Source organism: Arachis hypogaea, chromosome 14 (assembly GCF_003086295.3).
Source record: "Arachis hypogaea cultivar Tifrunner chromosome 14, arahy.Tifrunner.gnm2.J5K5, whole genome shotgun sequence".
Taxonomy (NCBI): Eukaryota; Viridiplantae; Streptophyta; class Magnoliopsida; order Fabales; family Fabaceae; genus Arachis; species Arachis hypogaea.
In genome coordinates, this window is record NC_092049.1 from 122,426,953 (window position 1) to 122,499,041 (window position 72,089).

The 72,089-nt window shown below is 37.6% G+C and overlaps 5 protein-coding genes and 2 pseudogenes across 6 annotated transcripts; 4 read left to right on the plus strand and 3 right to left on the minus strand.

Annotated features, from left to right (window-relative positions):
* Positions 1 to 9,419: 9,419 nt before the first annotated feature.
* Positions 9,420 to 18,894, plus strand: LOC112743922 (brefeldin A-inhibited guanine nucleotide-exchange protein 2). The gene is made up of 11 exons (XM_025793354.2): positions 9,420 to 11,130; positions 12,410 to 12,727; positions 12,900 to 13,245; positions 13,340 to 13,762; positions 13,855 to 14,147; positions 14,568 to 14,841; positions 15,049 to 15,554; positions 16,063 to 16,384; positions 16,509 to 16,890; positions 17,055 to 17,737; positions 17,960 to 18,894. Exons 1-11 carry the CDS (start codon positions 9,902 to 9,904, stop codon positions 18,563 to 18,565), a joined length of 5,382 nt encoding a protein of 1,793 aa, XP_025649139.1. The 5' UTR covers positions 9,420 to 9,901; the 3' UTR covers positions 18,566 to 18,894.
* Positions 18,895 to 19,799: 905 nt separating this feature from the next.
* LOC112740570 (probable calcium-binding protein CML23) lies at positions 19,800 to 20,956 on the plus strand. The gene has a single exon (XM_025789223.3). The coding sequence runs from the start codon at positions 20,075 to 20,077 to the stop codon at positions 20,729 to 20,731; it is 657 nt and encodes a 218-aa protein (XP_025645008.1). The 5' UTR covers positions 19,800 to 20,074; the 3' UTR covers positions 20,732 to 20,956.
* A 2,881-nt stretch (positions 20,957 to 23,837) lies between these two features.
* On the minus strand, positions 23,838 to 33,909 carry LOC112743923 (kinesin-like protein KIN-UB). Of its 2 annotated transcripts, none has more exons than XM_025793355.3 (19): positions 33,545 to 33,909; positions 31,910 to 32,010; positions 31,690 to 31,812; positions 31,317 to 31,502; positions 30,928 to 31,149; positions 30,664 to 30,823; positions 29,753 to 29,902; positions 29,420 to 29,508; positions 28,344 to 28,547; positions 27,445 to 27,561; positions 27,044 to 27,175; positions 26,826 to 26,957; positions 26,096 to 26,234; positions 25,926 to 26,018; positions 25,405 to 25,530; positions 25,145 to 25,270; positions 24,847 to 24,990; positions 24,473 to 24,601; positions 23,838 to 24,381 (listed from the first exon to the last, which is right to left on the minus strand). In XM_025793355.3, exons 1-19 carry the CDS (start codon positions 33,690 to 33,692, stop codon positions 24,221 to 24,223), a joined length of 2,682 nt encoding a protein of 893 aa, XP_025649140.1. In that variant the 5' UTR covers positions 33,693 to 33,909; the 3' UTR covers positions 23,838 to 24,220. The 2 variants fall into 2 exon arrangements, with proteins under 2 accessions (XP_025649140.1, XP_072070900.1); XM_072214799.1 differs by lacking the exon at positions 33,545 to 33,909 and adding an exon at positions 32,367 to 32,514.
* Positions 33,910 to 39,566: 5,657 nt separating this feature from the next.
* LOC112743083 (uncharacterized) lies at positions 39,567 to 40,016 on the plus strand. Its single transcript, XM_025792307.1, has one exon. The coding sequence runs from the start codon at positions 39,567 to 39,569 to the stop codon at positions 40,014 to 40,016; it is 450 nt and encodes a 149-aa protein (XP_025648092.1).
* A 26,488-nt stretch (positions 40,017 to 66,504) lies between these two features.
* On the plus strand, positions 66,505 to 67,324 carry LOC112743084 (sugar transport protein 14-like). The gene has a single exon (XM_072216115.1). It carries the CDS (start codon positions 66,527 to 66,529, stop codon positions 67,256 to 67,258), a length of 732 nt encoding a protein of 243 aa, XP_072072216.1. The 5' UTR covers positions 66,505 to 66,526; the 3' UTR covers positions 67,259 to 67,324.
* Positions 67,325 to 69,841: 2,517 nt separating this feature from the next.
* LOC112743085 (sugar carrier protein C-like) lies at positions 69,842 to 70,722 on the minus strand (annotated as a pseudogene).
* A 557-nt stretch (positions 70,723 to 71,279) lies between these two features.
* LOC112743086 (sugar transport protein 14-like) lies at positions 71,280 to 72,009 on the minus strand (annotated as a pseudogene).
* Between the last annotated feature and the right edge of the window lie 80 nt (positions 72,010 to 72,089).

Sequence of the window (72,089 nt, forward strand, 5' to 3'; positions counted from 1 at the left end):
CACAACGGTAATGGCACTGCACAGAAAAGCTACGGCAACAAAAAACAACATAGAAGCAAAAATTTCACGCATTGAATCCTAAATTTTGCTTTCCTTTTCAAATTTCAATTTTCATTCAGTTGTAAAATTCAAGAGAAAAGGACAATACTCTTTTCAATTTGACTTCTTCTAGTTGTTTTTGTGATTTCTTTTTTCATCCATCTTCAACCTATTTTTCTTGTTCATGTAAAATTTTATCATTTTTTGGTATTTATTGTGTGTGACTTATTGTAACCTTGAAATGTTTGTTCCGAAAGAGTTGAACTGTTAGATTTCGCTTTTGATCATAGGTGACTATGTATTTTTTAATTTTAGAGTATTGTATATGTAATCAGTTGTTAGGTGTTCTTTGAAACCATTATTTACTTTTATGAAATTATAGAGGGGCCAACACACCCACCAGTCAACTTAAATAATTTTTTAAAAATTAATTTTAAGATTAGATTTTGAACAATTAGGAATAATCAGATTTTGAATAATTAAAATTAGGCAACGTAACCTTCTCTAAACACAGGATTCTCTTATCGCGTCAACCTTCCCTCCCATTGCATCAACCTCTCATCGCACAGACCTTTTGCCAACACTGCATCTCTACCGCCGTTGGAGGGAGTTCTCTTGCGAGCTGCACCTGTGTTCCTTCACGTCGCCGCTGTAGGGAGTTTTGTGCGAGTGACGTGATCACCCACTCACATCGCACTCCTCCATAGCGCCACAGTGGGAGTGTCCTCCCTCACGTCACCGTCTTCCATCCCATCATGCCATTTGCTGTCGTCGGTCTTTCTTCTTCTTCTTCTTCTTTCAATGTGATTTAGATTCTTTTCGATGCGATTTGAATTTTTTTTCATATAATTTGGATATTTTTCGATATAATTTGGATGTTTTATTTTTTGGTATATTGTAGGTGTTTTTTTCATGTAAAGTGGATACCTTTTTTCGATATAATTTGGATATTCTATTGGTATATTGTGGATATTTTTTCGTTCCTTAGTAGAAAATGTATTGAGATTTAGGATGTGGGTGTTTCTTTTACAAAGAAAGAAACATCAAATTACAAAGAAATAAACATCCACAACCCCTTGAAAATGAATTCAATGTGATTTGAATTTTTTTCGATGTGAGTTGAAATTTTTTTCATATAATTTGATTTTTTTTAAATATAATTTGGATGTAATTTTGGTATATTGTGGATTTTTTTTCATAGACCTTGGGTGCAGTCCAAATATGAGTTAGCTGAAGTTGATTATACCCCTATTAATTACCTAATGGAGTTGTTTGCCTTTTCAATCTCAGAATTTTTTTTTCAAATTATTTTTTCTCATATAGCTAATTTAATTGTCGATGCTGTCAACTCATGATTTATTTCAATTTTCTTGGTCAAGAAAGAAGTTTAGCGGCACGGTAGGGTAGCTCTGACGGCAACACAGTGACTTGGAAGGGGTCGAAATTGAGAAAGAAGTGACTTGAAATGATGGAAGATGATGGAGGATGAGAAGGAACAGAAGAAGGAGGTTTTTTTTTAATTATCAAAATTAAAGTATAATTTTATTATTAAATGTAATGTTGAGACCATTTTGAAACAAAAAAAGGTTATGGATGATTTTGATTTTGATTCCAAATCTTAGAGACTAAAGCTAGTCATTCTTTGACCCGTGAATTGCTTTACAATGTGTGGCATACAAGTTTAGCGTTGGAAGCCTTTAATGCAAGCATTAAAGAAGATTAGGAGAACGGATCCTCTATAGTGAGATAAAAACTAGACAAGGTCCAGCTCTTGACCATTTATATTTATTAATTTAAATCAATGGCATAAAATTTTAAAAATTAAAAAAATTTAAACTCTACAGACATTTCTTTCTTGAGTTTTTCTTCTTTTTCCTTCTTCATCTTTTCCATGTCCACTGTAATATTCTGATTATAACTTCTATAAAATCAATTTTTTTATAATTTCTTATTTTTGAAAGATAATAATTTAAATGATTTTATCATAATCCAGTATATTTCTTCAAAAACATAAATCTGCAACTTTAATATAAGGATAAAAAACAAATCATTTTGATTATGGACCTAGTAATTATGTTATATACAAAGAAGTAAAAAGCTTTCAACAAGAGGACACCATAGTTGCATAAATATATTATAAAACTCTCCACCAAATTCATCACACACAGTCACACACCAACACTAAGTCAAAAATAATAGAAAGATTTAATTTTTCATGTCCAACTCTAATAATATACTCACAACAATACCATCCTTAATGGAGTTAAACACGCACAAACCATCCAAAAAAATGAAGAAATAATCACCACTGTTAGCAATCAATAATAACAATATAACATTGAGACTTGAAATAAAGGTCAATGGGCCACTGCCACATGAGGAGAAATTGTGGAAGTGGAAAGGTGATACATCATTCAGAATAAAAGTGATGCGAGGTAGAAGAAAGGATTTTACAGTTTATTAGATTTTGAACTATTAATTTAACTCAACAGATATAAACAGTCAAGAGGAAAGAAATGAAAAAGAAAAAAGAACTCAAGAGTCAAGAAAGAGATATCAATAGGGTTTAAATTATTTAATTTATAAAATCTTAAGCCGTTGATTTAAATTAATGAGTACGAACGGTCAAGATTTAACACTAGATCTTATCCAATTTTTATCCCACTGAAAAAGATCCGAGGGGGTAGATCCTCTCCAGTGAAAAAAACTGGATGGTATCAATTGTGATCTCTCACCCTTTATTACACTCTCTCTCATATTTAATTTTGGCCCCACTTATAAAGTTAACGATGAGAGATCACACTACATTTCCATAAGTACTGAAAAAACTGGAGAGGATCCATTTCCGTTCCCGAAGATTAAGGCGAAAATAAGTGGAGTAACTTGTTCTTTTTTACTGTATTGGCAATATGGTCATTTTGATTCCTAAATCGATATACACTAACATTGTCTCGAACCAAGAACATCGTAACATTCAAACTTAAACCACTATGAATATGAAATGCATAAACTTCAAGACAAGAGAAATTAAAGGTTGACCGAATGGAATAACGTGTGGCGAGAGAACAATTACACTGTTGACTCTTGGTGGGGAACGTGTTATGAGTAAAAGGGAAAATAAGGGAAAAAATATTGTAACAAACTCCAAAATAAATGAGGTGTGCACCACTAATGATGATGACGAGTTGGTTATGCAAGAAGGACAAACGTCAAACAATGTGCAAATTTAGAATCAAAGAAGGAGCAACAGAATGAGAGCTACATATAGGAGGCTGAGGAGTTTTTTGTAGTAACTGAATGTCGTATTGTTCTCCCCCCTTTTTTATAATTGTCTCTTATTCCTTCTCTTGGAATTGTTTTGACTTCTCTTTTTCTCTCTTTTCCAGGTCCTTGACGTAGAGATTTTCTACTGCATGTTCTCTACATCCTCATACTTATACTTTTTTCTTATTTCTCAACTTGACTATATTTCCTTGCTTCTCCATGTAATTGCTTCATACCTTACTTGTGGTTACGTTAATACTGAATTTCTGCTACTGTTTCATTGACTGTTGCTGTAATTTGTTGTTAAATACTTGATTCAATATATTACACCCTTCTATTAGTGCTTTCATTGTCCATGGCAGTGGCTAACAACACAAGAATGAAGGGATTGGAAGCGAATGTGAAGCGTTTATTTCAATTGATGGAGTCGATGATGGAGGAAAATAGGGCTGAGTGTGCTCGCATGAAAGAGGATACATATATGAAAATTGACACGATCTAAGCTTCAATCTCTCAATTGGCCAGTGAACGTACATTCAGCCACTCCGCTTCCCATGAGCCACTCCATGGTGGGAACTCGCGTCTGGATTCTCCATGGCATACTGGTCCTCAACCTCGAAGGGTGAACTTTGAGCTTTCAAAATTTGATGGAACTGATGCTTTAGGGTGGATATTTTCTGTTAATCAGTACTTTGATTTTTTCTGCATTCAGAGGAAGAACATATTGGTTTGGCTGCTATGCACATGACTCGAATGGCGATTCTGTGGTTTCAAATGTCCCAGCGCACAACTCAATTTTGCTTGTGGACACAGTTAAAGCGTGCCATCGAGATCGAATTTGGATAGTCCATGTTTGAGTCCCCACGAGAGCTTTTGTTTAAGCTTCAACAGCAGGACACCGTTACTGAATACAACTAAGAGTTTGTGGCACTGGTAAATCAGACGAATATTGAACCAGCCGATGCCCTCTGTGATTGTTTTATTGTTGAAGGCTGATATCAAGCGGGAAGTCAAAGCTCAATGCCCTCCTTCACTCATGCAGGCTGTGAGTTTGGCTAAGCTTTACGAAGATACGTTTGTAGCAAGCCAGAAATCCACAATGGTTCCTAGTTCTTGTTGCTCTCAATTCGCCACTTCTCCCTCCAACCCTCAACTCCGCCTTCCTCTCGTAACCCACTTCTTCCCTTACTCCCCATGTCTAGATAGAGACAACTCATTAATACAAATCGGAACCCCATCAAGAAGTTACCTCTGGCTGATATTCAGAACCGGCGAAAGAAGGGATTATATTTTTGGTGCGACGATAAATTCACACCCAGTCACAAGTTTCCTAATCTCCATTTTATGCTCCTTCAACTTGAAGGTGAGGACGAGGGTAGAGGTGAAGGGCCTCCCATGGACGACGCGAAGGAAGCGAAAGTGTTGCAGCAACTTGAACATGAAGTGGTGGAACACCATCTGTCTTACAATGCAATGCACGATACGTCAGGTCTCGCTGTGATCTGTATGAAAACTTTCTTCAATAGTTTCGAGGTTCATACTTTGATCGCTAGTGAAAGCTTTGATAACTTCATACAACTAAGAACTACTAAATTCTTAAATCTCCCTGTGGTCCCTGCCCTAGGTTTTAAGGTGATCATGGGCGATTTCGACGTGATTGAGGTGGAAGGTTGCATACCTTCTCTAGAAATATTCGTGCAAGGGTGCAAAATTAGGATCCCAGAAGTTTATGTTCTTCATGTTGCTGGAGGTGAATTGGTGATTGGCACTACATGGCTTAAGACTTGGAAAGCTCACATCTTGGATTATGATTCCTCATTCCTTTGTTACTTGCATGGAGGACAATTTGTGACAATCCATGGCGAAAAACCTTCTACTCCTTCCCCTACCCAGTTTCATCACATCCGGCGCCTAGTGCACACTAATGTTGTGGCTGAATCTTTTACATTAGAAGTGCATGAATTGATGTCCACAGTGCTAATCCATTTCCATTATCCGAGGACATAGACAATGAACTTGCCCTGCTTCTTCACAATTATGCTGGATTTTTTGAACCACCCACAGACTTACCACCACCTCGTGAGCATGATCATAGCATTTCTCTAATACAGGGTGCGCTTTTGGTTAAGACTCGACCATATCACTACCCCCATAGTCAGAAGGAGAAAATCGAAATCATGGTACAACAAATGTTAGATGACGGGATCATCCAACCAAGTAAGAGTCGATTTTCTTCACCAGTACTTGTTAGAAAGAAAGATGGTACTTGGCAATTTTGCACTGATTATAGAGCTCTTAATAATATTACTATGAAAGACAGTTTTTTTATTCCCATAGTCGATGAATTGTTAGATGAATTGTATGGAGCTAATATTTTTTCCAAGTTGGATTTGAGGTCGAATTACCACCAAATCTTGGTTAAACCTGAGGACAGACATAAAACAGCTTTTTGAACACATCAAGGCCATTATGAATGGCTTGTCATGCCCTTCCGCCTCACCAACATGCCAGCCACCTTTCAAAGCCTTATGAATGATGTGTTCTGCTCATTTTTATGGAAATTCGTGCTCATTTTCTTTGATGATATACTTGTCTATAGCTCTTCCTGGGAATTGCACTTGCAGCACCTTGAACTTGTATTGTAGAAATTGGCGCAAGAGTACAAGCTATTGACGATTGGCCACAGCCTCAAACTGTTAAACAACTGAGGTTTTTTGGGCTTAGCTGGCTACTATAGACGCTTTATCAAAGGGTATGCCTCTGCGGCGGCACCTCTTACTGGCTTGTTGAAAAAGGATGCCTTTCATTGGGATCACAAAGCTGAAATTGCATTCAAACAATTAAAGGATGGAATTATTTCTCAACCGGTGTTGGCTCTACCAAATTTTGATCAACCATTTGAACTTGAAACTGATGATTCGGGAGCAGGTGTATGGGCTGTATTGATTCAAAACAAACATCCTATTGCTTATTTTTAAAAAAAAAATTTCACCTTCATTGCAGAGGCAATCTGCGTATATTAGAGACTTTTATGCTATCACCGAAGCAATTGCTAAGTTTTGTCATTATTTATGTGGGAAGAAGTTAATTATTCGGACAGACCACTAGTGCTTAAAAGCATTGATGAGATAGAATCTTCATACACTGGAGCAACAAAAATTGTTGCACAAACTACTTGGGTATGATTTCAAAATTCACTATAAATCAGGTGGTAAAAATATGGCTGCGGATGCTCTCTGACATCGTTTTTTTGTTGCATGGTCTACTTCCACTTTGGATTTGATGTAAGCATTACGTGATAATGTTGAGAAAGATGAGAAATTGAGAGAGATTGTGGCTCAATGTTCTACTTATTCCCAAGTTGACAACAATTATAGCTGCAAAAATGCGATACTTCTATGGAAAAACAAAGTTGTGGTACCCCTTAATAGCAGTTTAGTCCAGTTAATCTTGAAGGAATTTCATGATAGTCCGGTGGGGGGACATTCGGCATTGCTAAGACAATGGAGCGCATTTGTTCCCAATTCTATTGGCCTAATATGCAAAGGGTGATCCGTGACTATGTGCTTTGCTGTCCCATATGTCAAAAGGTCAAGATTGAGATATAATTACCAGCTAGTTTGATGCATCCTTTACCCATTCCTTTACAAGTTTGGGAAGACATTTGCATGGATTTTATCACTTACTTGCCACCTGCTCAAGGTTACTCGGTCATCGTGGTTGTGATTGATTGTTTGACGAAGTTCACTCATTTTATTGCTTTGCAGAGAGACTTTGATAGTAAGAGTGTTGCCCCGGCATTCATCAAGAACATTGTCAAAATGCATGGTTTTCCAAAATTGATCGTTTTGGATAGAGATAAAATCTTTATCAGCAAAATTTTTTGCAACAATTATTCAGATTAAGGGCACCAACTTAGCCATGAGCTCCGCATATCATCCCGAAACAGATGGCTAGATGGAGGTGCTGAACAAGACCTTGGAAATGTACCTCCGTTGCTTTTGCTTTGAGAATCCCAAGAAATGGCTGTACATGTTGTCTTGGGCCTATTTCTGGTACAACACATCATTTTACAGCAGCATTAAAATATTCTCTTACAAAATCTTATACGGTCGTAATCCTCCTTCGTTGATTCGATATGAGTTCTCCCTTCAAGATGAGCCATCATTGTAGGAGTTGTTGGGTGAGAGGGACAAGATTTTGGCTCAATTAAAGCTTAACTTACACCATTCACATCAGTTTATGAAAAGTTATGCTGATCGCTCTAGGACACACATAGAATTTGAGGAAGGTTACTTGGTCTTAGTGAAATTGCAGCCTTATCGCCAAAATTCTGTTGCATTGTGGAAGAATAAAAAGTTTGGTATGCGATTCTTTGGTCCTTTTCGTGTTAGTAAGAAGCTCAGTGCGGTTGCCTATAAGTTGGAGTTGCCACCTGAAGCTTATATCCATGATGTTTTCCATGTTTTCGTGCTCAAGAAGTTTCGAGGAGAAGAGTACCATCAATATTTACACATGCCCCTATAAACCTTAGTATTGCGTCCAGTCTTATCCCCATCCGAGGTTGTGGACAATAGAACAATGCTACAAAATGGCAAAGAGATGCACTAGGTTCTGATCAAATGGGGCCAAGGCTCAGGGGCAGCCTCTACATGGGAGAATATCTCAGAGTTTATGAAGAATTATCCTCATTTCACCCTTGAGGAAGAGGTTGATGTTAAAGAAAGGGGTAATGTTACGAGTAAAAGGGTAAATAAGGGAAAAATATTGTAACAAACTCTAAAATGAATGAGGTACGCACCATTAATGATGATGAGTAGTTGGTTATGCAAGAAGGACAAATGTTAGACAATGTGCAAATTCAAAATTACAGAACGAGCAACATAATGAGAGCAAAAAATAGGAGGCTTTTTTGGTAGCTGAAAGTAGTATCGTCTTTCTCCCCTTTCTAAAAGTGTCTCTTATTCCTTCTTTTGGAATTGTTTTGACTTCTCCTCTTCTCTCTTTCCCAGGTCCTTGATGTAGAGAATTTCTGCTGTATGTTCTCTACATTCTCATACCTATACTTTTTTTTTTATTTCTCAAGTTGACTATATTTTCTTGCTTCTCTATATAATTGCTTCATACCTTACTTGTGGTTACGTTAATACTGAATTTCTCTGCTACTGTTTCATTAAATGCTGCTGTCATTTGTTGCTAAATACTTGATTCAATACATTATACCCTTCCAGAACAACACACCAATTGCGACCTATAAACTTAGTCGGAGTCAAACGATACCAACTTAAGATTCACAAGGCGGCGAAAAATTTTAAAGTCCTCCTTCAAGCGAAAAATTTTGAAGTCCTCCTTCAAGTGAAAATTTTTTATCCCGTATTATTAATAGAATTACTGTATGTAGATTGGTCAAACACTTCATCAACTACATTTAAATTTGACAAGTGTTACTATAAATTTAGTCCAATATATTTGACCAGTTTAACCATTAATAAATAAATACCACCAGAAACACACTTATTTTTAATGGATGAAAGTGTCTTAAAACAAATTATTTTAGTTAATTAGGACAAAAGCATGTCATACAAAAGATTGGAATTTCACTCTAAATTTTTTCTTTCATTACCATAATATGACTTTAACTTCTAAAATGTACAAAAATTTACCATAAGACAAATATGCGACAAGAAAGAAAAACTAATAATCATCATACATATTATAAACATACATGTGAATGGACCTATTTTTATGGATTTTTCACATGACCTGCATGTTTGATCTCTCTCAATTAATTTCATTTTGTTATTATACTTCCACTTCATCTCTTTAAATGTTTAAATATTAGAAAAATAGTAATGTCATTCTTATTTTAGTAATACTACTCATTGTTTTATAATAAAAAACCATATAAAAAAATATTATTATAAAATAAGAATAATATTACTATTTTTTAAATATTATTAGATATTAGATTATGATAAATTGACAAACTGAAGTCAAAGAAAACTTCCTAATCTCAAAACAACAGTTTACACATTTTCTTTATTTGTTTTGTTCTATAGTAATTCTGCTACATTTAACTCAAACAAATAATGTCCCTATTTTAATTAGAGAAAATCACCTAAAACTAATTTTTATTTAGAATGACATTTTATATTCCTAGATAGATCTGCATTGCATAGAGTCAAATCTAACTGGAAAAACACACAATTACCCCCAACAATGCGTCCAATATTCCTTTGCTAAGGCATCATTTGCAGAGCGACGGAAAGGATATTTCAGTCAATTCATGTCAAACTCCAATATCTTCCGTCATCAACTCAAATCGAATACTCTCATCTCTGTGTCTAACCCTTCTTAGTTCTTAGTTACTTCCTCAGATCAGATCCCGTAACTGAACTCAGTGACTCGCTCCCTCCGTTTTGTCTCCCCACTCACTGAGTCAACTCGCCGCCATTGACGAACCACCTTGCGAGCTCAACTACCGCAATTCCTCAGCTCATGGGAGAAAGATCCTAAGGAACCGTACACCTTCCCGAGTCGCCGCCGAACCAACTCGCCGCCGAGTCGCGAACTCGTTCGTTCTCACCAAAACTCGGGAATGGCTTCTTCGGAAGCCGATTCCCGGCTGGTCCAGGTCATCATCCCGGCGCTTGAGAAGATCATCAAGAACGCATCGTGGCGGAAGCACGCCAAGCTCGCTCACGAGTGCAAGTCCGTCATCGAAACCCTAACCTCACCGCAATCACAGCAGCAGCAGAGCAATCCTCAGTCGCCGGGGTCCGAAGACGGCGCCGCCGATCCCGAAGCCTCAGTCCCCGGTCCGCTCAACGGCGGCGGCGCCATCGAGTACTCCCTCGCGGAGTCCGAATCAATCCTCCGGCCTCTCATCAACGCCGCCAACTCCGGCGTCCTGAAGATAGCTGAGCCAGCCGTTGATGCTCTTCAGAAGCTCATCGCCCATGGTTACCTCCGCGGCGAGGCTGACCCCGCCGGTGGCTGCCCTGAGGCGAAGCTTCTCGCGAATCTTATCGAATCCGTCTGCAAGTGCCACGATCTCGGCGATGATGCCGTCGAATTGCTGGTTCTGAAGTCTCTTTTATCTGCAGTAACCTCAATTTCACTGAGAATCCACGGTGATTGCTTGCTTTTGATTGTGAGAACTTGTTATGATATATACCTTGGTAGCAAGAATGTGGTGAATCAAACAACGGCGAAGGCTTCGTTGATTCAGATGCTTGTGATTGTTTTTAGGAGAATGGAGGCGGATTCCTCCACAGTTCCGGTTCAGCCGATTGTTGTGGCTGAACTGATGGCGCCTGTGGAGAAATCTGATGCAGATAACTCGATTACACAGTCTGTGCAGGGTTTTATAACGAAGGTTATGCAGGACATTGATGGGGTTTTGAACCCTGCTACGCCGAGTAGCAGGGTTTCCGCATTGGGAGGCCACGATGGTGCATTTGAGACCACTACCACTGCCACTGTGGAGACCACGAATCCGGCGGATTTGTTGGATTCCAGTGACAAGGACATGCTGGATGCGAAGTATTGGGAGATCAGTATGTACAAGACTGCATTGGAAGGGAGGAAAGGGGAGCTTGTGGATGGCGAGGTGGTGGAGAGGGATGATGATATGGAGATCCAGATTGGGAATAAGCTGAGGAGGGATGCATTTTTGGTGTTCAGGGCACTTTGTAAGTTATCTATGAAGACACCCCCTAAGGAGGCGTCCGCAGATCCGCAGCTGATGAAGGGGAAGATTGTGGCCCTAGAGCTGTTGAAGATCTTGCTGGAGAATGCTGGAGCTGTCTTCAGGACTAGCGACAGGTACAATCACTTTTTTAGATGTTGGTCTTCTTTTCAGTTAGTGAAGATGTTTATTAGTTTAATTGTAGTGAATTAGTGATTGACATACGAAAACCAGAAGGTGTAGTTCTGTGTTAAACATAGTACCGGGAGGTGGTAAACATGGCTGCATTTTATGGATATTAATAAAGTAAATAGCTCAATGTCATTTGGGTGCATATTATATCCATTTGGATTTTTTACTAGCAAGAAGTTGTGGTAACCAAGCTGTATTTTACTAGGTGAAGTTGGATTATTTACATTTGGGGAGTAGTGCTGCTATATTTTATACAAATTAGAGAGAAGTATGTGAATGCCATATCGTTAGATCAAAGAAGTTCTTGATCGTGATTGATAATTTAGGCTTCACAAGCCCTGAGGATATTCTGAATTTTGAAGTATAAAATCCTATAGGTCTTGGGAATTCAGTTAAGAAGTATATTTTAAGGATTTTACCAGAAAAAAAACTCGGGAGAATCTGTTGTACAAATAATGGTAGGATCTCTTACTGTTTAATTTGTAGGAAATATGAAAACAAGGAAAGGAATATAAGAACAATGTATCGAAGAGATGCTTGGGCTTTAGGTTAAGTTTCTTGAAGATATAGGTAAAAATCAGCACTAATATAGTGAAATAGGAAATAAAAATAGTGCTTGTTTGGGTAATGAGATTATAAGATGAAGTTGTTTCTTTAAAAAATTGTTTAGGTTGTTATTTTTGGGGTTAAAAACTTGCAAATGGATTATAAGAAAACATAAAATAACTTATAATTTATAAGCAATTTGTTACTGAGTTTTTTGTTTGAAGCAGAGCAATAGCATATTACTTTAAAATTACTTTTAAGTCAATATATCCAAACATAAATCCACTTTAAGATCATGCTTCCAAACTTAAAATTATTTTCATACAATCAATTGTAGAAACAAGTGGTTATACTTATAACCAATTCCTGGATGATTTTGATCTCAATTTTCCAAACACATACATAGATTACATTTTCAATAATGATAATGAAGACTTAAACTAATTCCTATGACTCCTGTTATTACATTGCGATGACTTCTATTATTCCAATACAATATTCCTATTATTTTCATACCATTTAAATCACATGGCACCATACATTAATCACATATCGATTCTAACAAGGCATTTTGGTTGTGTATGGAGGAGGCCTGTATATTACTATTCTGTATTATCATATAACTCTCTTGGATGATAGTGAAGATTTCTAATGGTTGCATTGACTTTGGTAAAGCAGGTTTTTGGATGCCATTAAGCAGTACTTATGCTTATCATTGTTGAAGAACAGTGCATCAAATCTTATGATTGTTTTTCAACTATCATGCTCCATATTCATCAGTCTGGTTGCTAGATTTAGAGCTGGATTGAAGGCAGAAATTGGTGTTTTTTTCCCTATGATTGTCCTCAGAGTTCTAGAAAATGTTGCTCAACCTAATTTTCAGCAAAAAATGATAGTCCTCCGTTTTCTGGAGAAGCTTTGTGATGATTCACAGATATTGGTGGACATTTTTATCAACTATGACTGCGATGTCAATTCGTCAAACATATTTGAGAGGTGTGAAATGCTTGATTTTACTTGTTCACTTTATGAATAATATGATATACTAAAATGTGGTCTCCAGATAATTCCTGATTTCTTGAATTAATTTCATACACTATTCATGCTAGTTTCAGTGTTTCTTGTTTGTTTTTTAAGATACATAATATAATCACTATGCTCTTTCTAGGATGGTCAATGGACTTCTTAAAACTGCCCAAGGAATCCCTCCTGGTGTAACCACCACGGTTTTGCCACCTCAAGAGGAAACATTAAAGCTTGAAGCATTGAAATGCTTGGTTGCTGTATTAAAATCTATGGGAGATTGGATGAACAAACAGTTGCGCATTCCAGAACCTCTTTCATCAAAGAAAGTGGAAGCAGTTGATAATGGGCATGAGGCTGGAGGTCATCCTATGGTAAATGGGAATGGAGAAGAGTCAGCTGAAGGATCAGAAACTCATTCTGAGATCTCCAATGATGCATCTGATGTTTCCACCATTGAGCAACGCCGGGCATATAAATTGGAACTCCAGGTAAGCAATGCATAAAGTTTGGAGTAGCAAGCAGATGTCGGTTATTGCTTTTAGCTGTACATTGTCTATGAAGCTAATGTCCAGCTTATGGCAGGAAGGTATATCATTGTTTAATAGGAAGCCTAAGAAAGGAATTGAATTCCTCATTAATGCCAACAAAGTGGGTAACTCTCCGGAAGATATAGCTGCTTTTCTTAAAGATGCTTCTGGGTTGAACAAGACTCTGATTGGTGATTATCTGGGAGAAAGGGATGAAATGTCCTTGAAAGTAATGCATGCCTATGTGGATTCTTTTGACTTTCAAGGGATGCAATTTGATGAGGCAATCAGGGTTCTCCTTCAGGGATTTAGACTGCCTGGTGAGGCCCAAAAAATTGATCGAATCATGGAGAAGTTTGCCGAACGTTATTGCAAATGTAATCCAAAAGTTTTTTCCAGTGCTGATACAGCTTATGTCCTTGCTTATTCTGTGATCATGCTCAATACTGATGCTCACAATCCAATGGTGAAGAACAAGGTACGCTCAGTTAATTCGATAAATATATGCACAGTTAATTAATTATGATAGATGCAATCGGTTATTTTCTACATGGTTTTTGAACGACGCAGATGTCTGCTGATGATTTCATTAAAAACAATCGTGGAATAGATGATGGAAAAGATGTGCCAGAGGAATACTTGAGGTCCTTGTACGAGAGAATATCTAAAAATGAGATCAAAATGAAAGATGTTGATTTGGAAACCCAACAAAGACAAGCTGTGAATCCTAATAGACTGTTGGGTTTGGATAGTATTTTGAACATTGTGATCCGTAAGCGTGGGGAAGACAGTACTATGGGGACTAGTGATGATTTAATCCGACGTATGCAAGAACAATTCAAAGAAAAAGCTCGCAAGACAGAGTATGTTCCCTAGCATATTTTTCCCATCCTGTTGAAAGCATTTATTTCCTGTCCAAGCTCATTTCTCAGATCTTGCACTCCATTTGACCTCATTCAATGTTTGGCTCACCTGAGAATCTTGTGTTGCCACTATTCATACACCTTAACGTGTTTAAAAGCTTATCACTTCTAGAAATATTTATCTGTTGCTTTGCATGATCCATTTTATTTTGAAGTGTGGACTGTGTCCTTGTTCATTGTATTTCTTGCTTTATTTTTTTCCGTAAATTCTATGCCAACTGTCTCACTTGTTTGGATCTTAAAGTTGATTTTTACTTCTTATTGAAATGTATTTGTTTTATTGTTGTTCCTTTCATAATGTTTGATACATAGGTTCTTATACTTCTTCAATTTGATGAATTTTTTGCTTTCAATTTGTAGGTCAGTCTATTATGCTGCCACGGATGTCGTAATTCTTAGATTCATGATTGAAGCCTGCTGGGCTCCGATGTTAGCTGCCTTCAGTGTTCCTCTTGATCAAAGTGATGATGAAGTTGTAATATCTCTCTGTCTTGAAGGCTTCCGCTATGCTATTCATGTTACTTCTGTAATGTCCATGAAGACTCATAGAGATGCTTTTGTAACCTCATTGGCAAAGTTTACTTCCCTGCATTCTCCTGCTGATATTAAGCAGAAAAATGTAGACGCAATCAAGGTTGGCAATAAAAATTCTATTCTTGCTGGCTCATGAACACAGTAATAAGATGGAATCTTTGTTGAGTAGCAATTGTTTGTTTTGATTTTGATACTTTCTAAAATGCTAAGTGTATAAATTGTTTCCGTGACTTCTTTATGATTGAGTCCTGCCAACCTTAAGTTCTTCTGGATTTGACTTTAGACTTTTCATATGAATTGTTGATAGGTCATAGTTACTATTGCTGACGAGGATGGGAATTACTTACAAGAAGCATGGGAGCATATTTTGACCTGTGTTTCCCGATTTGAGCATCTACATCTTCTTGGAGAGGGCGCTCCTCCAGATGCGACATTCTTTGCTTTTCCTCAGAATGATTCTGAAAAAACAAAGCAAGCAAAATCAACTATTCTTCCTGTCTTGAAGAAGAAGGGACCTGGGAGAATGCAGTATGCAGCTTCCACGGTAATGAGGGGTTCATATGATAGTTCTGGAATTGGCAGTAATGCTTCTGGAGCTGTCACGTCGGAACAGGTGAACAGTCTAGTTTCTAATTTGAATATGTTGGAACAAGTTGGAAGCTCGGAAATGAACCGCATATTTACTCGGAGTCAGAAGTTGAACAGTGAGGCCATAATAGATTTTGTTAAGGCTCTATGCAAGGTCTCCATGGAGGAATTGAGATCTCCCACTGATCCACGGGTGTTCAGTCTTACAAAAATAGTTGAGATTGCGTATGTATTACCCTCCTCCTCCTTAATGCATTCTATCTGCATGCTGCCTGAACTTTTTTTTTCTTCTGCCTGACGGTGTTTTGGTTGGAGTTATTGCAACTTTGGAACACTGGTTTTCTTGGGAACTGCAATATCCTTTGTTGTTTATGACACTGTTGCCTTGGTTGCACTTACATTTGGCACTTGCCCTTCTTCATGTCCCATGCAAAATTATTTGAATGTTTATAAAGTTTGCTCATCTGATCTAGTTTCCTGTCCTGTTCTTGTAAATATCATATGGAGTTGCGTGTAAAAATGCTATCTATTACTTTTTTGGTTTTGAAACCAATTCAGTGTCATTTTATTGATGAGAGCAAATTACAACTGTCCCCAAAGATGAAATTGGGAAGGTCCAACTGATCTGGGGAAAAAGTTGGGGCAGGGCATTGGGCTTATGATTCTCTCTTTAATGATTAGTTAGTTTCTATTCGCTGCTGTCTAATTTATTGTTTGGCTTGATCGTGCACAGGCATTATAATATGAACCGCATCAGGCTTGTGTGGTCAAGTATTTGGCATGTTCTCTCAGATTTCTTTGTAACCATTGGCTGTTCCGGAAACCTTTCAATTGCAATTTTTGCAATGGATTCCTTGCGTCAGTTGTCAATGAAATTTCTAGAGCGGGAAGAGTTGGCTAACTATAATTTTCAGAATGAATTTATGAAGCCTTTTGTCATTGTTATGCGAAGGAGTAGTGCTGTTGAAATTAGAGAACTTATCATCAGATGTGTCTCTCAAATGGTTCTATCTCGTGTGAACAATGTCAAATCAGGATGGAAGAGCATGTTCATGGTATGGTTGCATTTTTTTTTTTTTTTTTTTAGTGGAGAGCACTACAATTTGTGCAGAGAATGTTTTTGTTTTGACTTTGTTTGCTGAGATTCTTTCTACTTATTGCTTGTGGTCTTGATTTCAGGTATTCACAACAGCGGCATATGATGACCACAGAAATATTGTACTCTTGGCTTTTGAAATTATTGAGAAGATTATTCGTGATTACTTCCCCTACATCACCGAGACAGAAACCACCACCTTTACAGATTGTGTGAATTGTCTGATTGCATTCACCAATAGTAGATTTAACAAAGAGATTAGCTTAAATGCCATTGCTTTTCTTCGAGTCTGTGCAACTAAACTAGCAGAAGGAGACCTTGGTTTTTCATCAAGGAATAAGGACAAGGAAACTTCTGGAAAGATTTTGTCACCATCACCTCGAACAGGAAAAGAGGGAAAACTTGAAAATGGAGATTTAACAGACAAGGAAGATCATCTCTATTTCTGGTTTCCTTTATTGGCCGGTAATGATAATACTTTTGTTTAGGCATGACTTAGAGGAAATTTAGTTAGCTCCTTTCTTAATTTGAATGATTCGTACTGCTATCCATTTTATCTCAAGTTGTGAGAAGCTTAGCTATTCACATGTGCACTTAACACATGCTGACACGCATCTTCTATTGTGCAGGTTTGTCTGAGCTTAGCTTTGATCCAAGGCCCGAGATTAGGCAGAGTGCCTTGCAAGTCCTATTTGAAACCTTACGCAATCATGGCCACCTCTTTTCATTACCTTTATGGGAAAGAGTATTTGAATCAGTCCTATTCCCAATATTTGATTATGTACGTCATGCTATTGATCCCGCAGGAAGTAGCTCACAGATCAATGAATTGGAGATTGATGGTGAGCTTGATCAAGATGCATGGCTTTATGAAACATGCACACTAGCCCTCCAATTGGTGGTAGATCTTTTTGTCAACTTCTACAGCACTGTCAATCCTCTTTTAAGAAAGGTGCTGATACTCCTTGTTAGCTTTATAAAGCGCCCACATCAAAGCCTTGCTGGCATTGGTATTGCTGCATTTGTTCGTTTGATGAGTAATGCTGGAGAGCTATTTTCAGATGAGAAGTGGTTAGAAGTGGTTTTGTCACTAAAAGAGGCTGCAAATGCAACACTACCTAACTTTTCATTCCTTGACAGTGGAGACTCCGTGATTATAAATGATCAGCGTGCTTCAACAGCTGAAGAAGATAATGATCCTGCTGATGAGTCTAGCTCACCCAATAATTTAGAAAGCTTTAGAACTCGTCGTCTTCATGCATATTTATCTGATGCAAAATGCCGAGCTGCTGTTCAGCTTTTATTGATTCAGGTAGATTCTTATTTTCTTTATCTGATTTAGCACAACAAAGTTGTGTTATCTTGGGAATATGCACCAAGAGGGAGGACACATATGCTCCACATCATAACATATTTTGGTACATATTGTGCACTAACAAAGTTATGTGCGCCAGTAGAAACAAATGTATTCTGCTTTCTCAAAAAAAAAAAAAAAAAAAAAAATTGACAATATTTACTTTCTGAAATTTGGCAGGCGGTGATGGAGATATACAACATGTACCGTCCTCAACTTTCAGCAAAATCAATTCTTGTCCTGTTTGATGCTTTGCATGATGTGGCATCACATGCACACAAGATTAACAGCAATATTATTTTGCGCTCAAAGTTGCAAGAGTTTGGTTCAATGACCCAAATGCAAGACCCTCCGCTGTTACGCCTTGAGAATGAGTCCTACCAAATATGCCTCACATTTTTACAGAACCTACTTGTTGACAGGCCTAATGAGGCCGCTGAGGTGGAGACTCATTTGGTCCGGCTTTGTCAGGAGGTCTTGGAGTTCTACATTAAAGTTGCAGGTTCTGGACAAGTATCTGAATCTTCTCGTGGTGCACAACAACATTGGTTAATTCCTTTAGGCTCTGGTAAGCGAAGAGAACTAGCTACACGCGCACCTCTCATTGTGGCTGCTATCCAGGCTATTTGTAATTTGGGAGATGTGTGCTTTGAGAAGAATCTGGCTCAGTTTTTTCCCCTTTTCTCAAGCTTGATAAGTTGCGAACATGGGTCAACTGAGGTCCAGGTAGCACTCAGCGACATGCTTAGTTTATCAGTTGGTCCTGTTTTGCTACGGTCATGTTGATTGCTTGGGTAAGATTTACCCTGCATTGAGATGTAGGATATTTTTGTCTAAATCTGTCCATATTTTTCTTCTCTTATTTTCCGTGGATTACATAACAGAAATATAGTTTTATAGTGTATGAATAGTGTATGAAAGTTAGCAGTGAGTGTGTTTAGATAATATATCTTCCACCAAGTTCTGTATTTTTATTCTTGGGCAGCAAGTTCTGTATTTTAGAGGCCTAGCTTTTCCAGTCAGAAGCAGGTTTAATGTTGTATGCTTATTGCTTACTTTTCCCGGAATTTCCCCAATTTTTTTTAAGAATGAGTTTTCCTTCTTTTCCTGTAAAATTTAGTTTGTAACCTTATAATCTATTTTAAATGGTATTGATGTTTTATTGTTTTTATTAAGAGTTTAACTGGGTATTTAATTTTTTCGGTCAATATTAATCAATCTTATAAAATTGTTTTTTATTTTAAATTTTAATCATAAATTCTATGGGAATTAAAAAATATAAGTTTACAATAAAAAAGTTAATTAATGGTAATTAATTAAAAATCAGTTTCTCATTTATTTTATTATAATTTCTTCAATCGTATGACTCATTTAGTACACGTCAAATTTTTGCAGCATGGAAGGTTACAAAATGTTTTTCTTTTGAAGGCCTATAAGGCTAACATATAAGAATTACTATGGCAGTATGGCCGTCTAGTTTTAATCAGAATCCAAATATGGCCAGAAAATAAAGGTCAAAAGCTAAATATCTGATCCAGTTGCAAACTTGCAGTCCTGCGTACGGATAGCTCAACATGTTGAAAACTTGAAACAACGTTATTGTATTTGTAAACCTATAATCTTATCAAATTTAATTTGCCGGCGTTAAAGTTAGATTGACTTAAATACTTAATACTTTTCAACCAAATGCCAAACAAGACCTAATCAAATCTCAATTAGAACGAACCAGTTCAACCTAATAAAAACTAGAGTCGCTATTATATTATCATGGTGTTTATGTAGACTAAAAATTAAGGTAATATTTTTTTTTATATTTTTGCTATAATATTTAATTTTACTTTTTAAAATGAAAAGTATTTTCAAATATTTTAAAAAACATTACTTTATTTTAAAAAATATTATTAAAATTATATAACTACTACAGTAATCGTAATAATAGACATGTAATAAAATATCTTGTCCATATATTCTATACTCTATGCAGTTTACCAAAAATAAATTCATGATCTGCTACTTTATATATATAGACGAAGTGATACCACCTTGCCTCAAAGAAAATGTTCAACCATGTCTAACAACCTTAAACCCTAAACTTCATCAACCTCATATATCTCCTCCATCTTTAATGTTTGTTGCACGTCAAGGTTATCAAATTCTAGAATTAACATGTAAGTTTAAGTCTCAAATCGCTTTGACGATGTTAATTAGATGATTTTATAATTTAGCTTTAACTAAATTTTTCGAGTTTAGGTGAACTCTCTCTAAGCATTTTTCCCTTTAACTTCTTCCTCAGCCATGTTTGAAACTTTTAAAACTTTCTTCACTTTTCTTGAAAGAAAGACCAAATTCCTTGGCCTCAATCAGCCAAAGAGCATGGATATGATTGATTGCTGCTACACCAGAAAACCAAACAACAATGGGTTCTCATCATCATCATCATCCAAGGTATCATTACCCTCTTCTTTTGTTGATATGGGAATCTCTAACCAATTGAAGCATGTTTTCAAGCTCATTGACACCAATGGTGATGGCAAGATATCAACCACCGAACTCAGTGAGTTTCTCTCATCATGCATTGGATACAAGAAATCCATAGCTGCAAAAGAAACTGAGAGCATGTTTAGTGTGTTGGATTCAAATGGAGATGGGTTCGTTGACTTGGATGAATTCATGGTTGTTATGAATGAAAATGACAAAAAGGATAATAATAATAATAATAATGATGATGAAGAAGAAAATGATTATTTAATGGATGCTTTTCTTGTGTTTGACACTGATAAGAATGGTTTAATCTCAGCTAAGGAGCTAAATAGGGTTTTGATGAGTTTAGGGTTTGATCAGTGCAGTGAGAAAGAGTGCAAGAACATGATCAAAGGGGTTGATAAGAATGGAGATGGGTTTGTAGACTTTGAAGAATTCAAGTCCATGATGAAATCAAGACATGCCAATTAAAACCTTAGTTTGGTTGAAAAAAAATTAACGAGAAATATTGTGTATTTATTTTTTATCATAAATCAAATTGTTGACAATTTGACATACATCCTTTTATTATGGATGAAGTGTATGATTTTTTTTTTTTTTTTTTGGGTAAATTTCCTATCAGTGAGTTTGAAATAATGTATAAGATTAAAATGAATATAAATAACATCATATTTCAAATTCAGTGACATAATGTAAATACTTTTAGTAGTCATCATCATCATCATCATCATCATCATCATCATCATCATCTGCTGGTTTTTGAGCTCCTCTTGGTAGTGTTGTATATTTGAAACTGATTGCAAAGGAAGTAATAAGAGATCAAATTATATTTGGGTCATTTATCTGTAAAACTTTCGACACATCTCTAGACTTGTAGTCAATCACATGTTCACATGATCCATTGTAAAAGCTCATTGGTTTACTTTTATTTTATTTTTCATAAAAAACACTTATTATTCAAATCAAACTAAACCAAAATACCAATGATATATTCAGCTTTTTCGAACAAAAAAAGAAACTACCAATGATAATAATAAGTGTCTACTTTTAACATTTTGTTTAGATTAAAAAAAAATAAAAATGTATGTGTCAGTATTACAAAAGTTAAAAATTAATTTAAGATTAGACTAAACTACACTTTTTGTCCTTAAATTTTTGAAAAATTCTCCTGATATTTAATTTGTTTCAATTTTTGTTTCTAACGTTTAAAATATTTAATTATACCTGAGAAGATTAACACTGTTAATAAAGAAATTGACGTGGCAATTGTGTACAGACATATGTCAAACCCAGAAATATAATTGAACATATTGAAACGTCAACAATAAAATTAGGGTAAAATATTAAATTAGCGTTTTACGTTAATCCTATTTTAGTCCTTAATATTTAAAGTATTTTATTTAAACAAAAAAAAGTTCATTTAACTTCAATATAGTCCCATCGTGAGATCAAAATTAAATAATTAATGGAATATTCTACATGATCAGTGGCGGAACCAGAAATTTCATAAGAGGGGGGCAATTAAATATAAAATATAACAAAAAATTAATAAAATATGATTTGTAGCATATATATCAAAAAAGTAATTATATTATATAAAAGTCAATGTTCGACTACATACTTTAAGATTTTGATATTTTTTAATCTTGCTCAACAAGTTGTGCCACAGGTTGTTCAATAATATTTTGAACATTACTCAAAGAATCTGAAGCTGAATTTTGTTCATCATATATTCTCTCTTTTCTCTTGAAAAATGAGTGAATTATTTTCATCTTTGACATTTTTAACTTAACTTAAACTATCTAACAAAAAAAAAAAACAAAAATAATTGTATATATATTATTTTCTTTAAAAAAATATTAAATCTATTGAGTAATAACAAATAATTTTAGAAACACAAATATATAATAATCAAAAATAAAGTTACCTGATTATTTTTTTGTTCCAAGTCTCACCCAAAAATAATTCTATTAAGTTTTGCCCTCACTTCAATCTTTGAACACTGTCCATTATAAAAAAAATAAATTAATTATTTTAAATAAATAATATAAATAATACTTGACATTGTTATTAACTTAAAAAAATTGAAATATACCTCTTTGAATCTTTGTTGTGCATTCAATGGTTAATATTTTGCTGTTCACTTCTCTTCAATGGTTTTTCTTCATATGTCTTGTTTTGGTATGGAAAGAAAATTAGAATGAGAAGAGTAGAAGACCAAAAGTTTGGAAACCACTAAAAGAGAGAGAAAAGTGACGCTGATGCCTCTGATGGTTTAAAACAAATATTTGAAAAATGTACTAGTGTTACTTTAATTAATAGTATGGGCTTGGGCTAGTATAATAGAACCATAATTATTATTATTTACTATTTTTTTTTTAAATTTTGGGGGGGACCATGGCCACCTTAGGCCCCCCCGTAGATCCGCCACTGTACATGATAGCAGTATAAGAACAAGATAATCTGAAGAACAAGTACAAGTTTCAGAGGTACAAAATCAACTGTAAATACATCAATACATTTATTTATCATTTTTCTTATAATTTAAATGAAATATTTTCTATAGAACTAAGAAAAATGATAAATAAATATATTGATACATCCACAGTTGATTTTGTGCCTCTGGAGTTTGTACTTATTTTCTAGATTATCGATCTTATTCTTGTACTGTTGTCATGTGGGACATCTCGTTAATTATTTAACTTTGACCTCACGGTAGGACTACATTAAAACTAAATGAAACTTTTTTGCATTTAAATATGACACTTTAAACCTTAAGGACTAAAACAGAATTATGCCCATACATAGAGGACCAATTTAGTACTTTACCCATAAATTTTTTTTTGGTGACTACTTTACCCATAAAATTAAAACCAAACATTGAAAATAAAATTAAAATTAAAATATAAACATTGAGAACAAAAATAAAATATATTTTCAATAACTTTTTTTAAATAAAAATTAGGTTTAATTACTCTGTCGGTCCCTATAATTTCATCAAATTTTTAATTAGATCCCTATATTTTTTTTTCTTTTCAATTGGGTCCCTATACTATATCAAATTTTGTAACTAATTTCCTACCGTAACAAAAATGTTAGAATTAACGAAATATTATGTTAAACTACACAAAATATTCAGTCAAGTATTAGACATATTCGTTTTGCTTAAAGAAATATTTCGTTAATTCAAACGTTTTTGTCACGGCAAGAACTTAATTACAAAATTTGATATAGAATAGGGACTCAAACTAAAAGAAAAAAAATATAAATATCTAATTAAAAATTTAATAAATTTATAGAGATCAGACCGATAGAGTAATTAATTCTAAAAATTATATTGATGATCATCTTATCAGTCACTTTTGTTGAGATTCACTTCAATACAATAACATTTTTTTATTAAAAATAAAAATTGAATATAACACTTTTTGTTCCTCAAATTTTCGAAAAATTTTAAAAATACCATTCTATCAAATTTTATATACCATATACGGATGAATTGATTGGCGGCCAAAACTTCTATAATTAGAAACTTCACAACAATGATTTTCTAACATACATACATTGGCAAAAAAAAAAAAAGAAGATAAATTTCATTACTTACATGAATCAATCAATTTCAATATTACATACAATATGAGCTCCATATAACTAAGAGTTGGTCAAATCTTTGACAAACCCATGTTTGACTGAACATAATATCAACTTCCCTCTCTACCATGCAGAAACCTCATTTGTCATCTACTTTCCCTTCTATCAATATTCGATATACAAACAATCTAGGTCAGTAATGGCTAGATATCATTACAAATTACATGCTTAACCCTGCTTCTCCCAAAGCAAAACTAGCAAGGTATACATCTACCCCATATGCCACCAAGAAGAATTATTAAGTACCGGTAGTTCTGTTTCACAAAATGTGGAACAAGAATAAAAATGTAGTTCCATGCAGACCTGTCATCAACATTCTATCCGCAGTCGTCGCAGTTCAGATTTGAATGTCGGGATAGAACTGAGAGTCCGGCGAGCAAGACTGCGAATGTCCTCTCGTGAACAATCCCTTGAAATCCGGACGAGCTCCCAAAGAGCTCCTCCGCTAATCATGTCTTTTGCATTCACTTCTGCAATATTCATTATCTCGGTTGGTTTAAGTTTTACAAGAATGTAGTTAGAAAAGTTCAAGAGATCACAAGAAGTCGCCTGTTCCCTTACCATGTTGTGCCAAGTGGCAGAGCGCAAGCTCAATATGACGCCTGATGGGTGCAGCCTCGTTATTAGCATTTTGTACTATCCAAGGTAGTGCACCATCTTCTATCAAGAAAGATCGACCACTTTTTATCCCTGTGAGCGCAAAGTAGAATCATCAGGCTACAAACCAAAGCCTCTTTATCTCCTTAATCTCTATATGGTACTAGAAGAATCTTAAAGTTGCTTTGTGGCAAGTGTAGTGGAAAGAGCTCAGAAAACATAAATTCAGCAAGTTAATCAATGGGAAATGGCATTTTCTTTTTATGGAGTAAGAACATTCTCCATTTTTCAATCTATTTTAAGGTGTGTATACTCGGATACTAAGGAGGGAAATAGACCTTGATTAGATGATCGAGATTCGCATTTTGCGAAGTTAGCTATTCCTCGTGCGACTTGGGATAGAACATCGGGATGCCCACATCTAACTATTCCTAGTAAAGCCTTGATACCTCCTTGAGATCTCAGCTTCATCAATATTTTATCTGGATGAAGAACATGGCAACGAAATCACGGTTAGTAGCAAACCGTGGCATCAAATCAGGCAAATTATGAATGACTTCATTTGACAGCTGAAAATATATTTTCAACATCTAGCAACTTGAATAGTTGGAAAACCAAAACGAAATAGTAATATACCATTTCCACAAAGGTTAGCGATTGCCCCAGCAACCATTCGAAGAGTTTGTGGATCTTCAGCATCAGATGCTGTCATTGATAAGAGAGTTATTCCTCCTTCTGCCATGATAAGTTCTTGGTTTGCTTCTGAATTGCCACAATGGAAACCAAAGACAATATGACTTCCCAAACTAGCTATACAAATATTGACAAATAAACTGTAAATAAGAAAGATCCAATTATTTATATCATTTGACAGAAAGCTACTCTTTTACAATCACCATTCATAGCAAGATTGGCAATTGCCCCAGCTGCCACTCGGCGAACAGTTTCATCCTCGTATCTTCTAAGAAGCATCAATAAGGAAGTGAGACCACCAGATTCGACAATTCTTTTTTGATTAGCCTCTGCATGTTAAATTGGGGGAAGTTACTGAACAAATCCTAAAGATAAGACAAATGATCATATACTGCCAAAAGAATACAATCTTAATGATTATGAAGACTACCAAAAAAATAGTGCAATTAATGGAAACATGGATTTGTGGAATGGGACCACGTGAAAAAGGGGCTGGAAGTTCACTAAGCAACATTCAAACCCCCCCTCCCCCCTTCTCTCTCTCCTCCTAAGAGAAAGTTGTGTAAAATTAACACAGACTAGAACTTGTCTTGAAACATATAATTGTGTTGCCAAAACAAAGAGCATTTCATAGCAAAATACCACAATGATTAGGCGGTTCATGGAGACACAAAAAGTGTTTAGAAAGCCAAATAGTTGCTTTCGGTAAAGAGGCTAAAACTACCTTCAGCTGCTAGGTTGGCCACCACTTTCACAGCATGAATTCGCATATTGGCATCATCTGACTCCAGCAATGACAAAATCTTTTGCAATCCAACTGTTAAAATAATACGGGTCATATATGTATGATTATGAATAATTTGATGTTTCAATTATAACTCGATCTATTCATACCTTGCTCAAAGAGAGTAGTGACTGAAGACTTTGGACCATTCCCAGTGTCTTTGAGCTGGGAATGCCTAACATGTGTCATAGAAGGATCAATGGAGGGAAATGAGCTCCCTGAGCTACCACTTTCCAAACACCTTCTCATCTATGGACATAACATCAAATCATTCTAGATCAAACCCATGCTAAAAGAACAAAGTAACCTGCAGGTACAGACTAAAAGAGGAAAAAAGAGCATTCATCTGATGACAATTAGTACAAATTTCATTGTACCAGCCAAACTTTAATTTGACATTTGACAGAACTTTTCAAAGAACTTCGTAATGTAGAAAAATGTGTCAAGATAAACCATAAAACTAGCTTCTACTGCAAATAGATTTTGCCTTCTAGTAGTTATAAAACCCAAAATTCCTAATAACCAAACCATGCAAGTCAGGTGGTGTTTTAGTAGGAGATACAATATAATATTCCAAAATAACTGCTGGACAATCATGTAGTTCTTTGGCATGTTTTGGTGGAAGGTTCATAATTCAACATGTCTCTTAGCCCATACATTTGTTTATAATATTATGTTCGTGAACTCTATTGGCTACTCTAATTGTGTTTCTTGAGGAGAGTTTACACAACTGATATACAAGGATATGAAGAGTTCTGTTGCACTTTATAGCACCTCCTACAGCACATACTATTCAAGCATATGCTACATGGCGTACATGCTCAGAACTTGAGAAATTACCTGGTCAGCTTCAAAGTTCAATTGCAATAATTGACTTCTTAATATTATTATCTCTTCTTCAAGCTTCTTTTTCTGATTAGCCTCATCCTCAAGGAAGTTGCGCAGCTTAATAACCTCCAGATCCTCTCCTCCCTAGAACACAGAGGTTCTGTTATACCAGAAAGCCAAGATTGGGAAATAAGAAAGCCATAGAAGATTTCTGTTTCACTGAAACTCACCTCTGATCGGGTATGTTTCCCCAGCTGACCTTTTAGACGTTCTAACTCTTCTTCAGCTGCCTTTCTTTGCTTATTTTCTTTTTCAAGCAACATTTTGAGCTCAGACACATCTGCAGAAGATGATGCAGGTCCCTGTTCCGAAAAAGCCAAAAATAAAGTGACAAAATGTAAACAAAATACCTTCAGCCACTGGCTTTACTGGTTAAACACGCCAATTGTCAAAACATTATCTTTTAACATTGGGACCTCCAAAAGATTTAAGTGCTAATCATAATATCAATTTTGGCACAAGCCACAATGACCAAACCAAAGAAAAAGATGGTAAATAAACATACGGGAAAAATGTTTGCCTACAAGATTTTCAGTATAGTTAATACTTAATATTGGTTAAAAATAAATACCTCGCCACAATCAGCCACAAAACGATTACAGTCATGTCTTTCTTGATTTAACACTAATTTCTGCTCCAGCTCCTTTACCAATTCCATGTACTCCATCTGGCATTTCAATCTCTCTTTCTGCAAGTTGAAATTCCATATGAAACATAGCACCATAGATGTATAAAAACAAAAATATTAATATGTAGTTTCAGAGATTTAGGTTGTAATAGAATATAATGTAAAGGTTTTGCACCATGCCTAAGCTTTACCTCTGATTCAGAAAATACAATTAAAGGTAGCTAGAAATTACAAAGTTGTATTAGAAGATTGTTTTTCAGCAGAACAAGGAATACTAAAATAATGTAGTTCAGCCTTTCACTTAATAGTTGGTACTTGGAGCTGCAAACTCACAGCACAATGCGTCACCAACCATGAAATGGTAAAGTATAACAGGAAAATTGTATGTATCCCAAAGTATACAATTATACATTATATAAATTCTATATAAAATCTGAGATACTGATTCCAAAACCTTGATAAAAATATTCCAGCCACGCTCTTATTTGATGATAGATCACTTTTTATCTTCAAAACTCAAAAACAACAATACTTAATAGAGCTCATCCTTCTTCAAGAAGCCATGTATGCCACTTAATTAAGTCATGCACCACAGTTGCTGACTTTGGGTTCTAATTTCTATTCACAGTACAAAAAGAGTAGACAACACCCAAATCAATTATAAAGAATCAAATTATGACATCATGCATACATACCTTAACCACAAATAAAAATCTTTATTCACAATGTATTATTATCTAGCAAGATTTTTGCAACATTTCAAAAATTAGAAGACTTAATTTTATTTTGAAACAAAGACTACTGCTGTCAAGAGAGCTACTTTTATATAGAAATAAGCAAACCTCTAATGCATCTGCAAAATTCCTCTCAACCTCAGCAATACGACATTGTGCTTCCAAGTTTATTTTTTCAACTTCGTCATCAAAAGCTTTTTGCTGCCTTTCATTTTCTGCAATAAGCTTATCCAACTGCACCTCAAGCTTTCGAGACAAGCTTTTATAATCAAACTCCTCCTTAATTTTCAGCATATTTTCAACTTTCATAGCCTGAAAATAAAATACACATTAATCTGTCTGCCAAAAAAGTTAATCAAGTCAAATATCAACAATGTTTTTAGTTTCATGTAACAGTAATAGTAACATACTAAGAACTTTGATAATAAGGCAATCAGAATCCATGATGAACCGATGACTGAATGAGGAATAAATAATTTCAAATTATCAGGGAAAATCAAATATTAACTAGCCACTAGATAGGATATGCAAATTAAGATAATAACAATTTCAACAGTAGATAAATGCATTGCACAAGAATAAGGGTAGAATCTAAAGTCATCAATTCACCTTAAACATAAAAAATTGCACAATGGCATGGACATCAAGAGCATATAAGTCTAATAATATTTAGTAAATGTCATATGAATACATTGAATAGAAATAAAATTTTATATACAAGTACCATTTTGGCCTCCAAAAGATTCAAATCTTTACAAAATGATTCTCAAAAGAAAGAAATAACATTTTGACCCTCCAAAAATGATCTAAGTTTGATTCGTTTTTTTTGCAAGCCTGCTTGGAAAAATGATCTTTTTCCCCTCCAAATTTAGTAATTTTACACTAAGTGAACTATTTTTTATATATGAACGGCAAAAAATTGAAACATAAATTGAAAAAAAAGGTCAAGAGATAGAATTTTTCCTCGGTATTTTGTATTTACCTTTTAAATAACTTTCAAAAAATCTAGATCAAATGCATTAGTCTTGTGCCACTTATGAGAAAAATTAGTGCATATTGTCAAACTGGAAGGCCAAAATGTCATTTGTTTCTTTCTGGAAGTCATTTTGTCAAAAATTGAATCTTTTGAGAGGCCAAAATGGTAGTTTATTCTTTTATAAACATATTCACATATAAAACCTAACCCTTTGGCCAAATAATATGGTGCTAGAAGTCTCTCCTCGGTGACGTGGAGATGGGCCAATGGTCACAATCAATGATGTCCTTGCTGTGCCTACAGATTATTGGAAAACATTAGGCAGGGAAAATAAAATAATAGCACTGTAGGTTTGAACAGATACAACTAACGTCCAAGACCAATTTATGTGATGCAGAGCCTGAGAGTCTGAGACTAAGGAAGATAAAGTAGTTGTGTCAGTCAAGGATCTAAGAAACCAGTTTGCTGAACCATTAATGACATCTCACAAGATTTGACAATATTAGTAGGATATCTAACAAGACAGATTAAGGCATCCAACCTCCAAAAGAATCTCGAAGCATCCTGGTAAGCTTTGAATCACGAAATGGAACATGAGCACTGTTCTCTGCTAGAGCATTAATGCACTTTCCCAGTGAACTAAGTGAAAGGTTGATTGATTTGGCTTCTTCTAGCATGTGTCCTTCACTTCCTGCAGGGGGAAAAGAAAAGATGAAAAGTTTCAGCATATACCAACTAATAGCAGTATCTATTAACTCAATTAAGTTAAAGGAGACAGGATCAACACTGTCCGTATTTCAAAGGCCACGAGAAATCCAATTGTCTCAATTTTCTTTACAAAATTGTGAAAATGAGGAATAAATGAAAATCAAGTGGAAGTATTGTAATTAATTATTATCAGTTAAAAATTATAACTGAAATACCCTCTTAGCATTCAGCAGTCCAGATCGCCAGAAAGTTGTCTTTCTTCTTTTATAACAACACACAAAACACCCAAATACTTTCAGACATTTATTATACAATATAGGACATTATTATTGCATTCAATATTTCAATGCATATGCAAATTGACAGTTTTTTAGACAGGAAATAACTGATAGCATTAAAATGGAAAAAAAAAAGGTGTGAGAAACAAATCAAGGTCTGCCATTTGACTATATATATATATATATATATATATATATATATATATATATATATATATATATATAAGCACTAAGATACCTGCAAAAGTAACTCATCTTTCTAAAATTTTTTCAGGACTTGGAAATTGAAAATGGCAAGCAGGGTTTCAGATATCTAAATTTTGTCAGAGCTGATCATGAGATGTCAGCATAAGGAAAACATGCGTACACAACAAGGACATGATGAAGAAGGCGCTATTGAACAAGGACCGTTAATTTATGACATGCATAATTATACACATACACAAATGTTAAGTCTAGCATGCACCTGACTTATGGACACGCTCTGAACCAGCTAAATCCACCACAACTAGCTTGCTCTTCCTAACAAGTGGTTTTGAAGGTTTAGTAATAAAGTTTGGTGTATCACCACCATTTTCACTAGATTCGATATCTTCATTATCCATGACAGACCTCTTAATATGTACCTGTGTGAGAATAGATATAAGATTGAATATTCTTTTTAAAATATGGATTTCTTAATTTGGGAGATATAATATAAAAATAAAATGTAAATAAAACATTATTTCACCATGAGAATAGCGTGACTACGGGAAGATTCTGTATTCAACTTTGTGTTAGCAGCAATCCGATTAGCTTCCCCGACTCTTAATAACTCCAGAAGACTCTGCTGGTCCCTGATTTCTACAAGTGTTGCTCCAGGCAAAGATACGTCACCAGTTCTAGGATCGTCCACTATAGGAATATTATCATTTACTGGATTAAGCAGGTCCTGGAGAGTCTCCATGTAAAGCTGCACATTTTGCAGGTGGTGTTATTACATATTTCTACACAAATTAATATGGCCTAGCAAAGTTTACACTTGATTGATAAAAGGAACAACCTTCATGGAAACAAGAAGACGAAAATCAACAGATATTATGCGAAAAGAAGTATGAACAAAAAGGTATAAAACCAAACCTGCAGATATGAGACAGTGATGGAATCTGTATCTGGAGACAATTCGGCAAAAATATCCTCCATCGAACGAACCATTATACCACGATCAGAGGTGTCTCCTTCCCCCAAACTTCCAAGAGTAAATGTTTTCCCCGTTCCGGTTTGACCATAAGCCATTACAGTGCCATTGTAGCCATCAAGAACACTCTACAAACCAGACATCACAGACATGTTAAGCTGTATAACATTAAAAAAGACGACAATGATGATGGTGAAGGTTAGAAATGTTTATGAAATCATGAGTGACACTAACATAAAGAAGAAATAGATAGAATAGCTCAGTAGAAGATATTCGTGAGCAAATTAAATTAGGACATGAACCACCATAACAGACCTCAACAACTGGCTTAGCCACAACTTCATAGACACGTTTCTGTGATGCATATTCAGTAAGCACCTCATCAAACTCGTATGTGTCAGAATCCCAGTTGTTTCTACGAAGTTTCAACCTTTTAAGCTGAAGAGGAGCAGAAAAAGTAAATGAATCCACTTTATCAAAATAAAGCAAAACATTGAATCTACATACATTAGCTAATCAAGTAAACTGGATGCACCTCTGGTTGCAGTTCGACACAGTCAGCAAAATCAGCATCTGCTATCATTTCTTCAGCATTTCGAGGTCTCAATCTCACTGCCACTCGAACTCTTCCAGGCACTGTACATAAAAACTTTGGAATTGGCTTCCATTCAAAATAAAATCATGACTTCAGTATGAGGGATGTGCAAGAAAACTAAAAGTCTAGACCCTCTATATCTAGTATCTCTAGATATATTGGCCAGTTGGAGGCCCTATAAGTCTATTCCTTCCTCTTTCTTTATCTGTTCAGTATCCTTTTCAGCATAATTTATACTAAAATCTTATGCAGCCCGAAGTTCCCCTTTGTCAAGTTTCAAACTTGCAGTTGAAAGGCAATGACACAGGAGCATGTATGAGCCCCATATAGATTTGGTTGTTACAGTTGGAACCCCATTTAAATTTTAAAAGACTCAATCCTGAACTATCAAATTAACCTGGACTTTAGGAATGGCATCTCCTCATCACCAGGAGGTCGTAAATCATAGTTGGTCCAAAATAAATATGGATGGATTGCTCTTCTAGCAAGTTCTTCCTGAGTAAGTCCCTTCACACATTCCCAACAAACACAACTTTGAACCTAAGCTGTTCATGAATATATATATATATATATATATATATATATATATATATATATATATATATATATATATATATATAACTAGGTCAAAAGTCATTGGCATTTTAACATTTCAAACTGATCATTTCCTTATTCTCTATTTTCGGTTCAAAAGATGCATTTCATCAACCAACATCCTAAGTCGCTTCCCATAATAAATGAAAATGTACAAGCAAAATACATAATTTTACACTTCATAAAAGTATCTGCTAACTACCATACAAACTCAATTATTGAAAACTTTGATTCTCGTTATCCGGAAGGATGTAAGATATGGGAGAGTAAGATTACAAAAATAAACAAGACACACATTAACAAGGGTGATTAATAAAACAACCTCAGACCAAGCTCTTAGGCATGAACTGATAGCATCATAAAAACAAAGGAAGCACCCAAACCAAATGCTTTAAATTGAAAGGAAAAGAAAATAATTTCACACTACTCCTTCAAAATTATTGCCCTCCCCATTGTGCTTAAATTGAAAGCCTTGCTTAGAACCAGAAACCACCAAAAGCTACACATATTGATGACCGATATCATCATCTGGGGCTCTAATAACACCACACATTCCAAAACTCCAGATCTAAACTAAACTAAATGAAGGAGAACGGGGTTTAAATAAAAAAGCAATGTGCAACATGCATCTCATTATTTTCTTTCCACACACACGGCTAGTCCTACTCCTATATATCACAATTGTTATGGCGCTTTCTTTCTAATTCACAATTCTAACAGCCAAAAATACATATAAAAATTGCAACAACCACCACCAACCAAACCACCACATAAACACATAATCATACAAAACTAACTAGTCATAATTGCATCATAGATCACAAAAAAGAAAGAGTCATAATGAAGAGTGAGAAGTAGTGTGCTTCATTATTTGAGTCCAACTGACAAATGCTACTACTTAGACTTACATTCTTTCCCTCTCTCTCTCTCTCTCTCTCTCTCTCTCTCTCTCTCTAGAAGGAGATGGTTGAGGGGACTGACCGGCGTCGGCGTTGCGGGGGGCGGAGGAGTTACGGCGGAAAGTGGATCCCGGAGAGGGAGGGCGGTGGCGGGGCTTGAGAGGGCGATCGAACTTGTTGCTAATGATTCCTCTTTGGGTGCCGTTTCGATGAATGTTGCTGGAAGCCATTGATTTGATTGACGGCAGAAAACGGCAACTGAGTTTTCTGCGTTTTGGGAAATAAAAGAAGAAGAAGAAAAAGAAGGTGGGAATGATGCGTGGGTGCGACTCAGTAATGGGAGAAGGGACCGTGACGGGTGGGACCCACAAGAGTTGTGAGTGGGACCCTTTAAGTACTGTGAATTGGAGAAGAATAAAGAAAATAAAGAAGCTTTCAGCTTAGGGTGAGACCGTGAGAGTGAGGAAAATATTTTCACCTGAAACTCAATCGGGGTGTTGTTTACAATGGATCTTTTATTTAGGGACCATTCGTGGTCTTTGACTTTTGTAATCATTGGATTGGAAAATAATTTTAGTTAGTAAGAGGGATGGCTGGATGGGTATTGTGTAATGGAGGGTGTAGCATAAGAAATAAGAGCTGAGCACACCGTAAAGCTATTAAACTCATATTGTACTCTTGTCGACTTGCAGCTGTGAAAACGTGGGTACTTTTTTGAGATAAAAAATGATTTTGAGTAGATTTGTTGAGTTAACAAGCAAGTTATCCAAACAAGTACGGTAAGAACTCGTAAACACATTGAACTCCTCTAATTAAAGCATAAGTACTGAAATTGGATTAATGATTTAAAATTGGGTGGTTTCTCCCAAATCCGTGCATATTTGAAGGTGATTAACCTTGCTTACATGTCATTCGATTATTGGATCGTGTTATTAGCTTGTCTTCAAATTGACCGTGTGCTATACTGTGTAGTTTTGGACAAAAGAGAGTATAACTAACAAAGCAATCAGATCATAACTGACATTACGAGATAACCGCAAGATTGCCATAATGGCTACACCAACAAAAGCTTGTAACCGTTAAATCTCGGTAATAATGCGTTGTAATAAGCACTGAATGCCGAAAAAACAATAGCTTTACAGGGCAAAGTTAAAAGAAAAAAACAATCCATAGATAAGCACACGAAAAAAGGCTTTCACCACTTAATACATTATTGACTTTAGCATCGGAATGTCTTGCAGATTATCCACCCGGCCTGATTCTGCGCGTAACGACGTCGGAATCTCTAATCTCCATCTCTTTAGTTCGTAAGTTCGCTTTGAGCACGAACATTTAGCGCTATCTATGGGGATTCTACTTTGGCGAGAATCATGGCCGAGCGACAGATTCGCTTTGCAGTTAATTTAGAAATCTCGTTGAAAAGCCAACAACGGGAGGATAGACACGAGACTAATGTCACACCAAGTCAAGAAGAAGTCCCTCTTGGCTACGAAAATCTAGAACCCATTAACCCAGAAAACCGTCATCCAGAAACCCATCAGTTTGCTTGCCTTGGAGACGATTATCACCATGCCATGCAAGAAATGCGACATAGGGTGCAAGAGTTAGAACACTACCAATTAGAGTTTCAACGAGAGTTGGCTGAGCGCTTATTGTCCAGGCAGTCCTGCTCCCAAAGTCGTCCAGCCGAGGAACGGAGTAGCCCCATCCCGGAAACCCTGAATAAAGGCAGGAACACTGGCGGACCTCATCTTCACCCCTACGTCGTAGAGACGAGAGAAGGTCGCCCTGACGACGGGTTGATTCTCGAGCATGGGAAGAGTCACAATCTGTCCAGTCTAAAAGGAGGCGGACTCCGCAGAGGAGTCCTACTTCTAAAAGACATAAAGAATCCCGAGAACATGTCATAATGGGATAGACCCGTTTGCTCCCACGTTCTTCAAGTACGATTGACAAAGCATTTTGACAAGCCTACGAACTTGAAGTACGACAGAAAGATGGATCCTCAAGAGCACATTGATGCCTTTGAGGCTAGAATGAACTTAGAAGGAGTTAAAGATGCAATCCGATGTAAAGCTTTCCCGATAACATTGTCAGACCCAGCCATGGTATGGTTTAACACACTGCCTTCCGGGTCGATCTCATCCTTTTGTCGACATCAAGGCCAAGTTTCTGGCTCACTTCACTACCAGGAGGACTCAAGCAAAACACCCAATCTCCCTATTAGAGGTGGAACAAAGGGTGGAGGAGAGTATCTGAGATAACCTGGATCGATTCAATAAAGCGCTCCTAGAGGTAAATATATGAACCCAAGAAGTCGTGTGCTTGTGTTTAATTGCTGGATTGTTGGAAGGAGACTTCCGTAAGCATTTAACTTCCAAGGATGTAAAATCCATAGAAGAAATCTACCAGATCGCTTTGGAGTACATGCGAGATGAGGACGTTTCAAAGGTGGTTTCTACCAAAAGGAAGAACCCAGCGCCGTCTCCTCAGAAAGGTGGAAGCTCGGGGCAAACTTCATCACCAAAACCTCCATTTCCTCGAGTCAGAAAGTTTGCCTCCTACACCCCTTTAGTGGCCTCACTTGCCGAGGTTTATCAGCAAGTATCTCATCGAGGCATATTACTAAAAGCGAGATAGATCCGACCCAGAGCCTCATTCAACAAATTCTAGTATTGTGATTACCACAAATCCTATGGTCACAAAACTGAGAACTGTATTGATTTGAAAGACGCTTTGGAGCAAGCAATCCAAGATGGAAAGCTTCCTAAGTTCGTATAGCACGTACGACCGCCAAGACAGCATAGCGAGCACGAAGATCGGAAAATCAGGAACCCAAGGAACTCCAGACCTCCAGAAAGCATGGAAGACACGGCTCAAGTTATAGTCAACGTCATAGTTGGAAGGAATGGCTTGCCAAGATCCAACAATGTTGTCAAAAGGGATGTTAAAGTCGTGACATCTGAAGTTCTCAAAGTAACCAGCATCCCAGCAGTCCAGTTCTCGGCGAAATATTTCTAGATCGCCACAACAGATGAGGACGAACCCTTGGTTATCACAGCTAGGTTGGGTAATAGAATTGTGAAAAGGATCATCGTCAACACCAGCACAAACTCAAATATTCTCTTTAGAAATACATTCAATGCTCTGGGGTTGAAGGACCAACACTTAAAACCCCATCTTTCGGGGGTTGTTGGGCTCGGAGATCACTATATCAAACTTGATGGGGCTGTAGACCTCCTTTTCACTATAGGGGAAGGCGTCAATATAAGGACAGTACAGGCCGACTTTGTAGTCCTTCAAGATTCTACAGTCTACAATATAATCTTGGGGAGGAAGATACTCGATGATTTGTGTGTGTTCATCTCAACCAAATCTTTGGTCATGAAGTTCCTGATTGCAGAAAATCGGGTCGCAACGATTCAAGGTGATCAAGTGTCTGCAGTTAAATGTAATAAAGCTAGCCTTACACTTCGAGATAAGGCTAAAGAGTCCAATAGGGTCTTTCTCGTTGACTTAGACTCCCGAATTCAAGAGAATCCGAGGCCAGAGCCTAATGGAGAGCTTGAAAAATTTCAAATCGGGGATAAGCCAGAAAAATACACCATGATCAATAAAGAACTGCCTTACCCCTTGAAATCGAAGCTTCAGAATTTCTTGGGAGGTAACGTAGATTTATTTGCCTAAGAACCTGCCGATATGCCCAAAATATACCATGCATTCATGTCCCATCAACTGGCTATTAATCCCGACTTCAAGCCAGGTGCACAGCGATGTCAGAAGATGTTGCCTGACCAGGCAGCCGAGGTCAAAAGCTAGGTCCAAGGACTATTGGATGCCGGTTTCATCCAAGAATTGACTTATTCCACTTGATTGTCGAATGTGGTGATGGTGAAAAAGTCTAATGGGAAGTGACGAATGTGTGTAGACTACACAAATTTGAACAAAGCCTACCCAAAAGACTATTTCCCTTTACCTAACATAAACAACTTGATCAATTCCTCCTTGGGATATTGGATACTAAGCTTCTTGGATGCTTATAGTGGTTATAACCAAATCCCGATGCACAAAGCTGACGAGGATAAAACAGCTTTCATCACCCCCGAAAGGATTTACTACTATACTATAATGCCTTTTGGTTAAAAAAATGCAGGGCTAACATACCAAAGGTTAATGGCGAAGGTTTTCAAGCAACAGATCAGAAAGAATATGGAAGTCTACATTGATAATATGCTGATAAAAACCAATGAAGATTATGACCTGATCAATGGCCTGAAGGAAGTATTTGACTGCCTCCGACTTTACAGGATGAGGTTGAATCCAGCGAAGTGTGCATTTGGAGTTTGGGGAGGTAAATTCTTAGGATTCTTGGTAACCTAAAGAGGCATAGAGGCCAATCCTGAGAAGTGTCAGGCAATCTTAGACATGTCGAGTCCTCGGAATCTCAAGGAGGTTCAAAGGCTTAAAGGTTGGTTGGCTGCCCTGTCAAGGTTCTTGGAAGCTTCCGCCACTAAGGCCAAACCATTTTTTATTTTGATGAGAAAAGATGTCGACTTTGCTTGGACGGAGGAATGTGAGGCTGCTTTTCAGCATTTTAAAAATTTACTCTCATCCCCTCCTATTTTGGCAAAACCTAAGCACGGCCAGCCTCTGTTCCTATATTTATCTGTGACTGAAGAGACCATGGCTTCAGCCATGGTCTTAGAAGATCAGGATAAACATCAACGTCCAGTGCACTTTGTTAGCAAGGTTCTTCAAGGACTTGAGCTACGATATTCAAAAAATGAAAAACTTGCCTTTACGTTACTTACGTCGGCATGTCGGTTACGCCAATATTTTCAAAGCTACTTAATAATTGTGCGAACAAACCAACCGATCAAGAGGGTTTTGCAAAAACCCAACCTCGTAGGACAGATGATGAATTGGTATATTGAATTGTCCCAATTTGTCATGTGCTATGAACCACGCTCAGCCATCAATCAAGGCTCAAGCGATGGTCGACTTCCTGGCTACGATGACGCACCCTGATTTCGACATACAGATATGAGAGCTTCATCTAGATGGAGCTTCCAATGTCTGGTATGGGAGAGCGGGCCTCATCCTAACCAAAGGAGAAGACGTGGTGATCGAGGCCTCCATTAAATTTGATTTTTCCTATCTCAAATAATCAAGTTGAGTATGAGGCTTTGCTTGCAGGATTGGCACTAGCTCGGGATGTCGAGGCAATGGAGATAACCGTGTTTAGCGACTTACAATTAGTGACCTCCCGAGTTAATGAGGAATTCCAAGCATGGGACCCGTTATTGCAACAATACTTGAAAAAAGTACAACAAGAGGTACAATCTTTCGATTCTTTTTTAATCAAGCATGTACCTAGAGAACAGAATACTCGAGCCATTGTGTTGTCCAAGCTTGCAAGCACTAAGCCTAGTACGAAAAATTACAGTTTGATACAGAAGGTGCTTACAGAGCTTACTATGATGAAACCCAATGTTCCGACCCTTTGTTCATCTACTATCAACATGTGGATGAACCCAATTTGTGAAAATTTAGAACACGAGACTTTGCCCAGTGACCCCAAGGAAGCAAAAAAATTACAGCTTAAAACAACCAAATACACTATGATAAATGGGAAATTATACAAAAGGGGCATGTCCCAACCACTATTGAAATGCTTAAATGACCAGCAAACGATGTATGTGTTGCAGGAAGTTCATGAAGGTTGTTGTGGGAATCACTTAGGAGGGAAATTGTTGGCACAAAAAGTCGTGAGAATAGGATACTACTGGCCGATGCTCATCAAAGATGCCATGGAGTACGTGAAAAAATGTAAAAAGTGTCAGCAAGACAGCAACCTCCACCAGGCGACTCCCCATGAGTATCTGTCATCCCTACGCGGCCATTTGCTAAGTAGGGCTTGGACTTATTGGGACCTTTCCCACAAGGGTCCGGTCAGGTAAAATATCTTATAGTTGCTATAGATCATTTTACCAAGTGGATCGAAGCTGTGCCATTGTCTAGCATAAGCTCCACCCAATGTCGAAAATTCGTCTGGAAAGAAATTATAGTGATGTTCAGAATTCCCGAGTCCATCATCACAGATAATGGGATCTAGTTCACGGACTCGAAATTCCAAGAATTATTGTTCAACGCAGGCGAACGGGAAAGTCGAAGCTGCAAACAAGGTAATTTTTAATGGACTAAAGAAGAGATTGGATGAACATGTTGGTTCTTGGGCTGACGATGTGTGGTCAGTGCTGTGGTCGTACCGAACTACAGTGCACTCCACTACCAATGTGACTTCATTCAGGCTCATCTACGTTGAAGAGGCAGTAATCCCAGTAGAACTTGGAGAGCCAAGCCCGAGAATTCTTCTAGGAACGTCGACAACCCATGAAAGCTTGGACCTAATTGACGAAGTCAGGGGTATGACTAACCTAGCAGAACAATCCCTGAAGCAAAGGGTAGCTAAGAGATGCAACGCAAAAGTCCGGCCTAGGAGTTTCCAAGAAAGGGACTTAGTTTTAAGGAAAGCTGATACCGGGGTAAGTTAGCCCCAAGTTGGAAAGGACCCTTCAGAGTGAAAGAAACGCTGGGGAAAGGAGCATACAAGCTAGAAACTTTGGACGGCACCGAAATGCCAAGAAGCTGGAATAAAACCCACTTAAAAAGGTACTTTTCTTAAGAGATGTTAAGACCTTCGAGAAACTTTTTTTTACTTTGCCAAATAAGGACACTCTTTTCCTAGGGATCTAGGTTTTTGACGAGGCCCCACTTGTATTTAAAAACTTTCTTTGCAATTTTTGTATGAGTGTTTGAATTATTAAAAAGTATTTTCTAAATCCTATGATGAATCTGATGTTACACATGGAAACGTTCCCTCATTCGTTGCAAATCAAAGTCAAACTAAAAGTAAAGTTCGAGGTAAAATGATCTATCAAAAAAGGATATATGATAGACAATAAAATGGTGAAATGCTAACCGTTAATAAGTTAATCCCGAGTATAGCAGGAGCAAATAATGTTAAATCCCGAAGAAATAACGGGAGGAGATACTGCAAAAAGTGTCAAAAATTCCAAAGTACTAACTTCAAAACACTTAGAAAAATAAGAAAAGCAAATTGTATGTAAATTACAATATTGAAACAACCTTCCCATCGACCACCTTCTTGAAAGCGCCAACTTCAGAGACGTCTAAGTCGGGAGCCTTCAATTTGATTTGGTCCAAGATATTCCTCTCGGCATCAAAAGCGCTGTCAATAGCAGCCTGCTCGGCTTCCCTAACTGAAAGATCAAGCTCTTCAATATTTTTCATCAGCTTGGCAACCTGCTTCTTCAAGGCTCCTTCCCTCAAATCGGAAGCAGCTTGGGCTGACTTCAAATTCTTTACTTCATTCTCCAAGGAAGTTTACTTGCTCTGAAGATCGGTAACCGAGCTATTGAGATTCTGGATTTGAGTGGTGGCCTCAGCAATCATTTTATACTTGGAAACGAATTCCAAGCGGAGACTCATGATCTCCACCTCTGCGTCTTGAAATAAGTCGCAGAATGCAGGAACATCCTCTGAACTCAAGGAAGAGTATCCTCCAGAGGTATCTTGGCAAGAAATGCCCTAGTATCTTTATCCATAAAGTGCTGATCCACAAATTCATGAGCTCGGAATCCCTTATCCAGGACATGCCTGAATGCGGTAGGGGAAGAAGCAACAGCATCATCCGGACCAACATTCTTAAGCTTTTTTCTGGCTGGGGAGTTGGTAAAAGAATCCCCCTCCACAATGTGGACCACGGGACCTTGCCCTTCCCCAATTTCTTCGACCCGTCGAGGTTGCGGTTGATGACTGACAATGGCGGAGAAAGAAACCCTATCGCCACCAGCTGTGATTGGAGGCTGCGTTGCCAGCCTCCTCTTCATCTCGAGAATAGCTGTGAGTCCCCTGACCATGTCAACTAGGAAACAAAAATAGAAGGCAACTCGTAAGATGAAGAAATCAAAAATGAAATAAAGGCACAAAAAGTAGGGGGTTTACTGATGGCATTCCGAGCAGCCTGCTCATTTATGAGGATGTCCCTTAGAACTAGTGGATGCTTATTCCACAACATGATGAACAAATTGATACTGTTGAGTTCATTAGCATTCACGCCGAAAAGTCACATTTTTGGCGAGGAAATGTCGTAATTTCAATATAGATTAAATCTTTTGGCACCCTCCAAAATCAGGGAAAAGAGAGTAGTGCCCTCTACCCTTTCAATCTCAAAAATTTTTTCTTTAAATCCGTGATAGGATTCCTCAAATAAAGTAAAAAAATTTCTATTCGAAACACCTCAGAAAGAGAAGAACCCACAACCCTGAGACATAAACGGGACTGTCAAAGTGAAGAAATAAAAAAAAAAAGACCCTAAGGGTAGGTTCAATATCCAAGAACGGGCACAGAAGCTCGAAACCTCGAATAATCGCCCAGGTATTAGGATGAAGCTGCGAAGGGGCACATCCGGCATAAGTCAGAACACCCACTTGAAAGTTGGAAATGGGTAAGTGAACCCCAATCCTGGAAAGGGTCACATACATCCATAACCAGTTCAAGACAGAACCGGTGTGCTCACTTACGTGGCACAAACGGTCCCCAGACCTCAGTACAGAGAAAACATATAAATTACTAATGTCAGAATCGAAAATAATTTGAGCCTCTCGCAAATCGTCCAGCTCTTCTTGTGTAACTGTAGAAGAGGTAGTTTTAATCTCCTCGGATACCCACGAGTAGATGTCCACCTCAAGCTCATTGTTCATCCTCGGATCGGGGGCAGGACGGGGTCTCGGCAAGTTTTCACCGCCACGACTGTTAGTCTCAATAACCTTTTTCCTAGCCATCACCTACAGGGGCACCACCACCACTACGTCACTACCACCACGTTACCAGAAAGCAAAAATCCTAACACTACGAAATCGTTGGCTAACTTAAAGATACGAAACAAAGTCATTTTCCAATCCGTTTCCATTTCCATGGCCATTCCCATTACCATTCCCCTGCTGTCGTTCCATTCTTTCCACCGCTCTATTAGTTGTAGTGACGGAATCACGCACAGCTGTAGCCATTGCATTCATAGATTTTAACAAGGTGGCCGGGTCAAATACCGGCTCGAAACTCGGACTCGATTAACGGGAGCTACGCCTGTTTGCAGACACTGAGGTCTTGTTAACACCAAATTATCAACATTAAGGTGATTAGTCTTAACATATCCAATTTAAGTGGTAACATTTTCAAAATGAATTCTCACATACTGACATGCAAAATGTATCATTAGAGATACCCTAACAGCATGGAAATACACAAGCAGAGCATGCAATGAAGCATGGTCAGTCCATTTCTAGGCTCTACTAAGGATGAACTGCTCTGACACCGTTTGTAATGACCTAACTTCTAGTATAACATGACCAATGCTAGCCGCCAGGCACTACTACACGGCTTTTCCTAGAGACTCTAGATCTTATGTTAAACATATAGATATGAGCCTTGGTGCACGAAAATTGCAACCACACTTTGTAATTCCGCACAACTAACCAACAAGTGCACTGGGTCGTCCAAATAATACCTTACGTGAGTAAGAGTCGATCCCACGGAGATTGCCCGCTTGAAGCAAGCTATGGTTATCTTATTATTCTTAGTCAGGAGATCAATAGTAATTCTCAGTTTTAATTGCAAAAAGTAAAAGAGCATGAAATAAATACTTGTTATGCAGTAATGGAGAATAGGTTGGAGTTTTGGAGATGCTCTGTCTTCTGAATCTCTGTTTTCCTACTATCTTCTTCTTCACGCACGCAAGGCTCCTTCTATGGCAAACTGTATGTTGGTGGATCACCGTTGTCAATGGCTACCATCCGTCCTCTCAGTGAAAAAGGTCCATATACATGGCTAATCATCTGTCGGTTCTCATTTGTGTTGGAATAGGATCCATTGATCCTTTTGCGTCTGTCACTACGCCCAACATTTATGAGTTTGAAGCTCGTCACAGTCATCCCTTCCCAGATCCTACTCAGAATACCACAGACAAGGTTTAGACTTTTCGGATCTCAGGAATGCTGCCAATAGATTCTAGCTTATACCACGAAGACTCTGATCTCAAGGGTTTGAATGCTCTGTTGTCAAGAGAGGCAATCAAACTCATGAACCAGAAGCCCAAGAGATACTCATTCAATATAAAGTAGAACGGAAGTGGTTGTCAGGCACGCGTTCATAAGTTGAGAATGATGATGAGTGTCACGGATCATCACATTCATCATGGTTAAGCACAAATGAATATCTTAGAACAGAAATAAGCGTGATTGAATAGAGGCAGAAGTAATTGTATTAATTCATTGAGACACAGCAGAGCTCCTCACCCCCAACCATGAAGTTTAGAGACTCATGCCGTAGAAGTCATGAGGTACAAAATAAATCTCTAAAAGTTGTTTTTATACTCAACTAGTAACCTAGGTTTACAGAAATTGAGTAAGCTAAGATAGATAGTGCAGAAATCCACTTCTGGGGCCTACTTGGTGTGTGTTCGGACTGAGCAATAAAATATTCATGTGTAGAGACTTTTCTTGGAGTTAAACGCCAGGTTGGTGCCTATTTCTGACGTTTAATTCCAGCTTTTATGCCAGTTCTGGCGTTTAACGCCAGAATAGGGTAGAAAGTTGGCGTTAAACGCCAGTTTGCATGATCTTAACTTGGACAAAGTATGGACTATTATATATTGCTGGAAAGCCCTGGATGTCTACTTTCCAACGCCATTGAGAGTGCGCCAATTAGGCTTCTGTAGCTCTAGAAAATCCATTTCGAGTGCAGGGAGGTCAGAATCCAACAGCATCTGCAGTCCTTTTTCAGCCTCTGAATCAGATTTTTGCTCAGGTCCCTCAATTTCAGCCAGAAAGTACCTGAAATCATAGAAAAACACACAAACTTATAGTAAAGTCCAGAAATGTGATTTTTGCATAAAAACTAATAAAAATATACTAAAAAGTAGCTAAATCCTACTAAAAACTGTATGAAAGTACCCCCAAAAAGCGTATAAAATATCCGCTCATCACAACACCAAACTTAGATAAATAAAATAGGATAGAGAGAGAAGATCAAGAGGCAATAACATCTCAGAGTTTTATATGAAGCTCAACTTCTCATTAGATGAGCGGGACTAATAGCTTTTTGCTTCTGAACAATTTTGGCATCTCAACTTATCCTTTAAAGTTCAGAATGATTGGCAACTATAGGAACTCAGAATTCAGATAGTGTTATTGATTCTCCTAGTTTAGTATGTTGATTCTTGAACACAACTACTTTATGAGTCTTGGCCGTGGCTCTAACCACTTTGTTTTCCAGTATTACCACCGGATACATAAATGCCACAGACACATAACTGGGTGAACCTTTTCAGATTGTGACTCAGCTTTGCTAAAGTCCCCAATTAGAGGTGTCCAGAGTTCTTAAGCACACTCTTTTTTCTTTGAATCATGACTTTAACCACTCAGTCTCAAGTTTCTCACTTGGACTTACATGCCACAAGCACATGGTTAGGGACAGCTTGATTTAGCCGCTTAGGCCAGGATTTTATTCCTTTAGGCCCTCCTATCCATTAATGCTCAAAGCCTTGGATCCTTTTTACCCTTGCCTTTTGGTTTAAAGGGCGATTGGCTTTTTTTGCTTGCTTTTTCTTTTTCTTTTATTTTTTTTCGCAAACTTTGTTTTTCACTGCTTTTTCTTGCTTCAAAAATCAATTTTATGATTTTTCAGATTATCAATAATATTTCTCTTTTTCCATCATTCTTTCAAGAGCCAACAATTTTAACATTCATAAACTTCACTATCAAAAATTATGCACTGTTCAAGCATTCATTCAGAAGACAAAAAGTATTATCACCACATATAAATAATTTGAATTTTTCTTATTAAGAACTCGAAAAAAAATTGCCTCCTTATTCTAAAAAAAATATGCTATTTTATTCATGTTCAATGATGATGAGAAAAATAAATCATAGCTTACTTGGAGATAATAAAAATAAAAATAAAGATACTAATTACTACTATTCATGTGACTCCTAAGGTAGATCTCTAATAGCAAAAGTTATCACAGAGTTAAGATTAGGACTCAACAACCTTTATTTTGGGAGATGGATGCTCCTTCAATCTGTGGGGTGTCTGGTCCCTCAAGGGAGAGTCTCTGGCGCTTCAGCTCCTGCAGTTCATGCCCTTGCTTCTCCTGTTCCTTAAGCAGTTTGCAGAGCATGCTATTTTGATTTTGCTGTTCTTCTTTCATTTGATCCATAGCTTCTTGCAGCTTGGTGATAGATGCTTCTAGGCGGGTCTAGTAGTCAATTTGATGGATTTCTGGGAGAAACTCATGCGCCCTCCTTTTGATGGAGTTATCTTACACTTGTTGCCCTTCCATTGACTTCTTGGTGATTGGGTGGTCGACTGGGATGAACTCACCTACTCCCATCTTTACCCCCGCGTCTTTACATAGCAGAAAAATCAAGCTTGAGTAAGCCAATTTGGCTTCAGTGGAGTTCTTATTTGCAATTTTGTAAAGCTCACAAGAAATCATATGATGAATCTCCACTTCGTTTCCCAGCATAATGCAGTGAATCATCACTGCTCTTTTGACAGTGACCTCAGAGCGGTTGCTGGTGGGCAATATGGAACGCCCAATAAAATCCAGCCAGCCCCTAGCAACTGGTTTGAGATCCCCTCTCTTGAGTTGGTTTGGGACACCCTTTGTGTTGGTTATCCACTTGGTTCCAGGGATGCATATGTCCTCTAGAACTTGGTCCAAGCGCCTATCTAATCTCACCATCCTCCTGTTAAAGGATTCTGGGTCGTCTTGTAGTTGAGGCAGCTTGAAGATCTCTCTTATTTTGTCAAGGTGGAAGTAAATAATCTTCCCTCTGACCATAGTTCGAAAGGTATAGAAGGCGGTTCCAGTCATTCTCTACTTATCTGTTTGCCACAGATTTGAGTAGAATTTCTGAACCATGTTTCTTCCCACCTTTGTCTCAGGATTAGCTAGAATTTCCCAGCCTCTGTTTCGAATCTGTTCTTGGATTTCCGGATATTCGTCTTCTTTCAGATAGAATTTAACTTCCAGGATCACTGACCTCAGACCCATTATTTTGTGGTAATGGTCTGCATGTTCTTTGGTTAAGAACTTCTCTTGATTCCAAAGTGGTTTTGGAATATTCTCTTTCTTGCCTCTTGAAGTGGTTTGTTTTCCCTTAGGAGCCATGATCTTAGTGAGTCTTAGCTTAGTGATCACGAAAAACACACCAAACTTAGAGGTTTGCTTGTCCTCAAGCAAAAGAAAGGAAAGGAGAGGAAGAGAAGGAGAGCCAAATTCGAGATGTGGAGGAGAGGGGGTGGCCGAATGTGAATTTAAAAGGGAGGGGGTGGGTTCAAAAATTTTGAAAAAGATATAATAGAAGATGTGATTTGTAAAAGATAAGTATGATAGGAAAGGGATGCAATTTTAAAATTGAAAAGATATGAGAGAGATTTGAAAAAGATAATCCTAAATTTGAAAAGATAGTATGATGAGTTGAAAAAGATTTGAAAAGAAATTAAAAAGATATATGAGTTTTGAAAAAGATTTGAAAAGAAGTTGAAGAAGAATGAAGAAAGATTTTTAGGATTAAGAATTTTTTGAAATTGAAATTGAAAGATGAGAATTTGTAACATGTTCATGCAAGAAATTATGGCGTCCATTCTGGCATTTAACGCCCACTTGTTGCTTCTTTTGGGCGTTTAACGCCCGGCCAGGTACTCTGGCTGGCGTTAAATGCTAGGAAACTTTTGTCACTGGGCGTTTTTCTAAACGCCCAGGAGGCTGCAGTTCTGGTGTTAAACACCCAGAATGGTACACATTCTGGCATTTAACGCCCAGAAAGATATCTTCACTGGAGTTAAATGCCCAGAATGGTGCCCATTCTGGCGTTTAACGCCCAAAATACCCCTTACTGGCGTTTTCTTGCCAGTGAGCTCTTTTTCTCTGTGATTCCTCTGCCTTATGTCCTGAATCTTCATCTCTCTGGATTATTCACTAAAATGTATTATCTAAAATAAAATTAAATTACAAATAATATAAACTCATGGCTGGGTTGCTCCCAGCAAGCACTTCTTTATTGTCTTTAGCTGGACCTTACTGAGCTTTAATCTAGTCTCAGTCTTGAGCATTCTTGCTCAACATTGCCTTCAAGATAGTGCTTGACTCTCTGTCCATTAACAATGAACTTTTTGTCAGAGTCAATATCTTGAAGCTCTACATATCCATATGGTGACACACTTGTAATCACATATGGTCCCCTCCACTGGGATTTTAATTTTCTAGGGAATAATCTGAGCCTAGAGTTAAATAACAGAACCTTCTGTCCTGGTTCAAAGACTCTAGATGACAATTTTCTGTCATGCCACCTTTTTGCTTTCTCTTTGTAAATCTTAGCATTTTCGAAAGCATTGAGTCTGAACTCTTCTAGCTCATTCAGCTGGAGCAATCTTTTCTCTCCAGCTAATTTAGCATCAAGGTTTAGGAATCTAGTTGCCCAGTAGGCCTTATGCTCCAGTTCCACGGGCAGATGACAGGCCTTACCATAAACAAGCTGGTATGGAGAAGTTCCTATAGGAGTCTTGAATGTTGTTTTGTATGCCCACAGAGCATCATCCAAGCTCTATGCCCAATCCCTTCGATGGGCATTTACAGTCCATTCCAGGATTCTTTTTAGTTCTCTATTAGAGACTTTAGCTTGCCCATTTGTCTGTGGATGATATGGAGTTGCTACCCTGTGGCTAACTCCATATCGGACCATAGCGGAGTAAAGCTGTTTGTTGCAGAAATGAGTGCCCCCATCACTGATTAGCACTCTAGGGACACCAAATCTGCTGAAGATATGTTTCTAGAGGAACTTCAGCACTGTCTTAGTATCATTAGTGGGTGTTGCAATTGCCTCCACCCATTTAGATACATAATCTACTGCCACCAGAATGTAAGTGTTTGAGTATGATGGTGGGAAAGGCCCCATGAAGTCAATACCCCATACATCAAACAACTCAATTTCTAAGATCCCTTGCTGAGGCATGGCATAACCGTGAGGCAGATTACTAGCTCTCTAGCAACTGTCATAGTTACGTACAAACTCTCGGGAGTCTCTATAGAGGGTAGGCCAGTAGAAGCCACATTGGAGGACTTTTGTTGCTGTTCGCTCACTTCCGAAATGTCCTCCATATTGTGATCCATGGAAATGCCATAGGATCTTCTGTGCCTCTTCTCTAGGTACACATCTACGGATTATTCCGTCTGCACATCTCTTAAAGAGATATGGTTCATCCCACAGGTAGTACTTTGCACCAGAAATTAATTTCTTTGTTTGCTGCCTGCTGTACTCTTTGGGTATGAATCTTACAGCCTTATAGTTTGCAATGTCTGCAAACTATGGTGTTTCCTGAATGGCAAAGAGTTGCTCATCCGTAAAGGTTTCAGAGATCTTAGTAGGGGGGAGGGACGCCCCTTCTACTGGTTCTAACCGAGACAGGTGATCTGCTACTTGGTTCTCTGTCCTTTTTCTGTCTCTTATTTCTATATCAAACTCTTGCAGAAGCAACACCCATCTTATGAGCCTGGGTTTTGAATCCTGCTTTGTGAGTAGATATTTAAGAATAGCATGATCAGTGTACACAATCACTTTTGATCCTACTAAATAGGATCTAAACTTGTCAATGACATAAACCACTACAAGCAGTTCCTTTTCTGTGGTTGTGTAATTCTTCTGTGCATCATTTAGAACACAGCTAGCATAATAAATGACATGCAGAAGCTTATCATGCTTCTGTCCCAATACTGCACCAATGGCATGGTCACTGGCATCACACATCAGTTCGAATGGTAATGTCCAGTCTGGTGCAGAAATGACTGGTGCTGTGACCAACTTAGCTTTTAGAGTCTCAAACGCCTGCAGACACTCTGTGTCAAATATAAATGGCGTGTCAGCAGCTAGCAGAGTACTTAGGGGTTTTGCAATTTTTGAAAAATCCTTTATAAACCTCCTATAGAATCCTGCATGCCCCAGAAAGCTACCTCCTATAGAATCCTGCATGCCCCAAAAAGCTTCTGATTGCCTTAACATTGGCAGGTGGTGGTAATTTTTCAATTATCTCTACTTTAGCTTGATCCACCTCTATTCCCTTGTTCGAAATTTTGTGCCCAAGAACGATCCCTTCAGTCACCATAAAGTGACATTTTTCCCAGTTTAAAACTAGGTTAGTCTCTTGGCACCTTTTCAGAACAAGTGTTAGATGATCAAGACAGGAGCTGAATGAGTCTCCATATACTGAGAAGTCATCCATGAAGACTTCCAGAAATTTTTCCACCATATCAGGGAAGATAGAGAGCATGCACCTCTGAAAGGTTGCAGGTGCATTGCACAGACCAAAAGGCATCCTTCTGTAGGCAAACACTCCAGATAGACATGTGAATGCTGTTTTCTCTTGATCCTGAGGGTCTACTGCAATTTGGTTATAGCCTGAATAGCCATCCAAAAAGCAGTAATAGTCATGACCTGCTAGTCTTTCTAGCATCTGGTCTATGAATGGTAAAGGAAAATGATCCTTTCTGGTAGCTGTATTGAGCCTTCTGTAGTCAATACACATACGCCACCCTGTAACTGTTCTTGTAGGAACCAGTTCATTCTTTTCATTATGAACCACTGTCATGCCTCCCTTTTTGGGTACAACTTGGACAGGGCTCACCCAAGGGCTATCAGAAATAGGATAAATAATCCCAGCCTCTAGTAATTTAGTGACCTCTTTCTGCACCACCTCCTTCATGGCTGGATTCAGCTGCCTTTGTGGTTGGACCACTGGCTTGGCATTATCCTCCAAGAGGATCTTGTGCATGCATCTGGCTAGGCTAATGCTCTTAAGATCACTTATGGACCACTCAAGAGCTGTCTTGTGTGTCCTTAGCACCTGAATTAGTGCTTTCTCTTCTTGTGGCTCTAAAGCAGAGCTTATGATCACAGGAAAAGTGTCACCTTCTCCCAGAAATGCATATTTCAGGGATGGTGGTAGTGGTTTGAGCTCGGGTTTAAGAGGTTTCTCCTCTTCCTGAGGAGTTTTCAGAGGTTCTTTTGTTTCCTCTGGTTCCTCCAGATCAGGCTGAACATCTTTAAAGATGTCCTCTAGCTCTGATTCGAGACTCTCAGCCATATTGATCTCCTCTACCAGGGATTCAATAATATCAACGCTCATACAGTCTTTTGATGAGTCTGGGTACTTCATTGCCTCAACAGCATTCAGCCTAAACTCATCCTCATTGACTCTCAGGGTCACTTCCCCTTTTTGGACGTCAATGAGGGTTCGTCCAGTTGCTAGGAAAAGTCTTCCTAGAATGAGAGTTGCACTCTTGTGCTCCTCAATTTCCAGCACTACAAAGTCAGTGGGAAATGCAAATGGCCCAACTGTGACAATCATGTCCTCAATCACGCCTGATGGATATTTAATGGAGCCATCAGCAAGTTGAAGACAGATCCGTGTTGGTTTGACCTCTTCAATCAAACCAAGCTTTCTGATAGTGGATGCAGGGATTAGGTTGATGCTTGCCCCAAGATCACATAGAGTTGTCTTGGTGCAAGCCCCTTCCAATGTGCATGGTATCATAAAACTCCCAGGATCCTTAAGCTTCTCTGGTAAGCTTTTTAGGATGACTGCACTGCATTCTTTAGTGAGAAAAACTTTTTCATTTTCTCTCCAATCCTTCTTATGACTTAAGATCTCTTTCATGAACTTAGCATAAGAGGGTATTTGCTCAAGTGCCTCTACAAACGGAATCTTTATTTCAAGAAATTTGGTAACTATCTAAGGCTCTTAAATCCTGAATCTAATGCTACTCAACACTTCGATTTCTGTCTCACTACAATTCACTTTCTACCTCTTCCAACCCTCCATAACACCGTGGAACAACCTTCAGCGTCACTTCCGCCAGCATGAGGGATCTCTCAGTTTCACACACATACAAAGCATACAAGGAAAGAACAATTATGGATAGCAAGTAAAACATATAGGACAAGTAGTAGTTAAGTACAGATAAATAATTAGGCAAACAAATACAAATGCATACTGAAACAAATCATACAAATGCACATGATGCATGCCTATCCTGGCCGTGAGCTCATGTGTCAGTTATACTGTCAGAACCCGACACATTTCGATAGCTAACCCGGATGTCGTCTCTCATCTGCGCATCTCCAGGAGGCATAACATCGGGGGATTAGTGCCCTACCATCTTCTCCTGGAGGCATACACCAGGGGGAATAAATCGGGGGATCAGTGCCCTACCACCTTGCAGACAGAAAGCGAGAATGTGAGGGAAAACGTCAGGGATTAGTCCCCTACCACCTTCCTCACATCCCACAAAACACAAACACTAGGAATGCGGGGGAATAATTCGAGGGATTAGCGCCCTACTACCTTTCCCACATCTAATACAACACAATCACAGAGAATTCGGGGGGAAAAAGATCGAGGGATTAGCGCCCTACTGCCCTTCCCACATCCAACACATCAATATCATCACAACTCATTAATCTCCTCTCATTCAATGTTACCAACACTTCATTAATTTCATTATCATTTCACGACTCCTTCTCAACATCCTCTCAACTTATTTAACAGACCCATCCTCACTCTAAGACTTAAAAAACTTACTAACGGACCTTAAACAAGTGTAAAGGAGGTTTGGAAAGTAGATGATTGACTTAACATTCAAAAATCTCATTTTTGGCGAGTCCGCGTACGCGAGGTTTCAAAACAGGGGGAGTACTCGCGTCGTGTGCATACTCTCGCGTACACGACTTTTCAAAATTGGGTTCCGTGTACGCAGGCCTTGCCCCGCGTGCGTGAGATTACAAAACAGTGAGCATAGCTTGCGTCGCGCGTGCAGGTCCTATAGGCGACACTCCTTTTTGCCCCAAAAGTTGTTAAGTCATTAAAAATCGGTTTTATACACCTAACTTCCGATGTTTATAACTTTCTCTACAAAACTCCGATTTTCACAAACTTTAAACCGTTTTGAAGCTCTTGAGATTATCTTTAATTTGAAATATATTTCATTCAAATCCAAAATATGAGGCTCAAGTTATGATCCACCAAAGTATGTTAAAAATCTATTTTTACCAAAAGAGTTCAAAACCGCTATTTTCCAAACTCTCAATTTCAAAACCAATGTTCACACCTTAAAACAACTTCAAATACACTCAAAGCAATTCTCTATCCATTTTATTCCTTCCATAACCTCCCAATACTCAATTTTATCAATTTTTGCCCCACAATTAATAGCCAACAACAACATAATTTATTAATAATTCATATTACCACATCTCCACATTCATTGCTCAAACTTATAATTCTCATCATCATACACATTCTACATTGCAATCTCACCAACCATCATCAAGACTCATATCACTTCAATATTATCAATAATTTTTCATACAATTCAATATATATATATATATATATATATATATTAACTCCATCATACATATCATGCATCAACTTTATATATAAACTTCACCCACACTACTCACCACACTCATAGGTACATATAATCCATCAAGTTCAACAATTCTAGAGTTAAATAAGCTTCATATATCACTCAAATAACAAGATAAAGATAGAAAATCATCACTGAATTTACATATTACAAAATTAAGCACAAAATTACCACAAACTGGCTTATATGAACACCAAATCAAGCACAAACATATTCTAACTATTCCTAACCCTTACTTCTTATGTAATTCAGTTATTAAACCTTTCACACACTAGAAAATGTGCACACAAGGACAAAAACACACTTGGTGGTGGTGAGTTTCGTTTTTGGCCTAAAGTGTCACAAAACGTTGAAATTCAACCACTTTGAGCTCGAATCTCTCTAACTCCTTAGGCGTGCCTATGGGTGCTTCAAGATAAGTTCTCTATACATGGAGGAGAGTAAGAATTCATTGTGGCTACTATTTTTAAAAAAAATAAAAAAGGAAAGGAGAAAGAACAAGAGTTTACATTGCCGAAATTTCGATATAAACACAAGAATTAGCGAAAATAGGAAAGGATTTGTGTTTGTATGATTGAGCACTTGAAGAACACATAAAGAACAATGGAATAAGAGTTGAAATAGGGGTTGGACAGAGAACAAATGCAAAAATTTTCTCTCTTTTCTCTCAAGAATTCGGTTAAAAGAGTGTAAAAATGTGTAAAGTGTTTTGGAATTTTGTGGTCAATGCTTCCTTAAATGAAAAATTAAAGTCTTGCTGAATTTATGATGATAAACGAGGCTGAAATTTTTGTGGTCAAAGGCTGGGCTTAATGAAGAAGGGGCGTGAAAACGAGGAAGCTTGGTCAGCACTTGCGTGTCGAACTTATCCACAGTTGACCGCAATTAGTCACTCGAGGTTAAAAACACAGCAAAAGGGGTGAAAGGTTGAGATAGTCTTGACCCAGAGGCTGAGAAGGAGAGATAAGTTACTTGGGTGAAAAGTAAGAAGATTTGAGATTTCTAGGAGTGATTTGCAAAATACTAGTTAGAAATTTGGTTCGGAGTAAATTTTACTACATGGTAAAATAATTAATGGCTAAGATTTATTATTAAAGAAATAAATCATGAATGGATGTCTAATATTAATCTTGGGACACAATTACCAAGGTAAAAATTATTTTTACTACTGGTTTCGAAGTTTTGGGTTAAAAGAGATTTTCTTGGCGCACGCAAAACCGTCACTAAAAGTGAATTTTCGGCTCAAAAAGTCTCTAATGAGAAAAATAAACCAATGGTAAGCTAATATTTATTATTTATTAGTTAAACTTGACTTAGGAAGATTAAGGGTTAGTTACCATAGTTATCAGAATCGAACTGGTAATCAACTCGGTCACACAACCGGATCACCAGAAGATTGGTTCAATCGGTGGGTCACTAATTAAACCGATTGATGCAGTCTAATTAAATATAAATATAAAATTATAAAGAAATAAGCTTAAAATTAAAAATTCAAAAGTTTGTCTTCACAAACACACTAACAAAAATTAAGTATTAATTCATTAACATAACTAATATTGAATATAAATAAATTAGTTACTAATACAAAATATTTTCTCAATTTAAATAAAGAGAAAAAAATAACACAATAAGTAAATTAAAATTCAATGATGATTTATGGCAACAAAAAATTTAACTAAAAAGATGATTTACAGCAACAAAATCATGTTCTGTAAAATGACTGAAACCTTTTTAGCAATGGCAGACTTGAATCAGCTACATCTATTGCAGGCCTTGCTACCATCAGGCATGAGTTGTGTTCCTACTCATTGAACCATCCTACTTCATTCCTCAATATAGCTACCATAAACAAATCAAATTCACATTAACAATATTACATTTTGTTTTAACATCAATTAATTAGTATTAGTCACTTAATTAAGTGTTTGCAAGCATTCTTCTAACTCTAGTAGTGAGGTTCTCATCCATACTTAATTTAGCCAAGTGATTATTTCACCAAGACAACAGTAGCTTTAATCTTTATTATAATCAATAACAAATTTAACTCAGTCATGATTTTCAGTAACAAACAAATTCAAGTGAGTGATTATTATAGCAACGAATTCAACGTTCAATCAAAAACAAATTCATTCAGCAATGAATAAATTGAAGTTAAGTGATTATTTCAGCAAGACAACAAATTCAATGTTCAGTGATAATCAGGAACAAATTGAAGCAACACATAAAATCAAACTGCAGTGATGAATTATAGCAATAAAATCAAAACAGAAAAAAATGAGGAGTTTGTTGGAACTCACCAAATCAAGTTGCGCCAAGGAAGTTGACGGCGAGGCTCCAAGCAAGAAGACAAACAAGACCAACCCACCAAACCTGCTACCTCTGCTTTCAGCGACGACGAGCATAGGAGAAGGCGCGCGACTGGGTTTCGTATGGTTCTGTTTGGTTCTGCCACCTGCGAAGCGAGGCCAGGAAGGCGGTGACTGAGCTTGTAACAGTGAGGACACAGAGCATGACGAGCCTGATTCCAAAACGGTGAGTGCTAGACCGAGAGAGAAGTGACACACCGGAGACGAGAGTGGCGTGAAAGAGGTGAGAGAGCTTGAGGGAGAGAGTAGCGAGAAAAAGAACCCAGAAGAGAGACGTTGAGGACATTTGAGGTTGGGGGTGAGGTTGGGGTGTCAGGTATTAAAAAAAATAAATAAATAAACACAACCTGGATCGGGTTAAATTAACCAGCCAAGTCACTGGGTTTAATGAAAATTTGTCGGGTCGAACCAGGTCTCACTGGGTCTGCTACATAGTCGGTTCAATGAGTGGTTTGGCCCGGTCAAGTGACCAGATGACCGGGTTTCTGATCGAACCGATCAGGTCGAACTGGGTTTGATAACAATATTAACTACCTTCATCAAGTCAATGTTGACCTTATTAATGGTCTTTTTTTATTTCATTTTTCATTTTTTTTCTTTTTTTTTTACCATTCGGCCAGCTTCACTATTTTTTATTGGGCCGTGGTTCGAAATTTTGCGAAATAAATTTTAAAATAATCAGAAAAACCTGTTTAGCAAAAATCGGATTTTTACTGAAGATTCCTTTAAAAAATGACTGGGATCAGTCTATCCCACCTTGTCAAACCCTACGATTTCGGTGAAGTAGGTTTTGCGAGTTTAAAATCTCACTCCAATTCGCCTTTTGGCAGTTTTAGTAGGTTAACTCGACGAATTCGATCCGCTTTGCCAGAACTAAGGATTCAATTTTCACTATAGTGCCGTAATTCTTTCATTTTGATTGTTATCTTTCTCTATCTCAACTGTCAACATAGTAAGTTTATGTCAAAGAAGATTTTTAATTCCATCTTGGGTTTAACTGTTTAAGAACTCTTTTATTCGATTTTAATTTGATCGACATATTAAAAATGTCCTTATTAATACCTTTAATAATTTACTAATAATAATGAGATTATAACAAATAATTAAGTATTATATATTCTTACTAGTAAATTATATAAAAAAAATTATAATTATCACATGTCAACAATATATTTCATACAATTATCACATGAGTATCTCTATTAACGGTGTAGATTCTCAAGAATATAATTGAAATATATTTAAAACATTATAAATTTTTTTATTAATATGTCATATTTTCTAAAATTTATTATCAAAATGCCACCCTTTTGAAATTAATTACTAAATGTCAATTTTTTGCTAAGGTGGTAGTAGATTTGTTATTTTATTTTATAAAAACGCTATTTGTATACCAAAATCAGTCACTAATATATTTGTGTATAAATATATGTGTAGTTTAATTTATTTTTAAGGGCAAATGATTTTATTAAACCTAATGGATTTCAATATGTCCTGAATGTTCCAAATAAAAAAATGCAACGCCAAAGTCCCAAACCACATTTCTATATAAATCGAATTGAGTGAATTCGATTTAGTGAAACATGTAGTAAATCGGATGAAATTGATTTGAATTAGGTAAAAAACGAAGTTCAACTAAAATAAAATCAAATCAATTCGATTTAAAGTTCTCCTACTAAATCGAATTAAGTAGGATCGATTTAAAGATGAACTTAAATCAAATCAATTCTATTTATGAATGAACGTAAACCGAATCGATTAAATTCGATTTACACATGCACCAACGTTAGAGTAAATCGAAGTTAAATGTTTTAATTTTTACAAAGCAATGTGGTATATAAAAACGAGCTCTTACATGAAATTTTGTAAAAGAGTGAGATTCACAATGGCTAGTGATCAGAGTTTTGTAGCTCTTGTGCACTATAGAGGGTCCATTAAGAAGAAAACGCGATCAGGAATTAAGTTCACCGACAAGAACCCGCTGAGTGTTTTTCTCAAACCTTCGACCAGTTTCGCTGAGTTTAAGAATCATATACTCCAGAGACTAGGACTGCATGGCGTGAAACGGGTGGAGAAGTTGTTCTATAGAATTCCGATTTTTGTGTTACGCGATGATGTAAAGTATGATTCATTCGTTATTAGCAGTGATGAAGATATGCAAGTGCTGTTTCATTGTCGCCGTCAGTTTCCTAAGGTGAGGACTCCAGAGTTATTGGCGAAGCTTGTGGATGTGGCATCTAGTTCCGGAGGTTCGAACAAGAATCTGCACTCCATAGGACATCTAGCCAGCTCTAGTGCATTGCCTGTTGGATCCTCATCAGCATTGCCGGTGATTGCACCCGAGCCTGATTTAGTGGCTTCACCATCCTTTGTCGTCAATCTGAATCGCATCAATGGCCTCCTTCAGCCAAATCCACTCACACTGGCTAGATCATGTCCCAACACGCTGCCTCCTAGCAACTCTACAGTTGTCTGGAACATCAGGCAACTGGTCCATGTCCGGGACTTGTCCGGGGCCTCGCTTAATCACCTGAGCTGGTATCGCAGCTACCCTAAGGTCAGCTAGGATGAGCTCAGGCGATAAAAACCTCCTGCCATGCTGATACATGATGTAGGACCAAACGTGGTTTCGGAATTTTACAAAATAGGTTTTTCGTTACAAGTATAGCTCCGAACCAACAATTGATCCAAATCAAAATTTAATCCAAGATATTGTCACAATTCAAATCAATTTAACCGACAGTATTTAGACTCCCAGGTCGTTATCCCTAGGAACTAGTGACAAAGAGCGCATAAAATTGGTTGTGAGAGGCAAAGGGTGTTCAATGATAAAGAAGCAAACAACTAAAGAAATCAAAGAATGATTCAAAATTATAATTAATAAACTAATAAAGGAATAAAGTAACTATGTATGTAATATAGACAAGTAATGCTATAAAGTGATGGAAAAGTGGTTCAAAACATGAATGAAACCTTGACTTGGGATGAGTAATGGAATCCCTTCCTTGCCATAACCACAACTATGATAATTATGATGGATTAATCTCACTAAGTCAACCCTTAACATCGAAGGATAGGTCAAGTGAGCATAATTGTCATTAATCCACAAATCCTAGCTAACTTACCAAATTAATTGGTAAAAAGCTAGCGTTAGTGGAAATAATAACAACTAACAACCCAAGAATTATCACTAAATGTTGGACATTATGGCTCTAGTAATCCATAAACTCATTTTCCCCAAGCCAAGGGGTGGAAATTACCCCATAATCAAAATTGGCATTTCATCAAACATATAGTGGGCATAAACATAAAACATGGTAAAATTGGGAAAATGATGAAACTTATGAACCACAAATGATCACAATCAACAATAATAACTCAAACAAACCTAAAATAACCATCAAACATCAAATTCCTCAACTAGAAGTCCAAAATTGCAAAACTATGTATATATTGACAAAGGGAATTAAAGTGTAAGAAAATGTAGAACAAATAGTGTAATAAAGAGAGAATTAAAGAAATACTTACAATAAAATTGCTAGGATCCAAAATCAAAACTTGAACTATAAAATCCTACAAACCCTAATCAAGAACCATAAGGAAATTGAGAGAAGAAACCTAAGCTAAACTATCCTAAAACTACTCCTAAAGTGTATTCTATGAAGTATGGTCATGTATGTTATGATGTGTGGTTGCTTCCCCCTTCATATATCATCCAAAATCAGCTTCAGCCTTCCAGAAATGGGCCAAAAAGTCCTCAAAATCACGAGCCACGTGACTTTTTAATGAAGTCACGCGCTGGTACCTGTACGCACACATGCTAATTTTTCTCCTGCGCATACGCACAGAAGTTGTGCATAGGCACACTTGCTGATTTCCATTCTGTGCATGGGCACAGCTTGTGTGTGGGCACAGGTGCTGATTTTGACCTTTGTGCGTGGGCACAGAAGGTGTGCGTGGGTTTTTGTGATGAAATCCACTCAAATCAAACCAAAATATATCGTCAAATATGGATTCATCAATTCCCCCACACTTAGACAATAGCATGTCCTCATGCTAATCATGATCAAAGGAGAAGTATAGAAGGACATGCAACTTATTTAATGCATCTACCTACATGCATGTATACTATATGCTCGCTCTCTCTCTCTCTCTCTCTCTCTCTCTCTCTCTCTCTCTCTCTCTCTCTCTTTCTATATATATATATATATATATATATATAATGTATTATGAGTTTGGTGAAAACAAACCAACGAATTCCAAGCAAGAGCATAGACATCTAGGGCTCAGCAAAGAAACGGCTCAATGCAATCACAATCTAGAGAATTGATTTAGCTCATCAAAATGAAGCAACTTGCAAGAATACATGATAAGAAGTATGGAAACATAGAGTTGAGTGATCGAACCCTCATTAGGTGTGTATACACTCTCAACGCTCGGTGTTTTAGGGTTTAATCACTCAAGTCTCCTTCTAATCATGCTTTCAAGGATTTGCTTTTCATCTAACAATCAACAAATATGTGATGCGTGAGTGCAGGTATCATGGGATCTTTAGAGGGATGTAATGGAGTTAGGGTTAAGGTATGATAAATATGGCTAAGTGGACTAAGGAATTGGATCTTTGATTAACTCAAGTGCCCCACTCAACCTATATTAACCAAATAGCAAAATATGCAACCTAACTTCCCATAATCACACTTTTTATACACATTCATGCATCTTTTTCATCCAAATCCACATATACATTTTTTATTCATTTTTTTCTTTGGGATAACTTTTGTCCCACCTTATTATTATTATTATTATTTCATTTTTTTTCTTTTTCTTTTTCTAGGACAAATGCATATGGTTAAAGCAAATTGATACATGAATGTGCATCTATTTTTCCAAATTTTCAATGAATACCCTAAAAATACTTTTATGTCTCTACAGATGCTTCCTAAAATTCCCCCCACACTTAAATGAAACACACTCCTCAACTTAAGCTAATCAGAGATGCAATTTAAGGTAATTCATGGTTTTTCGCTTGGAGTTGTGATGTGCTAACAATTAAAACAAAGGGGATTAAAAATCTCAAAAGGGGTTAACAAAGGTAGATGCAAGGGTAAGTTCATATGGGTGAGTGAGTCTAATTCAAAAATGGTCTCAATCATGCTAAATGCATTCAAAATATCAAACATTGAAAATAAAAAATCAAGCAAAGCCAAGATTACAATCATAGAAGGAGCATAGCACACAATGAACAAAATTTGTGGTTATAATGTGTAACCACTCATTAAGGCTCAACAACTTACAAGGTTGTTTTGTTCTATCACTCTTCTATGTTTCACAAAAAATTCATTCAAGCAAGTTTTTAAAAACAATTTTTCCAAATCAATTCCATAGATCGCCCTAGAAACAAAATTCTTGGAGATCATTGTTGTTTTTTACCAAAATTATTTCCTATATATGTATGTATGTATGTTGTGATGGATGCAAAGTTTTCAAAATTTCTTAGTTCTTCTCCTAATTTTCAACATCACAAAAAACTAACATGAACAATTAGGATCAAAATTGAACTAAGCATTATGCTATTCACATCATCCAATTACAACCAATATCTATAAGCTATATATCAAGCAAAAGCAAAAATGCCAAAAGCAATAACTAGAAATAAACTAAGATATATATATATATATATATATATATATATATATATATATATATATATATATATATATATACCAAAAGAAAAAATGCAATGCAACAGTTAAAAACGCTCCAAATATCTACAAGAAACATAATCAAAGAAAACAAAAATAAAGTGCAAAGTATTCGGAAAAGAAAATTTACGCCCCAAAAAATAGCGAATCCTCCCCCACACTTAAGCGTTGCATGGTCCTCCGTGCACGAACACAATCCGGGGAGAATGGCTCTAAAGCGCTCCACCTTCAGCTGACGGATGCGGGGCTCGGGTTGCATGGAAATTTCCAAGTTTAATGCATTCTCGGCATCTCCATCCTCAGTGTCCTCCTCCTCTCCCGGATCCTTGTCGTTATGTCTTGATAGCAAGAATTGTATTGGTTAGGAATTTCTCAATGAAATCTCGTTGCAAGCATAGCTCCAAACTAACTAACAACTCACATCAAATTTAGTTTTGGTTTTATCACATGTACAAACCCCAATAAAAATTTAACCGAAGTATTTAGACCTCGGTTCGTCTCACAAGGAATTGCAATGAAGTGGTCAATTATTGGCTATGAAGGAATATGGGGGTTTGATTTGTAAAAGGGACGAGAAATTAAATGGGCAAGAAAGTAGATGGCAAGAAAATTAAATCAAGTATGCAATTAAAGAAAGCAATCAATAAAGAGAGACATTCATGGCAAAGATTGAGAATATAAACTTTCTATCCTAGTCATACAATGATTAATTCATCCTATTTAGTCAACTCCGGCAAATGGAAGAAGGTATCATGTCATCTTCACATAGGGAGAACGTCAAACAAGACTAGTTAATCATATCACAATAATAAACAAGAATTTATCCTATTACGTCATCCCCGACGATGGAAGAAGGTATCATATTATCCTCACACTCGAAGAAAGTCTAATAAGACTAGCTAATCTCAATCTAAAAGTCCTAATCAACTTACTAATTGAATTAGCAAAAGATTAGCGTCATTGGAAACAATATTAGCTAACAACTCTAGATCACCAACATAGATTGGGTTTTCATGACTCAAGATTGCCTAATTACTCTTTTCAAGCCAAGAATACTCAAAGAGCTACTCTAACATCCAACCAAGCATTTTGTCAAACACTTGGAAGGCATAAAAGGAAAGCATGGTAAATGTGCAAGAAATAGTAAAATCTACCAACTACCAATTGCAAGGAAAGTAAAATTTACAACTCAAATCAACAATAAAAGAGACATCAAACATCAAATTTCATTAAAGGAGATTCAAATCCAACATGAGTGCATGAACATAAGAGAGGCATGAAAGTAAAATTAACAAGAGAACCAAGAAGAATTGAAGCATTAGAACAAGAAATTTTAAAGAAAACAAGATGAAATCAAGTAATCAAATGTAGATCTTAGAGAAATTAACCTAATCCTAACCTAATTCTAGAGAGAAGATGGAGCTTCTCTCTCTAGAAAACTAACTAAAGGCTCATCATGACTAACTAAGTGTTCTCCCCTTTGTCCAAGCTTGAATTCTGCATGAAAGAACCTCATGAATGAGTTGGATTTGGGCCTGGGCAACTCAGAAATTGCCCTCAGCGTTTTCACTTTAATGAGGTAACGTGCGAGTATCGACGCGTATGCGTGGGTCACGCGTACGCGTCGCTTGGCATTTTTCCATCCACGCGTACGCGTACGCGTTGCCATGCGACTTCATATCTACGTGTGCGCGTCCGTCACGCGTGCGCGTCCATGAATGCACTCCAAATCCTTGTTTTTCCATAAGTTCTCCATATTGCATGCTTTCTTCTTCACTCATTTGATCCATTCCTATCCCTTTTCAACCTGAATTCACTAACAAACACATCAAGGCATCTAGTAGAATTAAAGGTGAATAAAAATTACCAATTTAAGGGCCTAAAAAGTATGTTTTTACACTTAAGCACAAAATCAAGGAGAATTACAAAACTATGTTGTTTCATTGAATAAATGTGGCAAAAGGTGATAAAAAATCCCCCCAAATTAAGTACAGGATAAACCACAAAATTGAGGTTTATCAAACCTCCCCACACTTAAACTAAGCATGTCCTCATGCTAAACTCAAGAAAGAAACAAAGGGTATCAACATTTATTTAATGTAAACTACCTAGATGCAACTTATCTAAATGCAACTATCTATATGAATGCAATCACTTAGTCAAAACAAATCACTTCCAAGGAAACATATGTAAGCATAAGGGCTAAAGCACTAGGAATCAATTCAAACCAAACCAAACCTACAATTGTATTGAATTATCAAAAAGATTTTACAAACTTGCATGAAGAAGAATGATCATGGTGAAAACATGTAATTGAGCAATCGAATCCTCACCGGATGTGTATTCGCTCTAGTCACTCAAGTGTTTGGGGTTGATTCACTCAATTCTCTCCTAATCATGCTTTCCAAGATTTATTTTTCATCTAACAATCAACAATTATCCGATGCATGCATACAAATATCATGAGAGCTTTCCCATAGGTTGTAATAGGGCTAGGGTCAAGGTAGGGTCATATATGGTTAAGTGGACTAAAATTTGAATCTTTGATTAACCTAAACTTTCCACCTAACCTATATAACGACCTATACAATTTAGAAGCTAACCTAACTACCCATTCTTCACTTTTCTACACACTCATGCATTCTCTTTTGGATTACAACTCATATGCATTGATTCTTATTGAGCTTTATTTGGGCCATTTTGTCCCCTTCTTATTGCTTTTCTTTTTTTTCTTTTTTTATATATATAATTTTTTATTTTGTATTATTTATTATTTTTTTTTTGCAATAAAGTATATACAAAAGTATCAATGCATATGGTTTTACATTTAATGCATGTGTATGTGCTCAATTCCCAAAATTTTGACAAAAAATGTAAAGATACACTTTCATCCCAACCAATGTTCTCAACTCTCCCAAACTTGAATGATAAGCACTCTCACTAGCCTAAGCTAATCAAAGATCCAAACAAGGGACATATATTGTTTTTCACTTAAGGCTTGTAATGTGCTAACATTAAGAACAAATGGGTTAAGTATAGGCTCAAATTTGGTTACAATGGAAGACAAAAGGTAGGCTATTTGGGTAAGTGAGCTATTTGAAACAATGGCCTCAATCATATAAGTGCATGTATACACAAAATAATAGACATATAGAATCCAACAAATCAAAGATTACAATCATAGAAAGAGAATAATGCACACAAGAATGAAAATAAGTGGTTATATGATGTAACTACACCATTAAGCTCAAATCTCACATGCTTGTATTCTTAGCTCAAAAACATGATCCACAATGTGTATAATTCAAGCAAGTTCTAAAAAAAAAATTTTAATCAATTGGGGTGCCCTAAAGATGAATTTCTTGGAAAATATCATGATTTTGACTAAGCTTAATATATACATATACAATGCAACCAAAAATCCTAAAAGACCTAAAATTGAGATGCAAAAGTGTTGGGATTAGAAATTTGTCACCCAAAAAATTGCTGAGTGGTCGGACGACCTCCCCACACTTAAAAGTTTGCACCGTCCTCGGTGCACTCAAAGATGAGCAAGGGGTACGACGACTTTCCTAGTTGCCACCTTCAGCTGGTGGGTCAACCGGTTGCTGCGTGTTCTTCTCCCGCTTCCATTTTTGCTTATGGGGACTCCTCCATAAAAAATAGAAAGGAGGATAGTAAGAAAAATAAATGCAAAAGCAAGGAAGCGTAAATTGTTGGGATAAGGTAAAAACCACTAGAATGGAGTGAGTGAATTATTGTGACATTGATGAAAAATAGGTGTGTGGGTCCTAGATTGCATGCGGTTTAGAACTCACACCCTAGTATTTAAAAGCCATGTCACAATTATACAATAGAAAGCATACGCTTCACTTATTCTAGTGTGCTTGAGATACTTCAAAAGACTTGTAAGTTAAGATAAGCAAACAAGTAATAAAGAAGCATGAAAGCATCCAAGCAATTAATCAAGCAATTGTGAAATAGATAATGGATGGACATTGGTTGATGTGTAAGTAAACTTAGTGAACAAAATGGTATATGAAACTTATACAACACTCAATGAGACATATTGAAGTTGTTGCAACACCTAAGTGACATAAGGGTGGAAGACATGGGTGCTATGGAACTTAGAAAAGAGACGTAAGAGTTAAAATCAATCACATAGCAAGCATGGTCCACAAAGCTTGAAAAGCTCAAAAATATATCACCAGGTAAGCTTTTGATCCGATTTCACAATTCCAAAATCTCAATGCATGAAATAGGTGATGTTCAATCCTAAACAAGCACCCTAAAAAAAATGCATTGATAATGTACAATTGCCTAACAATGGATGATGGAATGCATGGTAGCCAAAACATGCAATTCAAAAGAGTTAAGAAGCTTAAAGGCAATGTAACATGTACTTGGTATTCACAAATGTTGAACATGAAAACTCAAAACCAAGTACCCAAATGTGTCCTAAACAAAGAAATCCAACAATGAAAATTAAAAACAATGATGTTAAAAGAACATCTCATCAATAATCAGCAGCAAGAAATAGTAACAAGATTAATAATCCAACACTTATAATGAAAAATAGAAAAATAACAAAAAAAATTAAACTAAATAACTACTAATCAACTAACTAAAAGAAATGGTTATAAGTGGTGTTTGGTAGTGTTGGATGATGGTTGAAGAGGGGAAAGAATAGAAGAGAAGAAAGAAGAAGGCAAGAAATGGAAAGAAGAGAAGAAAAGAAGAAGGTTGATGCAGCGTAATCCACGCATACGCGTAGAGGGGCGCGTAAGCGTGGTGAGGTGAAATGGAATCGACGCGTACGCGTAGGTCACGCGTACGCGTAGGTCACGCATACGCGTGGGTAGAGTTGTGCCTCAGGCACAAAGTTAGCATGAGGCGGGCACAACTTTCGATTTCATGTATGGAGGGGTGAAACTTCTGGAACCATGCGTACGCGTGGGGCACGCGTGCGCGTGGATGGTCGAAGATACTTGGGCCACGCATACGCGTGGGCTGGTGCTCTGTTTTTTAAAAGTTTTTCTATATTTTTGCACCAAACCAAGCATTCAAAACCTCCAAACAACTACCAAAATATCATAAAACCTTATTTAACATCCTAGACTCCCAATTAAACTCAAATAATCAAGCTACGCCTTTTAAGACTCCCTCTCCTATACAGAACCTCGGTCACACACCATAGCCATCTTTATGATTGGGTTCTGGATGTTGGACACGTCGATCAACATGATCCAGGTCCCCAGTTGAGCCTTCTTTGGTGACCTTATTGCTAGTGACCAACAAAAAACCTAACAAGCAAACACGCTCTTCGCATTCTTTATGGCAGTAGGAAGCGTGCTAGGTTAATTGGCCACGTTCCTTCATAGATTCTTGACTAAGTTGCCAAACTCAATGCAGCTGCACAGAATATTGCAATGCTCATCATTGGCAGGGTCCTACTTGGAGGAGGCATTGGCTTTGGCAACCAAGTTGTACCCTTGTATCTTTCTGAAATGGCTCCGACAAGGAATCGAGGAGTAGTCAACCAACTCTTTCAGTTCACAACCTGTTTTGGAATCTTGGTTGCAAACCTCATCAACTATTTTACTAACGAAATACATCCCCATGGATGGAGAATCTCGCTGGGCTTGGCAGTTATTCCGGCACTTCTGATGCTTGTTGGAGGTATTTTCTGTGCCGAGACACCTAACAGTCTTGTGGAACAAGGAAGATTCGACGAGGCAAGAAAAGTATTGGAGAAAGTAAGAGGGACTAAGAATGTTGATGTCGAATATCAAGATCTTGTTGAAGCCAGTGAAGAAGCACAGGCTGCCACTAGCCCCTTTAGGACACTCCTGAAGAGGAAGTACAGACCCCAACTTGTGATAGGAGCCTTGGGGATTCCAGCATTCCAGCAACTAACTGGCAATAACTCCATCCTCTTTTATACTCCTGTCATTTTCCAGAGTATTGGGTTTGGTTCTAATGCGTCACTGTTTTCATCTTTTATCACCAATGGAGCTCTCCTCGTCGCCACAATCATCTCAATGTTTTTAGTCGACAAGTTTGGTAGAAGGAAGTTCTTTCTGGAAGCTGGTTTTGAAATGATATGCTGCATGGTAAGTATTATTGCTTGTTTATGCTGCTGTCCTAGTTGTTTATGCTGATTAATTGCTTATTGGACCCTCTGGTTTGGTTGATTTTCAGATTGCTACTGCTGTAGCTTTGGCTCTGGATTTCGGACATGGCAAAGAACTTTCTAAAAGCATCAGTTACTTTCTTTTTATTGTGATATTCTTATTTGTGTTAGCTTATGGAAGATCTTGGGGTCCACTAGGATGGTTAGTTCCTAGAGAGCTCTTCCCATTGGAGATAAGATCAGCAACACAGAGTATAGTAGTGTGTGTCAACATGATCTTCACTGCACTTGTAGCACAGTTGTTCCTCATGTCACTTTGTCACCTCAAATATGGGATCTTCTTGCTGTTTGCTGGCTTAATTGTCTTCATGAGTATGTTTATCTTCTTCCTCTTGCCGGAAACAAAGCAAGTTCCAATTGAAAAAAATTATCTCCTCTTTGAAAACCACCGGTTCTGGAAGAACATTGTAGGACAAAGGGACCAACACCATGGGAAGACAGCTGCTGTTTAAGAGCCTCAATGAAGTTATGTGATGAACGGATAATTTATACGCTTTTTGGCATTGTTTTTAGGTAGTTTTTAGTAGGATCTAACTACTTTTAGGGATGTTTTTATTAGATTTCATGCAAAAATCATATTTCTAGACTTTACTATGAGTTTGTGTATTTTTCTGTGATTTCAAGTATTTTCTGGCTGAAATTGAGGGATCTGAGCAAAAATCTAATTCAGGCTAAAAAATGACTGTTGATGCTGTTGGATTCTGACCTCCCTGCACTCGAAGTGGATTTTCTGGAGCTACAGAACTCCAAATGGTGCACTCTCAATTGAGTTGGAAAGTAGACATCCAGGGCTTTCCAGCAAAATATAATAGTCCATACTTTATTCAAGTTTAGATGATGCAAACTGGCGTTCAACGCCAGCTCCATGCTACATTCTGGAGTAAAACGCCAGAAACACGTCACAAACCAGAGTTAAATGCCAAAAACACGTTACAACTTGGCGTTTAACTCCAAGAAAAGCCTCTGCACGTGTAAAGCTCAAGCTCAGCCCAAGCACACACCAAGTGGGCCCCGAAAGTGGATTTCTGCATCAATTGCTTATCTCTGTAACCCTAGTAGCTAGTTTAGTATAAATAGGACTTATTACTATTGTATTAGACATTCTGGATTTGATAGTTTCATATTTGGGGAGGCTGGCCATTCGGCCATGCCTGGACCTCCAGATCACTTATGTATTTTCAACGGTGGAGTTTCTACACACCATAGATTAAGGTGTGGAGCTCTGCTGTACCTCGAGTATTAATGCAAAGTACTATTGTTCTTCTATTCAATTCACACTTATTCTTATTCTAAGATATCCATTCGCACCCAAGAACCTGATGAATGTGATGATTATGTGACGCTCATCACCATTCTCACTTATGAACGTGTGCCTGACAACCACTTCCGTTCTACATGAAAACAAGCTTGAATGAGTATCTCTTGGATTCCTGATCCATGCGTGTGGTTGCCTCTCCTGACAACAGAGCCTTCCATTCTGTGAGGTCAGAGTCCTCGTGGTATAAGCTAGAATCCATTGGCAGCATTCTTGAGAATTCGGAAAGTCTAAACCTTGTCTGTGGTATTCCGAGTAGGATTCAGGGATTGAATGACTGTGACGAGCTTCAAACTCGCGACTGTAGGGCATAGTGATAGACGCAAAAGGATAGTAAATCCTATTCCTACATGATCGAGAACCGACAGATGATTAGCCGTGCAGTGACAGCGCACCTGGACCATTTTCACTGAGAGGACGGACGGTAGCCATTGACAACGGTGATCCCCCAACATACAGCTTGCCATGGAAAGGAGTAAGCATGATTGGATGAAAGCAGTGGAAAAGCAGAGATTCGAAAGGAGCACAGTATCTTCATGCGCTTATATGAAATTCCCACCAATGAATTACATAAGTATCTCTATCTTTATTTTATGCTTTATTTATCTTTATATTTTCGAAAACTCCATAACCATTTGAATCTGCCTGACTGAGATTTACAAGATGACCATAGCTTGCTTCATACCAACAATCTCCGTGGGATCGACCCTTACTCACGTAAGGTTTATTACTTGGACGACCCAGTGCACTTGCTGGTTAGTTGTGCGAAGTTGTGAAAAAGAGTGATATTACAATTGTGCGTACTAAGTTGTTGGTGCCATTGAGATCACAATTTTGTGCACCATTATGCATGTTTGAATTGTCAAGTGTAAGTCAGACATGGTTAAGGTAAAACAGGCAATATAGAGGATGCTCATTGTTGGTGCCAGTTTCAATGCCTTTGCTCAGAAATTGAGGATGCTCATTGTTGGTCGCATGTTGCTTGGCTTCGGAATTGGATGTGCCAATCAGTCTGTTCCAATCTTTGTATCGGAGTTTGCTCCTTACAAATACAGAGGAGCCCTTAACATGATGTTCCAATTGGCCATCACCATTGGAATCTTTGTCGCCAACGTCTTCAACTATTTCTTCGCCAAGATGAAGAACGGTGAAGGCTGGTGCTACAGCTTGGATTTCGTGGCTATCCTCGCCGTCATGATCGTCATCGGCGCAATCTTTCTCCCCGACTCGCCGATACTATGCAAATCCCATCACATAGATATATATAAATCCCACCACAAGGAACGCGTACCATATTGGCAACATTCCTGGGTTTCCATCCAATCCAAATTTACTTGCTATCGTGGCGGTTATCACAATCTGACAGATAAACATCTAAGCACCGCCTTCGAGAAAGAGCTTGCGCCTTCCAACTTTATCAACGGTGAAGATTGAAACAAAGGTAGCAAGCGCATTAAAGCCACCGGTGATCATGGAAGCCATAAGAGAAGCGTTGCTGCCAAAACCAATGGTTCTAAACAAAACCAGAGCATAGAAAATAATCACATTCATGCCGGTGAGCTGCTGGAAGAAAGGAATGGCTATGGCCATCACGAGCTGAGGCCTATAATGCCTTTTCAAGAGAGTGGCCCATGGGTGTTTCACTACCATGGACGATTGACTCGCCTCAACAAGGTCCTTGAACTCTTTGTCCACGTCACTGGTTCCTCTATGATTAGCTCTTGCTTGGCTTTTTCATCTTTGCCACGCTCGATCAAGGAGCTCGGCGAGTCGGGGAGAAAGATTGCGCCGATGGCGATCATGACGGCGGGGACAGCCGCGAAACCCAAGCTGTAGCGCCAGCCTTCACCGTTCTTCATCTTGGCAAAGAAATAGTTGAAGACGTTGGCGACAAAGATTCCAATGGTGATGGCCAATTGGAACATCATGTTAAGGGCTCCTCTGTATTTGTAAGGAGCAACCTCCGACACATAGATTGGAACAGACTGATTGGCACATCCAATTCCGAAGCCAAGCAACATGCGACCAACAATGAGCATCCACACTTTCTGAGCAAAGGCATTGAAACCGGCACCAACAATGAGCATCCTCTGTATTGTCTGTTTTACCTTAACCATATCTGACGTACAGTTGACAATTCAAACATGTATAACTTCATTGAGGCTTTTAAACAGCAGCTGTCTTCCCATGGTGTTGGTCCCTTTGTCCTACAATGTTCTTCCAGAACCAGTGGTTTTCAAAGAGGAGATAAATTTCCTCAATTGGAACTTGCTTTGTTTCTGGCAAGAGGAAGAAGATACACATACTCATGAAGACAATTAAGCCAGCAAACAGCAAGAAGATCCCATATTTGAGGTGGCAAAGTGACATGAGGAACAACTATGCCACAAGTGCAGTAAAAATCATGTTGACACACACCATTATACTCTGTGCTGCTGATCTTATCTCCAATGGGAAGAGCTTTCTAGGAACCAACCATCCTAGTGGACCCCAGGATCTTCCATAAGCCAACACAAATAAGAATATCACAATAACAAGAAAGTAACTGACGCTTTTAGAAAGTTCTTTGCCATGTTCGAAATCCAGAGCCAAAGCTACAGCAGTAGCAATTTGAAAATCAACCAAACCAGAGGGTCCAATAAGCAATTAATCAGCATAAACAACTAGGACAGCATCATAAACAAGCAATAATACTTACCATGCAGCATATCATTTCAAAACCAGCTTCCAGAAAGAACTTCCTTCTACCAAACTTGTCGACTAAAAACATTGAGATGACTGTGGCGACGAGGGGAGCTCCATTGGTGATAAAAGATGAAAACAGTGACGCATTAGAACCAAACCCAATACTCTGGAAAATAACAGGAACATAAAAGAGGATGGAGTTATGGCCAGTTAGCTGCTGGAATGCCGGAATCCCCAAGGCTCCTATCACAAGTTAGGGTTTGTACTTCCTCTTCAGGAGTGTCCTAAAGGGGCTAGTGATAGCCTGTGCTTCTTCACTGGCTTCAACAAGATCTTGATATTCGGCAGCAACCTTCTTAGTCCCTCTTACTTTCTCCAATACTTTTCTTGCCTCGTCGAACCTTCCTTGTTCCACAAGACTGTTAGGTGTCTCGGCATAGAAAATACCTCCAACAAGCATCAGAAATGCCAGAATAGCCGCCAAGCCCAGCGCGATTCTCCATCCATGGGGATGTATTTCGTCAGTAAAATAGTTGATGAGGTTTGCAACCAAGATTCCAAAACAGGTTGTGAACTGAAAGAGTTGGTTGACTACTCCTCGATTCCTTGCCGGAGCCATTTCAGAAAGATACAAGGGTACAGCTTGGTTGCCAAAGCCAATGCCTCCTCCAAGAAAGACCCTGCCAATGATGAGCATCGCAATGTTCTGTGCAGCTGCATTGAGTTTGGCAACTTAGTCGGGAATCTCTGAAGGAACGTGGCCAAGTAACCTAGCATGCTTCCCACTGCCATGAAGAAT

What these genes read in the sequence shown, in the direction of transcription:
- LOC112743922 (XM_025793354.2), top strand. Translation starts at nt 9,902, where the DNA reads ATGGCTTCTTCGGAAGCCGATTCCCGGCTGGTCCAGGTCATCATCCCG. An exon ending in ATCCAATGGTGAAGAACAAG is followed by an intron (nt 13,763 to 13,854) that starts GTACGCTCAGTT and finishes TGAACGACGCAG; the next exon opens with ATGTCTGCTGATGATTTCAT. An exon ending in AAAATGTAGACGCAATCAAG is followed by an intron (nt 14,842 to 15,048) that starts GTTGGCAATAAA and finishes AATTGTTGATAG; the next exon opens with GTCATAGTTACTATTGCTGA.
- LOC112740570 (XM_025789223.3), top strand. Translation starts at nt 20,075, where the DNA reads ATGTTTGAAACTTTTAAAACTTTCTTCACTTTTCTTGAAAGAAAGACC.
- LOC112743084 (XM_072216115.1), top strand. Translation starts at nt 66,527, where the DNA reads ATGCTCATCATTGGCAGGGTCCTACTTGGAGGAGGCATTGGCTTTGGC.
- LOC112743923 (XM_025793355.3), bottom strand. Translation starts at nt 33,692, where the DNA reads ATGGCTTCCAGCAACATTCATCGAAACGGCACCCAAAGAGGAATCATT. An exon ending in TGGCTAAGCCAGTTGTTGAG is followed by an intron (nt 31,503 to 31,689) that starts GTCTGTTATGGT and finishes TCTGGTTTGTAG; the next exon opens with AGTGTTCTTGATGGCTACAA. An exon ending in TCACTGTCTCATATCTGCAG is followed by an intron (nt 31,150 to 31,316) that starts GTTTGGTTTTAT and finishes CAAAATGTGCAG; the next exon opens with CTTTACATGGAGACTCTCCA.
- LOC112743083 (XM_025792307.1), top strand. Translation starts at nt 39,567, where the DNA reads ATGGGATCTAGTTCACGGACTCGAAATTCCAAGAATTATTGTTCAACG.